Source organism: Chenopodium quinoa, unplaced genomic scaffold (genome assembly GCF_001683475.1).
Source record: "Chenopodium quinoa cultivar QQ74 unplaced genomic scaffold, ASM168347v1, whole genome shotgun sequence".
Taxonomy (NCBI): Eukaryota; Viridiplantae; Streptophyta; class Magnoliopsida; order Caryophyllales; family Amaranthaceae; genus Chenopodium; species Chenopodium quinoa.
The window spans coordinates 300,501-372,589 of NW_018742523.1; positions in this window are offsets into that span (position 1 = coordinate 300,501).

A 72,089-nucleotide genomic window follows, 5' to 3' on the forward strand; every position below is an offset into this window, starting at 1 on the left:
TTTGAGAGATCACCAAGGTGCTTTAGGCTATACCATAGATAACCTCAAAGGTATTAGCCCCGCTTTATGTATGCACCACATAACACTTGAGGAGGGTGTTAAGCCTTCCATTGAGAGGCAAAGGAAACTCAATCCTCAAATGGGGGAGGTGGTGAAGAAAGAAATCACCAAACTCCTTGATGCCGGCATCATCTTCCCCATTTCGAGTTCTAGATGGGTTTCCCCCGTTCATGTGGTCCCTAAAAAGGGGAATGACCGTAGTTAAAAATGAGAATGGTAATCTCATTTCAACTAGAACGGTGACTGGTTGGAGGATGTGCATAGACTATAGACGTCTAAATGCATCCACCAACAAGGATCATTTTCCTCTCCCTTTTATCGACCAAATGCTTGAGAGACTAACCAAGCACAAGTATTATTTCTTTCTTGATGGTTATTCGGGTTTCTTTCAAATCCCTATAAACCCGGATGACCAAGAGAAAACAACTTTTACTTGTCCCTATGGAACTTTTGCATATAGGAGGATGCCCTTCGGGCTTTGCAACGCACCGGCAACCTTCCAAAGATGCATGATGAGTATTTTTGGGGACATGCTTGAAGCCGAAATGAAAGTTTTCATGGATGATTTCTCGATAGGGGGCCTTTCGTTCGAGGATTGTTTGTCCAACTTGGGCAAGTGCTTGACATGATGTGAGAAGGTCAATTTGGTTTTGAATTGGGAGAAATGCCACTTTATGGTGGAAGAGGGAATTGTCCTTGGTCACAAGATTTCAAACAAAGGGATTGAGGTTGACAAGGCCAAAGTTGAAGTGATAGAAAAGCTTCCGCCACCAATCAATGTGAGAGGAGTAAGGTCATTTTTGGGGCATGCCGGGTTCTATAGGAGATTCATCAAGGATTTCTCACCAATTGCTAGACCCCTAAATGCTCTTCTTCAAAAAGATGCCATCTTTATTTTTCATGAAGAGTGTCTCCAAGCTTTCAACAAATTAAAGGAGGCTTTAATCTCAACTCCAATTGTGCAAGGGCCAAGATGGGATTTGCCATTTGAACTTATGTGCAATGCAAGTGATGATGCGATTAGAGGAGTATTGGGGCAAAGGGTAGAGAAGAGGCTTCACGTGATTTACTACATGTCTAAGACCTTGAATGAAGCTCAACGGAACTACACCACAACGGAGAAAGAGTTTCTTGCCGTGGTTCATGTTTTTGAGAAGTTTTGGAACTACCTCATTGGTTCCAAAACTATTGTCTACACTGATCATGCGGCTATTAGGTACCTTGTGGCAAAGAAAGAGTCCAAGCCTCGTCTTCTTCGTTGGGTGCTATCACTTCAACAATTTGATGTAGAGATTCGGGACAAAAAGGGGGCCGAAAATGTGGTTGCGGATCATCTATCCCGGTTAGAGAACGAGCAAGATAATGACGATGGGGTCCCAATTTGTGATGAGTTAAAAGATGATGTGCTTTACGTGTTAGCCGAGAAAGATCTTCCTTGGTTTGCGGATTTGGTGAACTATTTGGCTTGTTGGGAGTTTCCTCCAAATGCTTCAAGGAACCAGAAGAAGAAGTTGAAAAGGGAAGCAAGGCATTACATATGGGATGATCCGATCCTTTTCAAAAGAGGAGTAGATGGTTTACTCCGTAGATGTGTGCCAAATGATGAAGTGAAGAGTGTTTTGAAGATGTGCCACTCCGATCCTTGTGGAGGGCACATGGGTGCCAAAAAAACAGCCTTAAAAGTACTATAAAGCGGGTTATGGTGGCCTCATATCTTCAAAGATTCATGAGGTTTTGTGAAAACATGTGACTCTTGCGAAAGAACCGGTAATGTTTCGAAGAGAAATGAAATGCCTCAAAAACCAATTCTTGAACTTGAGGTGTTTGATGTGTGGGGCATTGATTTCATGGGACCTTTTCCCTCATCTAATGGAAATCAATACATCCTTGTGGCGGTTGATTATGTTTCTAAATGGGTTGAAGCCATTGCCTCCCCAACTAATGACCACAAGGTAGTGATGAAGATGTTCAAAAAGGTGATATTTCCAAGATTTGGGATCCCTAGAGCAGTGGTTAGCGATAATGGTTCTCATTTTATTCATAATGTGTTTCAAAAGATGCTGAGAAAGAATGGGGTCCATCAACGCTTTGGCACGACTTATCACCCACAAACAAGTGGTAAAGCGGAGGTTTCCAATCGCCAAATCAAGGTAATTCTTGAGAAAATAGTGGCTAGGAATAGGAAAGATTGGTCGGACAAGCTAGATGATGCCCTTTGGGCCTATAGAACCGCTTTCAATACCCCCATCGGCACTACCCCCTACCGGCTTATATATGGTAAGTCTTGTCACCTTCCGGTTGAACTTGAACACCGTGCTCAATGGGCTATCAAAAAGATCAACTTTGATTTGGCGAGTGCGGGTGAACAAAGGTGGCTAGACTTGCATGAGTTAGAGGAACTACGGATGGATGCTTATGATTGTGCAAGCTTGTACAAAACCCGATCAAAGGAGCGGCATGACCAGCAAATTGAAAAGAAGACCTTCAATGTTGGAGATAAGGTGTTGCTTTACAATTCAAGAATGAAACTATTTCCCGGAAAACTCATGTCAAGGTGGAGTGGTCCATTCACCGTTAAGGAGGTGTTCCCCCATTGAGCCGTTGAGCTAAATGATTTGGATGGATCGAGGTCATTCAAGGTCAATGGGCATCGCCTCAAGCTTTATTATGAGGATGCTCATGTTGGTTTGATTGAGTCAATGTAATGCAATCTCATCTTTTGAGTGTGTGAAGTACGTCAAGCTACTGACGTTAAATAAGCGCTTCCGGGAGGCAACCCGAGTTTCTAACCCTCCTCTATTCTATTTGCTTGATGTTTTCTTTTCTTCTTTCACAACTTTGGATTGATGGTTTTGCGTGTATTTGGTTTGTGTTGGTATTCTTCTTTGTCTTGCCTTAAAAAGGAATGCATTTTCCATATACCTTAGGCATGTTTGTGGTGTATTTTAGTGTGTCTTGAGGGGAAGTTTTGTGCAAATTTTCAGATAGAGGGATTTAGGGGTGTTCGACCAAACTGCAACAAGGTTCGGCCGAACTTTGCAAAAGTTTGACCGAACCACCCAAGAGTTCGGCCGCTCCTCCCCTAGAACTCAAAATGGGCTAAAAACTATCGGATTCTGGAAAATCAAAAAGTTCGACCGAACTTTTCAAAAGTTTGATGGCCGCCTCGTAGCAGCCAAAGCAGGCGCCATCATAACTGGTACCAGCCGGCCATACGACTGTGTCTTCTGGATCCGGCACGAACACTAAAAAGTCGGGGCCCATTGTGTGGTTTGCGATAAAGCTCTCCACTTTCTCTTGCATGGCCGTGATCCGGCCCCGAGGTACCGTGCAGTAGTAGGGGGTATTTTGCTCTCGGTGAGAGGCGGATGGCTCCGCTTAATCGTCCCCCTTCTCAACTGCGTGAGAAAGCCTCTCCTCTTGTAGGCGATTGTTTTTCTCTTCTGTGTCCAGAGAAGCATGGCCAGAAGAGCTAGACTCGGAATCGTCCTCTGACGAGTCCGAAGAGGACGACTTCTCCCCTCTCCCGGAGGGGCCCGCCTCCTCTCCTTTAAAAGGAGCAGGAGAGAATGTAGAATTGTCAACTGTAAAATAGGAAGGGGTCACTTTGACTCCTCCCTCAGAACTGCCGGCTTTCAAGCCGCTTTGTTTCACTTCCACATCTGGCGCCTGGTCAGATGTTTCACTAATCGGCACCCTGTGGGAGGAGCCGTCTTAGTTTGAGATCCTGACAGTCTTTTTTGTTCTGGCCATCATGCTCTGCATAGACACGGATACAGTCGAACTTTGTATAAAGGGCAAAGATGGGTCCACAAAAGGGCAGGCGGCACTCCTAGTCCTAGATTACTAACCTAGGTCGTGTCGTGTGCTTCCGTGGTGCCATTTCAAAAAAGAATAAAGGAAAGAGAAAATTAAGAGTAAGAGAACCGACGGTTACCTGAACGAGTGACGATTGATGAAGTTCTGAAAATCCTATGCAGTCGGCTTGTCAGAGCAGGCGGTAGGCAGAAAGGGTCAAAAATGTCAAAGCAAGTTCAGGGGTCCGAATGTTCTCTCACAAAGTTTTCAAGTGTGAAAATGACCGAAGTCAACACTCCTTTATATAGGCGAAGTGAGAAGGCGAAGGGTCACTTCCAGAATTCAAAATTTTGGCGGGAAAATCTCTCGGCCTCTCGCCGAGTGACACTTGTAGCAGGCCGTCGCCTGTTACAGGGCGATACCTGTCACAGGTAACACGTGACAAGTCACGTGCCACCTGTGAGGGGAAAATGATTAGGGGATTTTGCTCCCACCAATCGGAATGCGCCACGTGGGCCAATCAGGTCCTGCCAAGTGTCCCCAGTTGGACATCTCCAGGCTTGCCACGTGGCACACGCTTATTCGTCCACCCTGGACTTATTATGTCATGACACGTGGCATACTCCATGCCTAATGGAGAAGCCGGTCACCTAGGCCCAACTTCCGAGGGAAGCCCAATCAGCCCAAGATTAACCTAAACCTAGATTGGCACGTTTCCCGAGGTTATAAATACCTCCCTTAATCCTCATTAAGGAAGAGGACGCGAACAACGCAGATTACACACATTAAACACTCTCACCTAGAGAGACCCAATCACTTTAATTTCCGCATTAATTACTCCTTAATCAAGTACTAACTTGACCGTCGGAGGCGGATTTCCAACCATCCGGAGCATCCGTTTGTCTTGCAGGTACAGGGGTCCAGTTCCAGTCTCGGAGTTGTAACTCTCCCGCAGGACATCAGAAAACCCCGAAACAACTATCATATCATAATTGTACGCCTCCACATTCCTCCCAATCTGATTAATGAAGACCGTATTAATCATCGGTTGGAAAGTGGCAGGCGCATTTTTTAAGCCAAACGGCATCACAGTATAACAGAATAGCCCCTGGTCAGTGACGAAGGCCGTCTTCTCTTGATCTTTCTTCCACAGGGGTATCTGATGGAAGCCGGAGTAGGCATCCATAAAGCTCATGAAGGTGTGACCGGCTGTAGAATCGACCAGATTGTCAATTTTTGCAAGCGGATTACTATCCTTTGGACACGCCTTGTTGAGGTCTGTGTAATCAACACACATACGCCAGGTCCCGTTCGGTTTCTTCACAAGCTGCCGCCTGACTTCTTTCCTCGCCGTGGTTTCTTTTCTTTTGTCGGATGGGCTTCTTTTTGGGGTCCACGGCGAGTTTGTGGACAGCAAGATCTAGGCTGATGCCTGGCATCTCTTCCACTTCAAAGGCAAAAATGTCTTTGAATTCCTTCAACAGAAGATGCAAGTTTGCACCCAAGGTAGCATGAGCAACTGTCCCAACCTTAACATTACGTTCACCGGTCAGTGATTGCTATTTTTTCTCTTTTTTCACCTCCACCAGCAGAGGAGCCTTTCTTTTCTTTCCGGCTGCGGGTGGGGCAGGAGCTGGGTCGGCATCCTTGACATTGTCAAGGTCTATTGGTTCCTGACCGCCTGGGGCCACAGTATCTCGGACGGCTGAGAGATAGCATTCTTGGGCTGTCTTCTGATCCCCATTCAAGGAACCAACAGAGCCGTCATCCCTCTCATACTTGATGAGCATGAGGGACGGGATGATTACTGCCTTGGCTACGTTGAGGGTTGGCCTGCCAAGAATGATGTTATAGGCGGTCTACTCCTCAACGACCAAGAATCTGTCGACAATATGTCGTCCCTGGCCTTTCTCTCCCAGCCGGATGGGTAAGTTAATTCTCCCGGCTGGGTAGACCATCCCACCCCCAAAACCAACCAAGGGGTGGGTGACCGGATGCATGCTGCTGACGTTTTATTTCAATTTTTGCAGGCACCGGAGACTGAGGATGTCTGATGAGCTGCCGGTGTCTATAAGGATCCGTCGAACCAGCTGATTGGAAACCTTACATTCAATGACCACCGGGTCATCATGCGGGCTGCGAACGCTGCCCCTATCCTTCTCAGTGATCAAGACGTCTGGGAAGGAGGAGCTGGCTTCCGCCTGTTCATCATCATCTTTGTCCATCTTTCGAAGATGACTCTTGGTGCCCCGGATGGTAGGGCCACCACATGAGAACCCGCCTGCTATAGTGTAGACCGGCTCCTTATCGGTATCCGGCTACTAGCAGGCTTGGGGGTGGTCTTGGAGGACTGACCCTTGTTTTTCTTATTTGCCCCGGCTGGGGACTTAGAAATGTAGGACTTCAACAACCCTTTGTCAGCCAGACGGTCCAACGCACGCTGAAGACTGAAGTAGTCGTTGGTGTCATGGCCGACCTCCTCATGGAACTGACAAAATTTATTTTTGATCCGTGACTGGACATAACTCTTCATAGGATTTGGCTTCTCAATGGACAGCCGGTCCTTTACCTCCATGAGGATGGAGTTGCAATCTTTGTTAAACTCGTAATTGGGGACGTACGGTTTAAACTCTTTCTTTTTCTTGTGGGACGGCTGGTCAGAATCAGTAACCGCCTAGACTTCTTTTCTTTTCTTGCACTCTTCTTTGTTTTTAGCCTGCTGAGCTGACCGGCTGTCTTTCTGTTTGTCAGACTTCTTGGAGTACGACTCGCTACCAGGCGAGCAGAGGTCGGTAGCTAGAATGTAGCTTTCCGCCTCCCTCAAGGCCGCCTGTAGGGTGAAAGACCCTTTTCTGACTAGGTCGAACTTAAAGGTCGACCCATCTCTCGGACCTTTAAAAAAGTCTGTAAAAGCTACCTCATTAGACAGTCCCTGAATCTGAATTTTGATCAGGTTGAACCGCCTGACATATGAGCGCAACCCTTCTCTCTCTCCTTGCTTAAAAGTGCTCAAATCAAGGCTTGTTTTCTTAGCAGGGATGTTCATTCAGAAGTTGGAAGCAAATAGGAAGGCAAGCTTCCTGAAGTTGTCTATGGACCCGGCTGGCAGGTTGCCAAACCATTGTTGGGCAATGCCCTTCAATGTAGCCGGAAAGCATCGACACCAAGCGGCATCATCCAACCCCTGCAGATACATGAGGTTGGTGTAAGCCATGAGGTGGTCTTCCGGATTGGTGGTACCATCATAGGTACCAACAAACACATTCTTAACCTTGGCCGGCTGAGCCGCCTCGGTTATCTCCCGAGTGAACGCAGAAGGTTGTTCACCCAAGCGCAGCAGATGAAGTTTCCAGTCCAATGGTAGGACATTTGGATATGCCGCCTGACCCTCAAAGAAGGTCGGCTGCATGAAGTGAAGAGGATACTACACGTAAGCTTGAGTATGCACCTACGGGACAGCTCCAATCATATGAGGGCCATAATGGACGGTATTACCGCCTTTCTGGATCTCATGCAAGGAGGGTGCACTCCCTGCAGAGATGTTGTTGAAGCTGTCTGGAAAGTTCGACGTTGAAGCCGACTCAGACAGCGATTGGTTTCTCTTCCGGTTAATAATCTCCCGGGCATCAAGAGTTGATTTTTTACTTCTCACCGGCTGCTGAGGCCGGCGAGTGTTATTGGTGTTCCCCCCAGGAAGGAGAATTTTTGACCAATCAATGGTCCCGGCTGCCTTCTCCTTTGGATGGGGAGTGGGCTGCCGGTTTCTGACTGACTTCCCCTTCTTTGGAGGAGTCTTCTTCGCCGACTGACCTTTACTTGGGCCAGCCCTGCTTTTGGTGATCAGCTCTGTAATTTCACCCTTGAAACTCGTCATGAACCTCATGAGTTCGTCTCGGGTGATAGGGGCTGATCTAGCTGCCATTTGGGTCGCCCTTTCCGGCTGCCCAGGGGGTCTGCTCAGACCTTCCTGGGAGGCACCCCGCTCCAGAGTGTCTCTGGGCCGGATGCGTTTAGTTCTGAGAGAGCCGTCTTCGGCTGTGAAAGCTTCGACCTGAGGATCTTCATCCTCCTCATGGTCTATACAAACTTCTGGGTCTTCACCCAGACGGTTAGGGGCTACAAACTCTTGAACCATCTTCGAGGTACTCTCCCCACAGACGGCGCCAAATGTTTTGGGTGTTTTTGTCCCTCGGGAGAGTTACAACACGAAGACTGATCCGGGGTGTGCTGTACCTGCAAAACAAAAGAAGACACCAGTTGGGTGGTGCTCCGCCTCCGACGCACAAGTTAGAAACTTGAAGGGAGAAAAAAGGTGCGGAAATTAGGAAGGGATCTGCTCGGATTCCAAGCTCAGGATGTCTCTATCAAAGAGTAAATGTGTAATAAATGATTAAAACGTGCCCTCAAAATGAGGGACATCTCCCTATTTATAGGTTCTTTGGGAATTGTGCCCCTGATTAGGTTACTGAACCCTAATCATTGGTGGGCTGCGCCTTTTAGCGGCATTCTCGGGATTTGGGCCTGAAGACCGCCTTTTCCCTTGATATCGGGAATGACACGTGTTGAGCATGGATTGGTCCATGTTAGACCAATCTGGGGATGACACGTGTCACCTTCTGATTGGGCCACGTGGCAGGGTAAAATTACCCTAAACAACAATGACCCCCGAATGAAGATCGTCTGGGCTGCCTTGTACCCAGACGCGGATTTTGGCGTCTGGGCACTGGCTCACAGGTACGCCGAGGACGTGGTGTACTTGAGAGAGAGAAGTGAGCCAGAGCCTGAGTCCTTTGACGCCTGGGTTAATGCCAACGATGTGCCTCTCGTGCCTCAGCTACCTGGTCCGGGTGAAGCGCAAGAGATTCCCTCAGACGATGAGGAAGAGGACCAGGAGGAGCAGCCTGTAGGCCAGAAGTGACTTTCCAGCGACAGCATGCCAATCTCTGTTTTTGTTTTTACTTTTATTTATTCAGCGGCAGTATGCCAAAACTTGTTTTTCCGGCCTGCGAGGCGAAAATTTGTATTTACCGGCTGAGGAGCCGGGTTAATTAACAATTTCTCTTTCTCCCGGACGGGGTCCAGTTAACATTTAATCCACTACAATCATTTGTTTAAGACCGGTTGTATAGCCGCCAAGCGTTTTTGTGCTTAGCTTTTGATCAGTTAATTTACACTAAGTGTCGAACTTAGTCGGTTAAACCAAAAAGCCTGTCTGGGTATTACCCAGACGGACGGGCATTTATTAAATCATACCAAGTTTTAAACTTAAGTAAATAAACAAAGGATCCATCTGAGTATTACCCAGGCGGTCAAGCAAACCAACTAAGTATCAGGCTTAGTTAGGTAGGTGAAGAATCCGTTTGAGTATTACCCAGGCGGATAATCAAAAAGCAACAAAACAATTTTGCAAACAAAGTCTGAATTTTTATTAACTAACACAGTTTATAAAAAATTTACATTCTCAGAAGTAGTACTTTTTCTGATTGTCTACATTCCAAGTTCTAGGCAGGCGCCTGCCGTCTGGAGTTTCCAGGCGGTAGGTGCCATCCCTTACTTCTTCATAGATACGGTAAGGGCCTTCCCAATTTGGAGTTAGCTTCCCCAGCTCATTGGCCCTACCGGTTGCCTCCATTTTTCGTAACACTAAGTCGTCAACTTTCAAAGGCTGCTTGTGTACTTTCTTGTTGTAGGATCTAGTCATTCTTAGATGGTAAATCTCATGCCGCAAGGCGGCATTGCCCCTACATTTTGGGAGTGAATCCAATGCCAGGCGCATTGCTTCCCAGTATGCCTCTTCATCATATAGCATGACTCTGAGGGTCGGCTCGTAATGTTCGATGGGAAAGACGGCTTCAGCACCGTAAACCATGAGAAATGGGGATTCACCGGTTGCCCCTTTTGCTGTTGTCCGGATGGCCCATAGGACATGGATTAACTCTTTTGCCCATAAGCCACTGGCTCTTTCTATTTTCTTCTTAATGTCGTCTGAGATGAGTTTGTTGAAGGCTTCAACTTGGCCGTTTGCTTGGGGCCTGCCAACAGATGCAAAATAGCTTGAGATCCCCTGATCTCCCAACCAAGTTTTTAACTGAGGCGTCTCAAACTGAGGAACATTATCAAACACCATAGACATAGGTACCCCATACCGAGTGATAATGTTCTTCCAAATGAAGGAAATTATGTCCGAGGTCTTGATGTTTTTAATCGCCTCAGCCTCCACCCACATGGTGAAATAACCCACAGCCACCAAGATGTAGCGCTTTCCGCCTGGAGCAGGCGTGTAAGGACCTAGAATGTCCATGCCCCATTTTGCAAACGGGATTGGGCTGTGAATGGCCGTTAGATCAGTAGCCGGACGGCGAATGAGTTTGTCAAATTTTTGGCACTTGTCACATTTCTTTACCAACTCCTTGGCGTTTGCCTCAAGAGTGGGCCAAAAATAATGCCGTCTGGCTGTGACGGCTAGGGACTTGCCGCCTATGTGGGAGGCGCAAAATCCCGAATGCAAGTCTTTGAGAACTTCTTTCCCGTTTTCTGGGGTGACACACTTCTACAAGGGCTTCAGAAACCCCGCCTTGAAGAGTTCTCCATTTTTCAACTCGAAGCTTGGAGCTCGCTTTTTCAGGACGGCTGCTTCCTGTGGCGAATCAGGAAGTGTACCGTCAGAGAGGTAGGCCCGGATGCCCTCAATCCAGGTAGAGCTTCGGTCCAGAATTCCAATAGGATCCTCATAAATGCTTCTCTTTTCATGAACTTCCCAAAAGACTGACCGAGGCGTATCATGGCAGGCGGAAGATGCCAGTTTTGACAATACATCCGCCTGATTGTTTTCCGACCTAGGTACTTGACTCAGCCGGAATTCCTCAAGTGCCTTGGTCTCTTCTTTGACTGCCTGAAGATATTTAATCATAGCCAGATGAGTAGCCTCGTAGCTTCCCTCATACTGGCTAACAACCAATTGTGAATCAGAGAAGCCGTCAATTTTCATGGCCCCAGCCGCCTTACACATGCGAATGCTGGCTAGCAGGGCTTCATATTTTGCCTCATTGTTAGAGGCTTGAAATTTGAAGCGTAGCGCATACTCAAATTTGTCCCCTTCAGGAGATTCTTAGATTACGCCTGCACCACAGCCGTTCTTTGTAGAGCTCCCGTCTACATACACTTTCCAAACCTGATCAAGATTACCCGGAGCCATCGGACGGGTCTTTTCAACAATGAAGTCGGCAAACGCCTGACCTTTCACTGTCTTTCTTGGTTCGTAAGTGATTTCAAGACTTTGAATTTCAATAGCCCATTTCAACAATCTCCCGGATGAGTCCAAGGTAGACATTGGCCGCTTGAGTGGCTGGTCGGTGTAAATCACCACCGGATGAGCCAAAAAGTAGGGCTTCAGTTTTTTGAAAGCCATATAAAAGCAAGGCAAAATTTTTCAACCATGGGGTACCAGAGTTCAGCATTTTTAAGAACATGGCTAATAAAGTAAACCGGGAGCTGCACGCCGTCTCGCTCAGCATGGAGAACGGCACTTAGGGCATGATCTGAGACGGCTAAATACATGTACAATGTCTCCCTAGTTAAAGGACTGACCAACAAAGGTAGAGAATGTAAATGCTCTTTTAACCTCTAGAATGCCGTCCGTAGCTTGGATTTGACTATCATGTCATCAATGTACGCCTCCACATTCGTCCCAATCTGATTAATGAAGACCGTATTAATCATCCGTTGGAAAGTGGCAGGCGCATTTTTCAAGCCAAACGACATCACAGTATAACAGAATAACCCTTGATCAATGACGAAGGTCGTCTTCTCTTGATCCCTTTTCCACATAAGTATCTGATGAAAGCCGGAGTAGGCATCCATAAAGCTCATCAAGGCGTGACCGGTTGTAGAATCGACCAGACTGTCGATCTTTGGAAGCGGGTAACTTTCCTTTGGATACGCGTTGTTGAGGTATATGTAATCAACACACATGCTCTAGATCCCATTTGGTTTCTTAACAAGGTCCACATTGGCCACCCAGTCGGGAAAATTACAAGGCCGGACGAACCCGGCGTCTAGCAGCTTTTTAACTTCGGCAGCTGCCGCCTGACTTCTTTCCTCACCGTGGTTTCTTTTCTTTGCCGGATGGGCTTCTTTTTAGGATCCACGGCGAGCTTGTGGACAACAAGATCTGGGCTGACGCCTGACATCTCTTCCACTTCAAAGGCAAAAATGTCTTTGAATTCCTTTAGCAGAAGGTGCAAGTCTACACCCAAAGTAGCATGAGCAACCGTCCCAACCTTTAAAGTACGTTCCTGACGGCTGTCATCCAGAACGAGATCAATGCTTACACCAGCCGGTTGGGGACAGAGCTCATCTGACCGTTCACCGGTCAGTGATTGCTATTTTTTCTCTTTCTTCACCTCCACCAGCAGATGTGCCTTTCTTTTCTTTCCGGCTTCTAGTGGGGCAGGTGCTGGATCGGCATCCTTGACATTGTCAAGGTCAATTGGTTCATGTCCTCCTGGGGCCACGGTATCTCGAACGGCTGAGAGATAGCACTCTCGGGCTGTCTTCTGATCCCCATTCAGGGAACCAACAGATCCGTCATCCCTCTCATATTTGATGAGCATCAGAGACGGGATGATTACTGCCTTGGCTACGTTGAGAGTTGGCCGGCCAAGGATAATGTTGTAGGCGGTCAGCTCCTCAACGACCAAGAATTTGACGACAATATGTCGTCCCTGGCCTTTCTCCCCCAGCCGGATGGGTAAGTCAATTCTTCCGGCTGGGTAGACCATCCCACCCCCAAAACCAACCAAGGGGTGGGTGACCGGATGCATGTTGCTGACATTGTATTTCAGCTTTTGCAGGTACCGCAGGCTGACATTATCTGATGAGCTGCCGGTACCAATAAGGATTCTTCCAACCAGCTGGTTGGCAACCTTACATTCAATGACAACCGGGTCATCATGCGGACGGTGGACGCTGCCCCTATCCTTCTAAGTGATCAAGACGTCTGGGAAGGAGGTTCTTGCAGACACCTGCTCATCATCATCCTTGTCCATCTTTCGAAGATGGCTCTTGGTGCCTCGGATGGTAGGGCCACCACAGGAGAACACGCCTGCTATTGTGTAGACCGGCTCCTTGTCGGTATCCGAGCTACTAGCAGGCTGGGGGGTAGTCTTGGAGGACTGACCCTTGTTTTTCTTGTAGGACTTCAACAGCCCTTTGTCAGCCAGACGGTCCAACGCCCGCTGAAGACTGAAGCAGTCGTTGGTATCATGGTCGACCTCCTCATGGAACTGATAGAATTTATTTTTGTTCCGTGACTAGACAGAACTCTTCATAGGATTCTGCTTCTCAATGGACAGCCGGTCCTTTACCTCCATAAGGATGAAGTTGCAGTCTTTATTAAAACTCTTACTTGGGGACGTACGGTTTAAACTCTTTCTTATTCTACTGAGACGACTGGTCAGAATCATTAACCGCCTAGATTTCTTTTTCTTTTCTTGCTCTCTTCTTTATTTTTGGTCGGCTAAGCAGACCGGCTGTCTTTTGGTTTGTCGGACTTCTTGGAGTCCGACTGGTTACTAGGCGAGTAGAGGTCGGTAGCTTGAATTTAACTTTCCGCCTCCCTCGGGGCCGCCTGTAAAGTGAAAGCCCCTTTTCTGACTAGGTCAAACTTTAAGACGACCCGTCTCTCAGACCCTTGAAAAAGTCTGTAAAAGCTTCCTCATCAGACAGTCCTTGAATCTGAATTCTGATCAGATTGAACCGCCTGACATAGGAGCGCAACCCTTCTCTCTCTACCTGCTTAACAGTGCTCAAATCAAGGCTTGTTTTCTTAGCCGGGATGTTCATTGAGAAGTTAGAAGCAAACAGGAAGGCGAGCTTCCTGAAACTATCAATGGACCCGGCTGGCAGATTACCAAACCATTGTTAGGAAATGCCCTTCAATGCAGATACATGAGGTTGGTGTAAGCCATGAGGTGGTCTTCCGGATTGGTGGTACCATCATAGGTACCAACCAATACATTCTTAACCTTGGCCGGCTGGACCGCCTCGGTTATCGCCCGGGTGAACGCAGAAGGCTGTTCACCCAGGCGCAGCAGACGAAGCTGCCAGTCCAATGGCTGGACATTTGGATATGCCGCCTGACCTTTAAAGAGGGCCGGCTGCATGAAGTGAGGGGGATACTGTCCGTAAGCCTGAGTAGGCACATACGGTACAACTCCAATCATGTGAGGGCCAGAATGGACGGTATTACCGCTTGTCTGGAAATGTTGTTGAAGCTGTCTGGAAAGTTCGACGTTGAAGCCGACTCAGACAGCGATATGTGTTTAGGGTATTTTTACCCTAAACACGTGGACCAGTAGGAGGTCGCCACGTGTCGAGCTCAGGATGGCCCATGAGAGTCAACATCCTCTTGACACGTGGACCAATGAGAGGCTGCAACGTGTCGAGCTCAGGATGGCCCATGTGGCTCAACATCCTTCTGACACTTGGCGTCCTCAGATATGTTTCTGAAATGGCGGCTTTCAAAGGCCCAAACTCCTAGGAGCGCCGTAAAACGGCGCAACCCACTAGAATCTAGATCAAGTGACCTAGGTAGGGGCACATTTTCCAACGACCCTATAAATAGGGAGATATTTCCCCATTTTGGGGACACATTCAATCATTTATTACACCCTTATTCTCTTACATCGGAGAAAGACCTGAGCTTGGCATCCAAGCAGATACCCACCTAAATTTCCATTATTTTTATTCCGTTTCAAGTTACTAACTTGATCGTCGGAGGCGGAGCTCCAACCACCCGGAGTCTCCGTTATTTTACAGGTACTGCTCAGCCGGATCAGTCTTCGTGTCGTAACTCTCCCGATGGACAAAAACACCCAAAACATTTGGCGCCGTCTGTGGGGAGAGTACCTCGAAGATGGTTAAAGAGTCTGTACCACCCCCTAACCGTTTGGGCGAAGACCCAGAAGTCTTTTACAGACCATGAGAGAATGAAGATCCTCAGGTCGAAACCTTTACAGCAGAGGACGCCACTCTCAGAATCAAGTGCATCCGGCCCAGAGAGACTCTGGAGCGGGGTGCCTCCCAGGCGGGTCCGAGCAGACCCATTGGGCAGCCGGAAGAGGAAACCCAAAAGGCAGCTGGATTAGCCCCTGTCACCCGAGACGAACTCATGAGATTCATGACAAGTTTCAAGGGTGAAATTAAAGAGCTGATCACCAAAAGTCGGGCTGGCCCAAGTAAAGGTCAGTCGGCGAAGAAGACCCCTCCTGAGAAGGGGAAGTCAGTCAGAAATCGGCAGCCCACTCCTCATCCAAAGGAGAAGGCAGCCGGGACCATTGATTGGTCAAGAATTCTCCTTCCTGGGAAGAATACCAATAACACTCGTCGGAGTCAGCAGTCGGAGAGAAGTAAAAAATCAACCCTTGATGCTCGGGAGATCATCAACCGGAAGAGAAACCAATCTCTATCTGAGTCGGCTTCAACGTAGAACTTTCCAAACAGCTTCAACAACATTTCTACATGGAGTGCACCCTCCCTGCATGAGAGTCAGACAGGCGGTAATACCGTCCATTTTGGCCCTCATATGATTGGAGCTGTCTCGTATGTGCCTACTCAGGCTTACGGGAAGTATCCCCCTATCTTCATGCAGCCGGCCTACTTTGGGGGTCAGGCGGCATACCCAAATGTCCAGCCATTGGACTGGAAGCTTCGTCTGCTTCGCCTGGGTGAACAACCTTCTGCGTTCACTCGGGAGATAACCGAGGCGGCTCAACCGGCCAAGGTTAAGAACGTGTTGGTTGTACCTATGACGGTATCACCAATCCGGAAGACCACCTCATGGCTTACACCAAACTCATGTATCTACAGGGGTTGGATGATGCCACTTGGTGTCGATGCTTCCCGGCTACATTGAAGGGCATCGCCCAACAATGGTTTGGCCACCTGCGAGCCGGGTCCATCGATAGCTTCAGGAAGCTTGCCTTCCTGTTTGCTTCCAACTTCTTAATGAACATCCCTAAAAAGAAAACACGCCTTGATTTGAGCACTGTAAAGTAGGGAGAGAGAGAAGGGTTGCGCTCATATGTCAGGCGGTTCAACCTGATTAGAATTCAGATTCAGGGGTTGTCTGATGAGGTAGCTTTTACAGACTTTTTCAAAGGTCTGAGAGATGGGTAGACCTTTAAGTTCGACCTAGTCAGAAAAAGGGGCTTTCACCCTACAGGTGGCCCTGAGAGAGGCGGAAAGCTACATTCAAGCTACCGACCTCTACTCGCCTGGAAGCCAGTCGGACTCTAAGAAGTCTGACAAGCAGAAAGACAATCGGCCTGCTCAGCCGGCTTAAAAACAAAGAGGAGAGCAAGAAGAGAAAAGAAGTCTGGGCGGTTAGTGACTCTAACCAGCCGTCCCAGAAGAGGAAGAAATAATTTAAACCGTACGTCCCAAAGTACGAGTTTGACAACGGCTACAACTCCATCCACATGGAGATGAAGGATCGGCTGTCCCTAGAGAAGCTGAATCCAATGAAAAGTTCCATTCAATCCAGGAACACAAATAAATTTTGTCAATACCATGAGGAAGTTGGCCATGACACCAACGACTACTTCAGCCTTCAACGGACGTTTGATCGTCTGGCTGACAAGGGCATGCTGAAGTCCTATATTTCTAAGTCCCCAGTTGGGGCAAAAAAGAAAAACAAGGGTAAGTCCTCCAAGACTACTCCCCAGCCTGCTAGTAGTTCAGATACCGACAAGGAGTCGGTCTACACTATAGCAGGCGGGTTCTCATGTGGTGGCCCTACCATCCGGGGCACCAAGAGCCATCTTCGAAAGGTTGCTAACCAGCTGGTTTGACGGATCCTTATAGACACCTGCAGCTCATGAGACATCATCAGCCTCCGGTGCCTGCAAAAGCTGAAATACAATGTCAGCAGCATGCACCCGGTCACCCACCCCTTGGTTGGTTTTAGGGGTGGGATGGTCTACCCAGCCGGTAGAATTGATTTACCCATCCAGTTGGGGAAGAAAGGCCAGGGACAACATATTGTCGTCAGATTCTTGGTCGTTGAGGAGTTGATTGCCTACAACATCATCCTTGGCCGACCAACTCTCAACGTAGCCAAGGAAGTGATCATCCCATCTCTCATGTTCATCAAGTATGAGAGGGATGACGACACTGTGGGTTCCCTGAATGGGGATCAGAAGACGGCCCGAGAGTGTTATCTCTCAGCCGTCCGAGATACCGTGGCCCCAGGCGGTTAGGAACCCAAAGACCTTGACAATGTCAAGGATGCCGACCCAGCCCCTGCCCCACCAGCAGCCAGAAAGAAAAGAAAAACACCTTTGCTGGTGGAGGTGAAAAAAGAGAAAAAATAGCAATCACTGGCCGGTAAACGGTCAGATGAGCTCCGTCCCCAACCGGCTGGCAAAAGCATTGATCTCGTTCTGGATGACATCCGTCCAGAACGTACTGTTAAGGTTAGGACGGTTGCTCATGCTACCTTGGGTGCAAGCTTGCACTTTCTGCTGAAGGAATTGAAAGACATTTTTGCCTTTGAAGTGGAAGAGATGCCAGGCGTCAACCCGAACTCGTTGTCCACAAACTGGTCGTAGACCCCAAAAAGAAGCCCATCCGGCAAAAGAAAAGAAACCATGGCGAGGAAAGAAGTCAGGCGGCAGCTGCCGAAGTCAAAAAGCGGCTAGACGGCAGGTTCATTCGGCCTTGTAATTTTCCCGACTGGGTGGCCAATGTGGTCCTTGTTAAGAAATCGAATGGGACCTGGCGCATGTGTGTTGATTACACAGAACTCAACAAGGCGTGTCCAAAGGACAGTTATCCGCTTCCAAAGATCGACAGTCTGGTCGACTCTACAGCCGGTCACGCCTTGATGAGTTTTATGGATGCCTACTCCGGCTTCCATCAGATACCCTTGTGGAAGAAAGATCAAGAAAAGACAGTCTTCGTCACTGATCAGGGGCTATTCTGTTACACGGTGATGTCGTTTGGCTTAAAAAATGCGCCGGCTACGTTCCAACGAATGATTAATACTGTCTTTGTTAATCAAATTGGGAGGAATGTAGAGGCATACATTGATGACATGATATTCAAATCCAAACAGCCGGCGGATCACCTTGCTGATCTCCGAGAAACCTTCACCACACTCATGCGGCATAAGGTCATGTTAAATCCTAAGAAATGCGTCTTTGGTGTTGAGTCTGGGAAGTTTCTTGGATTCCTGATTGATCAAAGGGGGGATAGAGGCTAACCCTGAGAAGATACAGGCGGTGATTGACATAAAGTCACCCCGCACTGTCAAGGAAGCACAGCGACTAACCGATTGCCTGGCTGCTCTGGGGAGATTCCTCAGCCGGTCAGGCGACAAATGCCTTTATTTCTTCCAAGCAATCAGGAAGAAGACCAGATTCGAAAGGGGAGATGAGGCTGAGGCGGCCTTTCAACGGCTAAAAGAACACCTCCACTCATTGCCAAGACTTGTTAGTCCATTTCCTAGGGAGGTGTTATACATGTACTTAGCCGTCTCAGATCATGCTCTCAGTGCCGTTCTCCTTGCTAAGAGAGACGGTGTTCAGCTTCCGGTCTATTTCATTAGCCATGTCTTAAAAAATGCTGAGCTCCGGTACCCCATGGTAAAAAAATTTGGCCTTGCTCTGTATATGGCTTTCAAGAAATTGAAGCCATACTTCCTTGCTCATCCGGTGGTAATCTACACCGACCAGCCCCTCAAGCGGCCAATGTCTACTTTGGAGTCATTCGGAAGAATGTTCAAATGGGATATTGAAATGCAAAGGTTTGGAAAGTGTATGTAGACGGAAGCGCAACAAAGAACGGCTGTGGTGGAGGCGGAATATGAAGGCCTCTAACAATGAGCCGGAATATGAAGCCCTGCTAGCCGGCATTCGCATGTGTAAGGCGACAAGGGCCATGAAAATTTACGCCTACTCTGATTCTCAGTTGGTCGTTAGCCAGTATGAAGGAGCATATGAGGCAACTCATCCGGCTATGATCAAATATCTTCAGGCAGTCAAGGATGAGACTGGAGCACTTGAGGAATTCCGTCTGAATCAAGTGCCCAGGTCAGATAACAACCAGGCGGATGCCTTGTCCAAATTGGCTTTATCCGCCTGCTATTATACTCCTCGGTCGGTCTTTTGGGAAGTTCTTGAAAAGAGAAGCATACATGAAGAGCCCATTGGAACCTTTGACCGAAACTCCACCTAGATGGATGTCATCCGGGCTTATCTTTCAAACGGCACACTTCCTGATTCACCACAGGTAGCAGCCGTCCTGAAAAAGCGAGCTGCAAGCTTCGAGTTGCAAAATGGAGAACTCTTCAAGGCAGGATTTCGTAAGCCCCTGTTGAAGTGTGTCACCCCAGAAAAGGGGAAGGAAGTTCTCGAAGACTTGCACTCGGGATTCTGCGCCTCTCATATAAGCGGCTAGTCCATAGCCGTTAGAGCTAGACGACATTACTTTTGGCCCACTCTTGAGGAAGACGCCAAGGAATTGGTGAAGAAATGTGACAAGTGCCAAAAGTTTGGTAAACTCATTCACTGTCCGGCTACTGATCTAACGGCCATCCACAGCCCAATCTCGTTTGCAAAATGGGGCATGGACATTCTAGGTCCTTACACGCCTGCTCTAGGCGGAAAGCGTTACATCTTGGTGGATGCGGATTATTTCACCAAGTGGGTGGAGGCTAAGGCGGTTAAAAACATCAAGACCTCAGACGTAATTTCCTTCATTTGGAAGAACATTATCACCCGGTATGGGGTACCTATGTCTATGGAGTTTGATAATGGTCCTCAGTTTGAGACGCCTCAGCTAAAAACTTGGTTAGGAAATCAAGGGATCTCAAGCTATTTTGCATCTGTTGGCCGGCCCCAAGCAAACGACCAAGTTGAAGCCTTCAACAAACTCATCTCAGACGACATTAAAAAGAAAAAATAGAAAGAGCCGGTGGCTTATGGGCAGAAGAATTAATCCATGTCCTATGGGCCATTTGGACAACCACGAATGGGGCAACCGGTGAAACCCCATTTCTCATGGTTTACGGTGCTGAAGCCGTCTTGCCCATCGAACATTACGAGCCGACTCTCAGAGTCATGCTGTATGATGAAGAGGCAATCTGGGAAGCAATGCGCCTGTCATTGGATTCACTCAAAGAACGCAGGTGCAATGCCGCCCTGCGTCATGAGATTTACTGTCTGAGAATGACTAGATCCTACAACAAAAAAGTACACAAGCGTCCTTTGAAAGTTGACGACTTAGTGTTACGGAAAATGGAGGTAACCGGTAGGGCCAATGAGCTGGGAAAGCTAAATCCAAATTGGGAAGGCCCCTACTGAATCTATGAAGAAGTAAGGGATGGCACCTACCGCCTGGAAACCCCAGACGGCAGGCGTCTGCCTAAAACTTGGAATGTAGACAACCTAAAAAATTACTACTTCTAAGATTGTAAACTTTTTGTAAATAGTGAATCAATTAATGAAGATTCAGACTTTGTTTGCAAAATCGAGTTATTGTTTAATTATCCATCCGGGTAATACCCAGGCGGATTCTTCTTTACCTAACTGAGTTTGACACTTAGTAAAGGTTATATTTATTGGACCGCTTGGGTACTACTCAGATCCCTTGTTTATTTAAGTTTGATACTTTGTTTATTCAACTACCTGATTATCTGCCTGGGTAATATCCAGACTGACCCGCTTGTTTAAAAAACTATGTTTGATACTTCGTGTAAATTCAATACTGACTAAAAACTAAGCACAAAAACGTTTAGTGGCTATATAACCGGTCCCAAACAAGACAAGAGGCTAAAATAGCCGGATGGTTGCTCATTTTATAAAATTGCCAGTCCCAGCATGGACAAAGGCGTCCGACGACACCCCTCCGGGTGCAATCGTCGCAGAGAACAGACTATTTGGCGGTTCTACGTATCAATGCAGACGGCAAAAATTGAACGACCAAGTTGGCAACTAATAGCCGTCTGACCAAAATAACCTATGAAGAACGAATAAGTTACTCATAGTCGGCCAACTCATACCGGATGCCCATAGGCATCAGTCGGTCACTGATCCAAAGTTGCACTCACTTCCCCTATTGGGGCAAAGGATTGGGTAAGAAGCTCAAAGCACCCGCTTTTATGGCCGGCTGTGCACTTGGTTTGGGGCAATCACCATTGTGATTGATTGGCCTAAAAACACTCCATACATCTCCAAGTATCAAGTGTTTTCAAGCCAATCAATCAGCTTGACATAAAACCAACCACACAGCCGCCCAAGTCAAGAGCACCCGGATTGCAAATTTCCGCGTGCTTTTTTAAGTTAGGCAAAATACTAAAGAATTTCATACACATGAAAAATTCAAATTGAAAAAACTCAAAACAGACATATATAAAATCCGACTGAGTCGGAATACTTCATTTATATTTGAAATGGCACAAAGGCCAAAATAATTGTTAACCGGACACATCCGGTAAAGAAAGGAAGTGGAAATGTTAACCCAACCCCATGGTTGGTAAAAACATACAACAAAACACGGCATGCAAGCCGGTAAATAACATTTATTGGCATACTGCCGCAGAAAGGTGGGAGGCTCGCCTAAGGCTGAGGAGGAGTCTTCTCCGGCTGAGTTTGGCTTGCTTGGCCTTCTTGATGATCATCCGCCTGCTCCTTATCATCAAAAACTTCATATCCCTGTTCAGCAACCCAGTCTTTAAAGCGAGGCGAAGGAGCATCACTAGTTGTTGGGCATCATACACCTTAGTGGCGTAATCATACCTCAGCTTATAGACCTCAAAGTCTATTTCTGGGTAGAGGAGGCCCCAGGTGATCTTCATCCGGGCCAAGTTGTCCCATTCATTCTCCTCAGTCAGTCGGGTCTGCTCCCGGGTCAGCTCATCCGACTGCTTGTTGCGCAGGGTCATGAGCTAGAGCTTCAGGCAGTCATTGTCAATCCGGAGTTGGGAATTCTCCTAGTAAGCATCTTCTAATGCCTTGAGATCAGATTCGGCATCTTTCAGCTGCTTGTCAAGGTCATCAGCCCGGCTGTTAGCTTCGTAGTTTGGAGTCGTCAAACTCCGGATCAGCTCCTCCTGTTTCAACTCTACTGCTTTAATCTTTAAATTACACATATAATCAGAATGTTCAGCAAAGTTGAGGTTTTCTAGGACCCTCTATTTCGGGGTTTTTGTCCCTCGGGATACATACAGCACTGAAACTGGATTCAACTGAGGACGCCTGTACCTGCAAAGCAAACGGACCTCCGGATGGTTGGGGTTCCGCCTTCGAAGATTAAGTCAACAAACGTTCGGAAATAAAACGTGCAAAAGTAAAGTTATCTGCTTGGATTCCAAGCTCAAGTAAAGTGAGATGAGTGACGTATTATCTCGTTTTGCGTGTCAAAAATTCTCTCTCCGTCATAAATGACATAATGTCCCTATTTATAGGGTCCTTTGAGAAGTGTGCCTTCCTAGGATCTAGTGACTTAGGAATTAGGTCACGACGTTTTGCGGCGCCTCGGTATTTGGGCCTTAGAAGGCCGCCATCCCAGGGCTAATGCCTGAGTGACACGTGTCACTGTGCCCAAAGGGTTTTGAAGCACTTTTTGTGTGACACGTGTCGCCACCTGAATGGTACCTGCTTGACCTTCAGTCCACGTAGGACGGAGAAGAGTCCACCCTCCACGTGTCATCATTCCATAGGTCCAAATTGCACCTATACGGAGGACACATGGCACTTTCTGATTGGGCCACCTGGCCGGGTATAAAATACCCAAATCATTTTCCCCTCACAGGGGTCACGTGCATTGCACGTGACTCCTATGACAGGTGTAAGTATCTGAGTGGTCAAATTAAAAAATTTACTGGAGGGAAAAATTAGGGTTTTACCCCCCTATAAATAGTGAGGTTTGACCCCCCCCCCCCCAATCTCAAAATTCCCTTAGCGTTTTTCAAGCATCCGACACTCGGCTACCAGTCCGACCGTTCTTTAGTCAACCAGGCGTCTTTCTACCTTCTTCTAAAGGTAACGCCTGTATTTTCTTTTTACTCTTCATTTTTTCTTTGTTTTCCAAAAAATGGCTCCCCAATTGCATGCGGCACGGCGTAAGATAATGACCAGCCGGTGACCGGGGACGGCTGAATCTAGAACTAACAGTGTCGGATGCTTGGCAAAAGACCCTGCTTTGCGAACTTCTCCGAATCCGACCGTTTCCGTGTCTGTGCAGGACACTATGGCTAGAATCAAAAGAACAACAAGGTAGTGTAGCTCCGATGGAGTTTTCTACCATTCGGATGGGTCGACTGTTTTTTTAGACGGCTCAATAAGAGTGCCTCGAAGTGAGCTGTCGGAACACCCTAACAGCCCTTCCTATCTTCCTCTTACCCCCACCTATTACCATTCGCCCACATCTAGTGGAACTCCCAGTGATGGAATCTTGGGGAGGCGGATGAAGAATATCAACCCGGGCCTTCTGGACAGGCGCTGGAAGAGAGTCTAGGGGAGGACCCCGCTAGCACCAGACGGCGGTCCCCTAGCTCTGATTAGAGCTCTGATGACGAGTCGGCCTCGTCATCTTCTTCAGAGAATGCCTCCGTAACTTCAGAGGAGGCTAGATCAAACATAGATTCTGCCAGAGAGTCCCTGGTAGTGGATAGGGGGGAAAGCTGGGCCGAGCCGAGTGCTTCCAGGCGCTTGGAGAGAGCCCCCTACTATCAGCATGTTCCGCCAGGTAAATGGAGCGCCATGGAATCCGGCCTTGCAAATTTTAGGCGCAAGGTCGTCCTTGGCTATGGCTACACTTTGTCGGTCCCTAACGAGGGTGACACCATAACCTGGCCTCCACTTCCCTCTCCATCCGGCCGTTGAGAGGATCTTGGACGGATACCAACTAGGTATCTGACAACTTGTACCCAACTCCTGGATCAATATTCTGGGGTACGTTGCCGCCTGTGAGATGGTGCAGGTGGAGGCGAGCTTTGAAGCGTTCGCCCACATGCACTATCTGAGCAGGGCGCCTGCTAGGGGCGGCGAGGGCTGGTACACCTGACCACTTCCAAGGGGTACATGTTAGAGATATCGGAAAATATACGTGTGATATATTTTCCGTAGATATCATTTAAGTAAATAATATATTTAATTAGGATATTTATGTTAAGATATTATTTTGAGAATATATCTTTAGGGTTTATGGTTAGACGTATATCTTTTAGGAAGATTGTTTCCTATCTTATGAGCTTAGGTTTTGTATAAATACTCAACCTATTGATGAATAATAATTAAGCCATTCTATTCTATTTCTCTCTAATTTATCAGTACATGATGGTTGTTGGCAAAGAGAACAAGTGGAAAGACTGGAGGACTAAGTTTTACATAGTCAAGTCTGCCGACAGCCGCCTGAACCAAAAGTATAACCGGTGGAATAAGGATTCACCTCTCCTAGTAGGTAGGAGCACATTGCCGCCTATTCCTTGGCGGGCAAAGGAGGAGATCATGGACGTGGGGTTGTTTACCGTGTCCGTGTGGACGAATGATGAGGGGGACAAGGAGGTCACCACTAAACGCTATCTCCGTTTGTACAAGTGGTTTGAAGAAGGGACATTCTTAGCCGCTTGTAGGCTAATTTCTGAAATGCCGCGAGGTAGTCGGCCGTCTATTTTATATGCAATTTACTTTTGCTTTTCAGTACCTATTTAATGGTGCTAACACTTGTTCATTTTTGCAGACAAAGCAATAGTGAAGCTCTCGGCCACAAGGAAACCGGCTGTATCTGCTGCTAGATACAGGTCGAATGTCCTAATTAGGGCAGAAGCAACCACTCACACCAAAGTGGATGAGCAGAGAACTGGCGGCACCTCCAAGGTAGGAAATTGTTATACTTTCATTCTTGGCCAATATTTAACTTGCCCGAATGATTTCTAACTTGCGTTTGTCTTGTATTGATGTAGGGTGCGCCTTCCAAATCTCCTTCAAAACCATCCGACCCTAAAATCCAAAAGACTAGGGCGGGTACTGTGAGCGCATCCGGCAAGGGCGGCCGGAAGCACGTTGCTCATAAGCCCAAGAAGGGCCCAGACGCATCTTCTATCGAAGCTGAAAAGGAGATCAGCAAACCGGATGCCCAGAGGGCATCAAAGGGTGGCTTCAAGCAACCTACCACTACTGTCGGCTCAGCAGGAGAGAAGAGGAGCATGGGGAGAGAGGAGGAACAGAAGGACGATGGTAAAACCCATTCGCCTCTATTGTTCTTCCATTTAGATGTACTTAAGTTATTTTTCTAACTTTCTTTCCTTCTCAGTTCCTGTGCAGAGGCCGATTGTAGTCCAGATGGCCAAGTCCATGCTGAGGGCGGTTGATCCTGACGACAAGGCGTCTGTCAGAGGAGTCGGCACCCTTGACTGGGATGACATCTTGGGGAACCTCTGCGAGGTATGAGTCTTAGCTGAAGCAATTATTTTTTTTTGTCTTTTTCCGCCTGGTTTTAACCATTCGGCTCTTTTGCAGGCCATGCTGCGCGTCCAAGGGCTCAGGCAACCCCTCAAGGAGAAATCCAAAGAGGTAACAGTCGCTAAAGCTCGGGCCAAGTCTGCCTTGGATCGAGCTCAATTTGATATTGCTCAGAATGAGTATCTGACGCTTGATATGATATATTCGCAGGCGGAAGCCAATATGCAGGTGAAGAAGGACCTCGACTCGGCCCGCCTGCGCGTCACTTCCCTTAAGAAAGAGATTACAACTCTTAAGAAGAAGCTCGAGCCTCTTCAAGATGCCAAAGAAGAGGCCGAGAGAGCCAAGCAAAAGGTGGGTCGCCTGGAGCAGCGCCTCAGCAACCAGGAGCATCAGCTGAAGTCCAAGTTTGAGTCCGTGGCTGATCAAGAGAGAGAGGCTCTTGTTAAGCAAATGATGAGCGATTATGAAGCCATCATGCGGGACACTTGGGCGGCTGTACAGCCGGTCTCGGACTATCAGATTTGGAAATCCAAATTTGACAAAGCGAGCAAAGCATTCGACGTTCGCCTTATTGAAGAGGCTGAGAATGCTGAGGCCGAGGAAAGTTCTAGGTCCGACTCTTCTGGGGAGTCGTCCTCTGGTGGCGAGGAGGAGGATCAGGCGGAGGAGCAAGAGAAAAAGGATGAAGAGCAGCCGAAGGACGACAGGCTGGCTGCCACTGAAGAGGCTCTCCCCTGATCACTTAAGCTTTTATGCTTTTCTGCGGCCGAATGGCCATGTACTTTTCTTTTCCGGCCTGCGTGTCGAGTATTTGTATCTTTACCGACCAAGGAGTCGGTTAATTTGACAATCTTTCTGGCTTTGCCAGGTAACAATCTTAACCAATCGTCTGGTGACGATTCGTCATTTTAATTTGAATCATTCGGCCATTTGGCTGAAGTTATCCATATTGTTGTCCTTTGCATTTTGAATTTTTCATTGCATGTTTTTGGCTAAGTATTATAACCTGTATACCATGCGAATGTTCTTGCCCCTGGACGGATGTCGAGTGGTTTTGGTTTATTGGATTGATTAAGTTAGAAAATTTTTGATACTTAGAAGAGTATGCATGGTTTCTAGGTCAATCAATCACTATGGTTAAACCACGCGGCAGACGTCCATCCCAAATTGGCAAACATAAGTGTTCATTCGGCCATTGGCTCGAACTAACTCAAATTTCCAACTTAGCTAATTTGCTAAGGGTAAACCTCTGCCTATTCTGCCCCATAAGCAAAAACAAGCGCCTCCGGCCATAGGCCTCTTTGAGATAAAATGCTAAGTTTGTAACTTAACCAATTTTCTTTAAAAATAATTGTCCGCCTGTCTTGCCCCATAGGCAAGGATCAGGCGTAATCCGGCCAATAGCCTCAATAAGTGTTAAGTAGTTAACTTAGCTTGTATATTAATCAAATATTTCGCCTATTTTTCCCCTGAGCAATAACAGGCGTATCCGGCTTTATGCCTCGCTTAGCCTCTACTTGTGAAACAGTGACCATTTCTGAACTGCGCTAGATAGAAAATTCAGGTCTTTTAGATTTCACTTTCGATTAAAATAAACGACTGCGAATGCTGCCTTAGCATTCGGTAGGGCCGCTTGATATATTCGTAGAGCAATGTGCCACCCAAATGGGAGATGCTTCTCCTCGACGAATTCGCCCAAATGGACGTCGCCGGTTATCTGACTCATGTTGGAGCAGACGGTCATACTCATGTTGGAGCAGACTGTGACCATTCAGTCTCTTTTTGTTTATTAACATCCGGCCATGGGCCTCATCATGGTTTTATCTGGCCTTAGGCCTCTTAAATGATTAAGTAAAAATTCGTCAAGTGTTGGTGTAAACTTGATGAATTTCGTAGGAACGACTGTTCTAGAACAATCGGTTCCTTCAGAAGGATTGGAGCGTCTGCCGTTGAGACAAACGCTCTACAAACGTCTTGGCCGTCTGTATTGTATACAGGCGACACTAAGAGCTTAAATAAAAAGACAAGTTGGGAAATGAAGGCATATTCTTATTATAAGCATTATCATTCACCTTTTCGACAATAGGAGATGGACCATCACTACGAGGACTAACCTTGGACAGCCTTTTGGAAGGAAATCTGTCCTTTCGAAGATGAATCCAAACTAAGTCACCGGGTTGAAAACGGCTTCCTTTCTCTTCTTGTCATAGTAGTCCTTTGTCTTTGCATTAGCTTGTTCAATTTTGGAACAAACTTGCTCATGCATAGACTTAATTTCTTTTGCACGCACCTCAGCATCATTGCTGAACTTGTTTGGTGAGGGGATGGGAGTGATATCAATAGGAGTGCTGGTGAAGGATAATTAGGTCGTTGGACTAACTACCCTCAACCAAACAATATTTATAAACCTACACCTACACTAAACAAGTTTAGTGGTAAGTAGAGGGTCGAACCACGGAGACGACATAAACACTATCAACACCACCACCAATTAAGCTAGGTCAAAGAGATAGGATGGATAGAACAATAAACAAAAATGAGATTTATATTAAGTTAAACTAACACCAAGGGAGAGGGTCAAACATGACAATGATCTTCAATAAAGTTAGGCAATGGAAATGAGTTTACATGCAAACCAAATATCTCATATAAGGCAATACCAACAATACCATCTAACCACCTATCGGGGTCAAAGGCTTTCCCAACTTAACACATGCTCATACTATCGTCATAAGCTGTGAAAGTTAAGGTTTTTGCATAGAATCGATCACCTAATGGATATCCCTAAGTTACACTATCGTCATAACTTAGTTCAATCCACCCAATTACAACACATGATTGGCCATTCACATGGAGTAATTAGTAAAACATGGTTACAAGGTATATTTAATCACATATAACCAACATTTGTCTAGCCTAATACATTCAAGATTCACCACATGCTATCACCAATCCCTTAGTAAAGGGAATTACTCACTAATCATGAACAACTAACACAAAACCCAACAAGAAGAACAAAGAGAAGCAATTAAACTAAACAACTACTCTAATCAAGCAAGAAATTAAGAAAGAACAATAAATGAGATAGAGTTTAGAATGCTCATTGAAGTATTGAAAAGGAATCCAAAACAATGTCACTTTGCATCTTCATCTTCTTCAATCCACCATTGAAGCTCTTCACTTTCTCTCTCTAAAATACCCTAAATTACTCTTAATCTACATTGCAAAGTATAAAAACAAAGATTAAAACTAAATCTAAGCCTAATTTATGTGAAGATTGATGGAGAGATGTTAGGGTTTAACCCCTCAAAGAGGAGAGAGAAAACCCCAAAGAAACCCACCACCAAAACTTTTCCAAAAAGAGGAGAGGAAGAAGCATTTAAAAGACCCGTAGCTGCTCGTGCGCGCCCGCGATAGAGGCCTGCGCGGCCGCGCACTGGGATTGGCCTGACAGCAACATTCTTTTTCAAACGGCAATAACTTCTGTTCTAGGAGGCTTCTGGGGGCGTGCGACCTACCTTTGGAAAGAACTTCAAGTCTAGTTTTTAATGCAATTTGAATCACCTCAATCCAATTTGTAGATAAAAAGTTATGGCTAAAAGAGTGAACAAAGGTTAGTTTCGGAGTTCAGGCCCTTGAGCGCCCGCGCCTATCTTAGGAGCGCCCGCGCCTATCTTAGGTGCGCCCGCGCCTAAGCCGCGCCCAAATCGCGCCTACATTCTGCCTCCTTCAATATTTTCAACCCCAATGTTAGGCACGCCCGCGCTTGGCTTGGCGCGCCCGCGCCATTCTGAAAGCGCGACCCGCGTTGTCCGCATGGCCTTGCTTGCTTGCTCCTTAACTTCCTTTGTAGCTCTTCAAATGAACTCCAATTCTCCAAGCTCTTCATTCTATCAAAATCAACTCCAAAAGCCTACAAAACACGAGGAAAAGCACAAAAACATAATAAAGAGAGAAACAGAGCAAAAGGGGTACAAACAAGGGACAAACGTAGAAAAATACGGCGATTAGAGGATCTTAATAGTGGCATAAATGCCACTTATCAAACTCCCCCACACTTGCCTCTTGCTTGTCCTCAAGCAAGAACAGAAGCAGAAACAAAAAGAAAGAAAAAGGATCTAATAACACTAAAAGGAGAGGGGTGAAAAAGAATATACACTAACTCACTTTCATAGGAATCACGGTTGTTTTTAGCGTAAACAACAAGCCATTTAAACCTCAAAGTCGCCTATGAGGACGAGTGTGCTCTCGTAAGGGTTTCCAAAGAGTTTAACCCATAACTCTACACATAAAGAAACACAAACAAGGCAATGCATAGACAAATAAAATAAACACAAAAACAAGACGTTCTTGGTGGACTTTTTGGAACGAAACAAGCACCAATGAATGCACAACTTTCTAAACAAATAAGGGTATGCACGTTCCAAGATGTTTAGGGTTGAAAGAAACATAGACTAAGCTAAGCATAGAGAACTAAGAGCCGTACAATTCACCTTTCATCCCAAACTAGCTAGCCGCGTTCTCTCCACTAGCTTCAAGTCAACCATTAGGTGGGCTTCTCATGGTTCCTCGAAGGAACCGGAAAAAGATAAAGAAATGAAAACGATGAGAAGGTTATCCCGACGTCTTGGCTATGCACTCTCTCTCTATAAGCTTGACAACTATCTTCCTCCATCGATAAAGACTAAACTCTATAGGGTCTAAAGGTCTTTTATTGGTTGTAAGGGTATGCTTGGGGTGTAAGGTGGGAAAAATTTTAAAAAATTTAAAAATTTGGTGGTATTCCCCCACACTTATTCAATAAACACACACTAACAAGACTAAGAAACAGGACTCCCCCACACTTGAACGGAGCATTGTCCTCAATGCTCAAACACGAGGGATATGAAGTTTTTTTTTTTTTTTTTTTTTTTTTTTTTGGTCCTTACCTTATTTGAATAAGGACGGCTTTTCATAAGCATTTTCTCTTATTTCACTGAATAACTACAACTTTCTCATTTGCGTTCAAAATCAACACAAAACAATTCTCAAACCAACATGCTTCACATAAACAAAAGGTTTAGGGGAACAAAAGGTCATTCGGTTTGTAATGTGGCTCAAAATCAAGAAAGGGAAATAGGCTCAAAGGGTTAGCAAGAGGGGCAAATTTAAAAGAGAACCAATTTTGTAACAAAACAAAAAGAAGGATAAGAAAATGAAAAATGCCTATGTCCTCCCTTAAAGGGTTCGGTCACGATCTCGGGTAGATAGAAGTCAAACTCTGGATTTGAAAATGAATAACCAAGGATCCAAATATGCCACTCAACAAAGTTGATGAAGGCTAGAACAAATAAACCTCACACGGGATTTGTATAGCAATTACCGACCTAAGGGGTTCATATCCACCATGGAGAGCGACACCGTCTTACCACAACCATGGATTAAGGCTACAAGTATCCCAAAGTTCTTAAAACCGCTACCTTAGCATTAAAATATGTTTAACTCAACCCAAAACACTCTCAAACCGTGCATACCATTACCAACTAGGAAGGAAAACATTCAAGGACACAAGTTCAAAGTAGTAAGACCAAAACAAGAACGGATCAAAACACATATGCAAACTTGCCTTGTTTTCAAAGGAAAAGACGCTATACAAACAAATATTCACAAAACGAGAACAACTTGAGAATGTATATACAAATTGCGGTAGAAGAGAGCATGATCAACGACAAAGCCATGCATACCAAAAGTCAAGTCAATAAGGCACTCATGGCCATCCAAATATAGAATAACCAAAGTCAAAAATAAACCTTGGTATGTATGGGGGGTAAATCAAGCAATCAAGAGACCAAGAAAGGGAAGAAGGAAACAACAAAACCACAAACATTTATCTTTCAAACCATATGAAAATAAAAGGGTAAAGCAACAAAAGAGAGGAGATGGAAAGAGTGAACCAAAATGTTAGGTGGGTGTAGAAACCCGCAAATTAAGTCATTTTCCTCATTTCCATTAAATTGCTCTTCTTTGATGCATCAACTTCCATTTAAAAATATTCCTTGGTTTGCTACTTCTTATGGTTCTCGGTCCAAGGTCATGCGCAAAAGTATAGACATCAAGTACCTATATACAAAGATAAACAAGAGGAAAACAAAATTAAAAGATATAAAAGAAAAGTAAAAGCAATATAAACACGGGTTACTTCCCGAGAAAGTCTTGTTTAAGGTCCAAGATTGACCTTATTAGTAAATAACCGGACAAAGAACGCAAAAGCTTGTCATACGCATCGGAAAACATTTCAAGAAATAGATCATATACGATGCTCATATGACAAGCAAGCACAAAGTTGAAAGAAACTCTATGCCTGAGGGGAGGGGGAAAAGAAAAATCAAAAGAATCAAAAGAAAAATTAAAATAAGAAAAAGAAAAAGAGGGAACAAACTCATTTAGTTGCATTTTGGAAGGTGAAAGCTCATCATTGAAATCAAAAGTAAGGCCATGGTGGTATAGAGAGGCAAGGGGCTCCTCAATTGGTTTATTTTTGAGAAAATATGGTAGTGAGATGGGAAAAGAAGGAATATTGCTAAACTTCCTTGTAAAAGGGATGTAAGTTGAAGGGGTTTGAATTGGGATCGCACTCACCACCTCAATTACACCGCCTAGCATTGAATCACAAGCTTTCTCTTCCAACTCATCTTCAATACCCTCAAAGATTTTCGATGTATTCTCAATCACCAATTGGGATATTTCACTCTCAACAAGAGCATGATCATCATTGTTAACATTCCCTAAGTCACCATGAATGAACATCGGTATCTCATCATCACCTAAACCAAACTTTTCTCTAAGCAACCTCAAATCAATGTTTAATTGCATCAATTTTGTATCGTCAATGGGTTGCGAAGAGTTTTGAGGCTCAAATTGGGTGGAGGGGTTGGTATCCACGAAGTCATGAAAAATCTCACCATCCATACTCCCTCCATCACTTTCAAAATCATCATCCTCAATCACATTCTCAAATTCCAAATGAGTTGTCTCACTCAAATGATTACCCTTAGGCTCACTCAAATGGGAGGAGGGAGAAGAAGGAAAGGCATCCTCTTGGGATGAGGCTAGTTGGGAAATTTTACTTTCCATCATTTTAATCCAAGCTTCCCTTTCATTCCTCTCTTCATCTTGTTTTCTCATAAACTCCTTAAGCATCTCCATACACTCTTCTTCCTTCGATCTCCCCACTGAATTACCCTCACAAAAAGGCTCATTAGACACATAGGGGAACTCATTAGGAATCGTGTATGAAAAAGGAAAGGAAGATGAAGAATTATGCATTTGAGAATTTTGGGTGTGTGAAGCATCATTGGAATTCATGCACATAATTGATGAACATTGAAAAATATCATGAACATTATCAACATTGGGATGCATCTCATTACAATTAGCATACAAAAGGGAAGGGTTGCCATCATGCATCAAGGGATCATCATGGGGAACATAAGAATCATCATTAGAGTTTATGCAAGAGTTAGAAAAATCACGACAATTATCATAATTATCTTGCTCATTGCTATCCCGAGCAAACCACAAATAGAAATCCCAAGCCTCATCCGAAGATGTGGCTCGAAATTCACCATTAAATTTATTTTCAACCACCCCCCTAGTGTACTCATTCAAACCCCAATAAATTATCTCACAAGACTCCCTTAAAGTACAACCAAGGTAATTAGAGAAGTCTTCAAACCTATTAAAGTATACCCAAAAGGGCTCATATTCAAATTGAGGCAAAGAAGGACATGACATTTCATTTTGGACAAATTTATCCATGACTCAATGAGGCAAAACAAATAGCAACCAAATAAGAAAGCTCAAATATTTTTGGAATTTCCCCTTTTTTTTTTTCCTTTTTTTTTTAAACAAAAAAATAAACAAAAAGAAAAGAAAATATTCGCAAAGACCTAGACTCAATAAGGTAATATAACAATAATGGAAGCCGTCCCCGGCAACGGCGCCATTTTGGTGAAGGATAATTAGGTCGTTGGACTAACTACCCTCAACCAAACAATATTTATAAACCTACACCTACACTAAACAAGTTTAGTGGTAAGTAGAGGGTCGAACCACGGAGACGACATAAACACTATCAACACCACCACCAATTAAGCTAGGTCAAAGAGATAGGATGGATAGAACAATAAACAAAAATGAGATTTATATTAAGTTAAGCTAACACCAAGGGAGAGGGTCAAACATGACAATGATCTTCAATAAAGTTAGGCAATGGAAATGAGTTTACATGCAAACCAAATATCTCATATAAGGTAATACCAACAATACCATCTAACCACCTATCGGGGTCAAAGGCTTTCCCAACTTAACACATGCTCATACTATCGTCATAAGCTGTGAAAGTTAAGGTTTTTGCATAGAATCGATCACCTAATGGATATCCCTAAGTTACACTATCGTCATAACTTAGTTCAATCCACCCAATTACAACACATGATTGGCCATTCACATGGAGTAATTAGTAAAACATGGTTACAAGGTATATTTAATCACATATAACCAACATTTGTCTAGCCTAATACATTCAAGATTCACCACATGCTATCACCAATCCCTTAGTAAAGGGAATTACTCACTAATCATGAACAACTAACACAAAACCCAACAAGAAGAACAAAGAGAAGCAATTAAACTAAACAACTACTCTAATCAAGCAAGAAATTAAGAAAGAACAATAAATGAGATAGAGTTTAGAATGCTCATTGAAGTATTGAAAAGGAATCCAAAACAATGTCACTTTGCATCTTCATCTTCTTCAATCCACCATTGAAGCTCTTCACTTTCTCTCTCTAAAATACCCTAAATTACTCTTAATCTACATTGCAAAGTATAAAAACAAAGATTAAAACTAAATCTAAGCCTAATTTATGTGAAGAATGATGGAGAGATGTTAGGGTTTAACCCCTCAAAGAGGAGAGAGAAAACCCCAAAGAAACCCACCACCAAAACTTTTCCAAAAAGAGGAGAGGAAGAAGCATTTAAAAGACCCGTAGCTGCTCGTGCGCGCCCGCGATAGAGGCCTGCGCGGCCGCGCACTGGGATTGGCCTGACAGCAACATTCTTTTTCAAACGGCAATAACTTCTGTTCTAGGAGGCTTCTGGGGGCGTGCGACCTACCTTTGGAAAGAACTTCAAGTCTAGTTTTTAATGCAATTTGAATCACCTCAATCCAATTTGTAGATAAAAAGTTATGGCTAAAAGAGTGAACAAAGGTTAGTTTCGGAGTTCAGGCCCTTGAGCGCCCGCGCCTATCTTAGGAGCGCCCGCGCCTATCTTAGGAGCGCCCGCGCCTATCTTAGGCGCGCCCGCGCCTAAGCCGCGCCCAAATCGCGCCTACATTCTGCCTCCTTCAATATTTTCAACCCCAATGTTAGGCACGCCCGCGCTTGGCTTGGCGCGCCCGCGCCATTCTGAAAGCGCGACCCGCGTTGTCCGCATGGCCTTGCTTGCTTGCTCCTTAACTTCCTTTGTAGCTCTTCAAATGAACTCCAATTCTCCAAGCTCTTCATTCTCTCAAAATCAACTCCAAAATCCTACAAAACACGAGGAAAAGCACAAAAACATAATAAAGAGAGAAACAGAGCAAAAGGGGTACAAACAAGGGACAAACGTAGAAAAATACGGCGATTAGAGGATCTAAATAGTGGCATAAATGCCACTTATCAAGTGCAAGGATTGAAGCCATACACAACTTCAGAAGGACTCAAACCTGTTGTTTTGCTAGGCACAAGGTTGTAAGCAAACTCCGCATGAGGAAGCATCTCTTCCCATTGCTTGGGACGTTGGGTAGCTAAAGACCGCAACAAGGATCCCAAAGTTCTATTAGTCACTTCGGTTTGACCATCTGTTTGAGGATGGCTTGAAGTGCTAAAGTTGAATTTCGTGCCCATCTTTCTCCATAATGTAAGCCAAAAATGACTTAGAAATTATGGATCACGATCACTCACCATGGATTTAGGTACACCATGTAAACGCACAATCTCATTGAAAAACAAGTTAGCAACATGAGTAGCATCATAAGTTGAATGACAAGCAATGAAATGAGCCATTTTAGAAAATCGATCCACAACAACCATTATTGAATCTTTCTTTCGTTGGGTAATAGGAAGCCCCACAACGAAATTAAGACTAACATCCTCCCATGGTGCTTGTGGAATAGGTAAGGGCAAAAGATAGCCTTGTGGAAGAGACTCTTGTCCTTTTGACATATCACACATCTCTTCACAATGAACTCCACATCACGGACCAATCTAGGCCAATGAAAGTATTCTTGTACAAGAAGAGTAGTCTTCTCTATGCCAAAGTGTCCCGCCATCCCTCCTTCATGAAACTCTTTGATAAGAGATTCTCTTAGGCTTGATCTTGGAATGCACTACCTGTTTCCTTTAAACAAGTAACCATCTAAAATGTAATAATCTTTGTAAGAATGATTAGAACATTTTAAAAAAAAATCACCAAAATCATGGTCATTTTTATAACTTGCTTTCACTTCTTCAACAATAATCACCCTTGCTTTGAAAGAATTCAAGAGTTTGTATCTCCTTGAAAGTGCATCAGCCCCTTTGTTCATGGCGCCTCTCTTATGCTTGATCACAAAATGAAAAGCTTGCAAATACTACACCCATTTGGCATGGCGTGGTTGGAGTTTTTGTTGGCTTTGAATATATTTGAGTGCTTCATGATCTGAATGAAGGATAAACTCCTCTTTGAGGGGTTAAACCCTAGCAACTGATTTTCTCCCTTTGATTGTTTTCGATAGGTACGGTTTTAGAGTGTAGTGCCCTTCTTAGAACCAAACTTTTACCATGAGTCTCGGGATCAATTTCGTCAATATGCCCCTCCTCTTCTTCAAAGTTTTCCTCTTCGTTCTTTTCTACTTAGTCACTACCTTGCTCACACTTAGCTTGTTTTTGCTCCCACTCTTGAGCAATCATTACTCTTTTTGATGGACAATTAGTTGCAATGTGACCAACACTACCACACTTGAAGCACTTCCTGTCTTCAACAATCTGTTTAGGAGCTTCAAATTTTGATTTAGTCTCCTTGTAGTTCGAACTAGAACCACTTTTCTCCAAGCTGTTCCTCTCAAAAGGTTTAGTGAAACCTTTTACAAAGGGCTTATTGTACGTCCCTTTCTTCCCCTTTATCTATTTTTAACCTTTCAAAGCTACCTTGCAAACATCATCAAAGGACCAATATTGTTGCAATTCAACTTTTTCAGCACTATTATCATTCAACCCCAAAATAAATCTAGCAATCTTATGCTCAACAATCTCTTCTAAGCCACGTAGCATGCATAACTTTTCAAATTCACCAATATAATTCTCAACAGTCATAGAATTTTGTTTAAAAAGTTGCATCTTAAGATAAACATCTTGAATATAATCACTAGGTACAAACCTTTTTTTCATGTGCTTCTTGAGTAGTTCCCAAGTTGAGATTCTTGCACGCCCCTCATTATGCCTCTTCTTGTTTTGATTATCATACCAAAGACTAGCAGAACCGGTCAGTTTTAATTCAGCCAACTTGCATATTTTCCTTTCATCATACTCCTTGTAATCAAAGAGTGTCTCGGCCCTTCTAATCCACTCAAAGTATTTTTCAGGTTCATTCATACTCCCATTGAATTCGGGAAGATCTAATCTAAGGTTCCTATCATCATCCTTTGGTCTATCTCTTCTCCTAGGCCTTGGTGATTCATCACTTGAACAATAATTATTTCGTGGCCTCCTTGGGTTCCTCCTTGGTTATTCTTCCTCACTTGAACCAGAATTAGGGTTAGAATTCCCTTTCCTTGAAGAATCTCTAGCAAGAGTATCAAGCCTTTTTAATATCTCATCCATCCTTGCTGCCAACTCGTCAATTCGCCTATCTCTTCTAAGATTTTGAGCCTGTTCTAAGGTTAATCCCCTTGGAACCTATGGAACCTCCTCGTCACTCATGATTCCTACACAAACAAGTCAGTTCATGCAAAAATCATGATTAAAAGATCGAATCTTGAAGGAAAACTAGGCAACACAAAAACCGGACTCCCAACCGTAAATCAGTGCACAAACACCAAACGTTTGAGGCTGTGTAGAACGCGTTACTCAACTAAAAATTATGAAATTTTATATGGTGATAGCTGGACGTTTTTAGAGTTCAATGCAAAAACGATCACGTAAAAATTCCAACCCAATTGTTCCCAATTTAATATTTGCCAAAATTGCGTAACCTGGCTCTGATACCAAAGATGATGTGAATTATGGATCCGAAAATCAACAAAACACAAGGGATATGTTTAAGTCTAATTATATACAGGAAATCCACCAAGAATTAAACAAAAAACTAAGATTAATCAATCAAGAATCCACCTAATTAATCAATCCAAACGAATGTTTTAACTAAAACAAGCAAAACAGAAATTGATCGCAATCAACAAAACTTAAGTGTTTAAACTTAAAACAATGTATATTAATCTCTATGTTTATTTGTGTGTTTTACAGCCCTATTTATAAGACTTAGTGATAAGTGGCATTTATGCCACTATTTAGATCCTCTAATCGCGGTATTTTTCTACGTTTGTCCCTTGTTTGTACCCCTTTTGCTTCGTTTCTCTCTTTATTATGTTTTTGTGCTTTTCCTCGTGTTTTGTAGGCTTTTGGAGTTGATTTTGAGAGAATGAAGAGCTTGGATAATTGGAGTTCATTTGAAGAGCTACAAAGGAAGTTAAGGAGCAAGCAAGCAAGACCATGCGGACAGCGCGGGTCGCGCTTTCAAAATGGCGCGGGCGCGCCAAACACAGCGCGGGCGTGCCTAACATTGGGGTCAAAAATATTTGAGGCAGAATGTAGGCGCGATTTGGGCGCGGCTTAGGCGCGGGCGCTCCTAAGATAGGTGCGAGCGCTCAAGGGCCTAAACTCCAAAACTAACCTTTGTTCACTCTTTTAGCCATAACTTTTGATCTACAAATTGGATTGAGGTGATTCATGTTGCATTGGAAACTAGACTGAAAGAGCTTTCCAACGGTAGGTTGCACGCCCCCATAATCCTAGTGCGCGGCCGCGCAGGCCTCTATCGCGGGCGCACACGAGCAGCTACGGGTCTTTTAAATGCTTCTTCCTCTCCTCTTTTTGGCCAAGTTTTTATGGTGGGTTTCTTTGGGGGTTTTCTCTCTCCTCTTTGAGGGGTTAAACCCTAGCATCTCTCCATCAATCTTCACATAAATTATGCTTAGATTTAGATTTAATCTTTGTTTTTATACTTTGTAATGTAGATTAAGAGTAATTTAGGGTATTTTAGAGAGAGAAAGTGAAGAGCTTCAATGGTGGATTGAAGAATATGAAGATGCAAAGTGACATTGTTTTGGATTCCTTTTCAATACTTCAATGAGCATTCTAAACTCTATCTCATTTATTGTTCTTTCTTAATTTCTTGCTTGATTAGAGTAGTTGTTTAGTTTAATTGCTTCTCTTTGTTCTTCTTGCTGGGTTTTGTGTTAGTTGTTCATGATTAGTGAGTAATTCCCTTTACTAAGGGATTGGTGATAGCATGTGGTGAATCTTGAATGTATTAGGCTAGACAAATGTTGGTTATATCTGATTAAATATACCTTGTAACCATGTTTTACTAATTACTCCATGTGAATGGCCAATCATGTGTTGTAATTGGGTGGATTGAACTAAGTTATGACGATAGTGTAACTTAGGGATATCCATTAGGTGATCGATTCTATGCAAAAACCATAACTTTCACAGCTTATGACGATAGTATGAGCATGTGTTAAGTTTGGAAAGCCTTTGACCCCGATAGGTGGTTAGATGGTATTGTTGGTATTGCCTTATATGAGATATTTGGTTTGCATGTAAACTCATTTCCATTGCCTAACTTTATTGAAGATCATTGTCATATTTGACCCTCTCCCTTGGTGTTAGTTTAACTTAATATTAATCTCATTTTTGTTTATTGTTCTATCCATCCTATCTATTTGACCTAGCTTAATTGGTGGTGGTGTTGATAGTGTTTATGACGTCTCTGTGGTTCGACCCTCTACTTACCACTAAACTTGTTTAGTGTAGGTGTATGTTTATAAATATTGTTTGGTTGAGGGTAGTTAGTCCAACGACCTAATTATCCATTACCACTTAGTTTACCTAGGAATATTAGGACAAGTTCGTAATTCAATCCTAATTAAACTAGAATTCTAACTTGCTTGAAGAGCAAGCACCTTGGCGCACAAGCATACACCAAACTCCTTGGAGAACAAGCACACGCCTAAACTGATTTATTTTGCTAGCTAACTGATTTTTAAAGCAACTAAATAAATAAATAAAAATTAAAGAACTAAATAAAGATTAAAGATCCTAATGCTTGAACCAAGAAAAACCCTTTCAAGTGAAAGGTAAAAACTTGTAAGCAAAATCTAAGTAAAGAAAATTCAAGAAAGTTCAAGAAAGTGAAATAGACTCCAAGAAAAACTACTAAGCAAGCCGTGGATTTGCTTTGATATCCAAGAAAGTGTCCATGCAATGCTTGACTTGAATCAATGTTTAGGGATAAACTATCTTGATGCATGATAAGCAAATCTTCGAAGTTCTCCATGCTTAGACTTGCATCACCAAGGATCATCTGAAGAAGATGATCCACTCAGTTGATGATGGGCAGGCGTCCACTAGTGGCACTTCCCCAGACATCCTCATCACTAAAAAGGAGGGCAAAGTCCACCGCATGAGATCCAGTCGTCATTGAATGTAAGGTTGCCAACCAGCTGGCTTGTCGGATCCTTATTGACACTCGTAGCACCTCTAATCTCATCAGGTACAAGAGTCTGTCCAAGCTGAGCTATATGAGGTGGACAATCTGCGCGACGTCTCCGATCCACTTGTTGGCTTTAGGGTAGGGGTCGTGTACCTAGTTGGAAAAATCAATCTACCCATCCGGCTGGGGTAGAAGGGAAAAGGGTGACATATGATTGTCTGATTTTTGGTGGTTAAAGAGTTGACCGCCTAAAACATCATTTTTGGCCTACCCACTCTGAATGAGTGCAAGGCCTTCATCATCGCAGTTCCCATGCTGCTCAAGTATGAAAATGATGATGGCTTTGTTGGCTCCCTCAACGGGGATCAGACGAGGACAAGGGAGTGTTACCTCTAAGATGTCAAACCAACGGCTGATGCAGCCGGTCAGCCAAAAAAACCAATAGACCTTGACGATGTAAAGGACCTTGTTTCACCCCCTCCAGCAACCACAAAGAAAAGAAAAGCTGATCAGCTAGTGGAGGTGAAGAAGGAGAAGAAATAGCAATCAGTGACCTGGGAATGGCAAAATGATCTTCATCCCAATCCGGCAAGTGAGCACATTTATATTCCACTAGACGATAGCCATCTAGAGCGAACTGTTAAGGTAGGTAAGGCTGCCTTGGAAAGGTTGGGATAGACTTACACCTTCCTAGTAAAAGAATTCAAAGACATTTTTCGTTTTTGAAGTAGAAGATAGGCTTGACATTAGCCTGGATCTTGCTGTCCTCAAACTTGTCGTGGATCTAAAAAAGAAGCCCATCCAACAAAAGAAAAGAAATCACGATGAGGAGAGAAGTCAGGCGGCAGCTGCCGAGGTCAAAAAGCTGCTAGACGTCGGGTTCATTCGGCAATGTAAATTCCCTAAATGGGTTACGAACGTGAAGCTTGTAGAGAAGCCAAATGGTACTTGGCACATGTGTGTAGATTACACTGACTTGAACAGGGCATGTCCAAAGGAGAGTTATCCACTTCCAAAGATCGACAGCCTGGTCGACTCTACAGCCGAGCATGCCTTGATGAGTTTTATGGATGCCTACTCTAGCTTCCACCAGATAACCCTATGGAAAAAAGATCAAGAGAAGATGACCTTCATCACAAATTAGGGGTTATTCTTTTATAATGTGTTGTCGTTTGGCTTGAAGAATGCGCCAGCTACTTTCCAACGAATGATTAATACAGTCTTAATTAATCATATTGGGAGGAATTTAGAGGCGTATATTGATGACATGGTAGTCAAATCCATGTTACAGACGGATCAACTTGCTAATATCTGAGAAACCTTCTAAACACTCAAGCGGCATAAGATCATGTTTAATCCCAAAAAAGTGTTTTTTGTTGTTGATTCTCGGAAGTTTCTTAGATTCTCGATTGATTAAAGGGGGATAGAGGCTAACCCCGAGAAGATACAGGCGGTAATTGACATGAATTTACCCCACAATGTCAAGGAAACTTAGAGGCTTACGAATTGTCTGGCTGCGCTTGGGAGATTCCTCAGCCGGTCAGGTGACAGATGCCTTTACTTCATCCAAGTAATCGGAAAGAATACTAGATTTGAATGGCGAGATGACGGTGGGGCAGCCTTTTAGAAATTGATAGATTATTTACACTCCTTGCCACGATTTGTTAGCTTTTTGCCAAAGTGCTTTCATGTAGTTAGTCGTCTCAGATTATGCGCTCAGTGTCGTTCTCCTTGCTAAGAGAGACGGTATTCATCTCCCGATCTATTTAATTAGTCATGTTCTTAGAAATGCAGAACTTCAATACCCCATGGTATTCAAAACCAATTGTTGTGGTTAATCGAAGCTCTACCTGTATGGATGGCATCTGGGCATATTTGACAGACGACACGGTCCCTGATTCACCCTAAGAGATAGTCGTATTAAAGAAACATTGTTTTGCATCAGTCGGCCGACCCTAAGCAAACGGCTAAGTTAAAGCCTTAAGAAACTCATCTCAGACGGCATCAAAAAGAAAATTGAAAGAGCCGGTGGCTTATGGGCTGAAGAGTTAATTCATGTCTTATAGGCCATCCTGACAACTAAAAAAGGGGCAACCGGTGAAACCCTATTTCTCATGGTTTACGCTGTTGAAGCCGTCTTTCCCATCGAGGCAAACTAGGAAGCCATGCGGCTAGCATTAGACTCACTCCCAAAGCGCAAGGGCAATGTTGCCTTGTGTCATGAGATTTACCGTTTGAGAAACACCCGTGCCTATAAAAAAAGAGTGCACAAATGGCCCTTGAAAATTGGGGACTTTGTGTTACGAATTAAGGTTGTGGAAAGCTAAATCCTAATAAGGAAGTCCCCTACTAGATCTATGAGAAAGTAAGAAACGGTACCTATTGCCTGTAAACTCCAAACGGTAGGCGGCTGCGCAGAACATGGAATGTAGATAACTTAAAAAGTACTACTTCTGAGATTTGTAATTTTTTGTAAATGAAAAGCCTATCAATGAAAAAAGTTGCTTTTTTTCATTCCTATTAATTACCTCGTATATATACATGCGTAATGATAAAATACCACCTGTGCAATGCATAGTCGATCAATTAAATGAATTAAACTAAGTTAAAAATTTAGTGGCTAAATTAATATTCAAACTATGAGGCCAATGGCCGAATGATATTTTATTTTATAAATTCTTCTCCTCCAACATGAGTAAGGCGTCCAGCGACACCCATCTAAGTTGAGTCGTCGTAGAGAGTATCTCCCATCAGGGTTACCAAGTGCTCTACCTACTCATGCAGATTAAGCTAATTGAACAACCTAATTGGTTAACTCATAGATGTCTGACAAAAATAGACTAAAGAATGATTAAGCTCAAAATCCAGATCTCTAAAGACATCAACCGGTTAAAGACTGAAGTTTTAACTTAGATTATTCGACGAAATTGTACAACTCCACCCAATGGGGAAAACGGACAAAGTGCAATGGATTGCGAGTGCCCCTTAAGCCGTCTTGGGGCAATTTGTCAGGCGGACCATTTGTATCTTGCCCCAGCAATGGCCAGGTGGCAATTTGCCTCCTGCCTTAACAAAAGATAGTGTGACTGGATTGCAAATATCCTAGATGGAGGAGAACCACTAAAGTACATCTACTTCTCTGGGTAGGTAAACGGCTACTTACTTGGCAAATGGACGAATGTGTACTTGGTTTGAGGCAATCACTAATGTGATTTATTGACTTAGGAACATCTAATACTCTTCAAAGTATCAAAAGTTCCCAAGTCAATCAATCAGAGAAATACTGAAACCAATCAACCAGCCGCCAGGGGAAAGGGTAGCCGGTATACTGAATGTCGCGTGCTATTAAAGATAGGCAAAATTACAAAATTTAAGAGCAAAAATATAAACAAATTAAGAAAACCGACTCAGTCGGCAAATTTCATTCAAAACCGGTCAAAGACCAGGTAACATTGTTAACCGGATATTCAACAGGAAGAATAAAGATTAAAATTGTTACCCAACTCCCTAGTCGATAAAGACAAACATACTTGGCTCACAGGCCGGAGAAAATAAGTTGTCATACTCCCTTAGAAAATACAAAGGTGGCTGAACTAGGGCTGTTGAGTCTGCTCCAGCTAGTCCTGGTCGGCTAAGAGGTGTTTTGGGTGTTTTTGTCCCTCTAGAGAGTTACGTCACAAAGATTGGTCCGACCGAGTTGTACCTGTAAAACAACGGAGACTCTGGGTGGTTGGAGCTCCGCCTCCGAAGATCAAGTTAGTAACTTGAAAGAGAATAGAGTACGGAAATTTAGGTGGGGATCTACTTGGATTCCAAGCTCAGGTGTTTCTTTGATGAGAGAGAATGTAGGTGTAATAAATGATTGAACGTGTCCCCAAAATGGGGAAATATCTCCCTATTTATAGGGTCATTGGTAGGAGTGCCCCTATCTAGGTCACTTGACCTATATTTTAGTGGGCTACGCCGTTTTACGGCGCTTCTAGGGATTTGGGCCCTTGAAGGCCGCCATTTCAGGAATCTTCTGAAGGGGCCACGTGTCGAATGGTTATGGGACCACTTGGGTCAGCCTGGTCTTGACACGTGGCTTTCTCCTATAGGGACACCTGTCTAGGGTAATTTTTACCCTAAACATTTGCCCCTCACATGGGTCACGTGGATTTCATGTGGCGCCTGTGACACGTGTTCACCTATCAAAGGTGAACAGTGACAACAGATAGTAAAATTTAAATTTCCAACGGGAATGCCCCCGTTTTCACCTTCTATAAATAGAAGTTTACCTCCCCCTTTTTCTCTCACTTAATTTTCTTTTGACTTTCTAGAGAGAGAAAGAGAGATTTTTAGAGACAGATTCTCTGCTTCTGTCTGCGTCAAAGTTTTTCGAATTTCCGCGTGCTAACGTTGCAACACCCGGTTCATCGTTTGTAGCTGTTTTTAGATTTTTTTTCAGAGCTAAAGTAAGGTAACCGCCTGTACCATGTTTAGCTTTTCTCTTTTTCAAATTTTATACATTCTTTCTCCACCTATACACATAGTTTAGGAATAAAAAATGAGTTCTCAATCCACACACTCGACACTACCTAGGATACTCAGCCGGTCCCCCGGAACGGCTGAGTCTAGAACAGGGGGTGCCTTTTCTAGACTGTCAGAATCGATGTGCTCATCTCTGAATTACTCCCTCTATGTTTCTGTGCAGGACACAATGGCTAGAATAAAACAGATGGCCAGAAGGTCTAGGAGCCAGTGCACTATGGCAGTGCCAGCCAATGAGATTGTTCCGGATGGGGAACATGAGGATTTGGAGGAGAGCGGTTCTTATGATGAGGCTCCCTCTACTTCCGGGAGCTCAGGCGTACGGGAGGAAGGCGGTGAGGAAGCCGCCTCCTCTAATGGATCCGGCAATGATGAGGCCGGTGAAAGGTTAAGGGCCGAAACTTCTAGCTCTAACCAGGATAATTTTGCGGTTGACTATCAGCAGCTGCCTAAAGTCGCTGACAACCCCAACCCTAAAAGGATTAGAATGCTGCCGGGTGACATTGCCCTGTTAAAAAGCGGTTTTAGGGCTTTCAAAGAGAAGCACCCCTTTGGAAAGGGGTCGGATATTATCGTCCCGCCTGCTGACGTTGTAATGGCACGGGACGATGACATTAATAATGTAGACCACTACTTTGTCTGCTACGAGGCGGTCATAGAAGCCGGCCTTCGATTCCCCCTCCATACCGGGATTAGGAAAATCCTGAAGGGGTATGATCTGGGAGTTTGGCAGCTCATCCCCAACTCGTGGGTGAACATTTTTAGTTACATCGCTGCCTGTGAGCTCCAGAACATAGCTCCCAGCTTCTCCGCCTTCGCTCATATGCATTACTTGAGCAAGGCACCAGGCGGTCATGGGGCATGGTACACTCTTTCCACCTTGCCCCAATATTTTATGAGTTTGGACAAGGTGTCCAAATGGTCCGGGTGGAAAGATAACTTTTATTTGATTTCTTCTCCAACTCTGAGACACAACCAGACACTGCGCCGGTACAACACGGAACCGGCTCTTCTGGGCAGGAAATGCCCTTTCCCGGAGCTATCTACTAAGGCTCGAGAGCAAATAATGGAGCCGGGTTTCTTTGAAACCACTACTGAGCCCATGGGGGATGGGACTCATATTATAGTTCCAAAAAATTAAATCCCCACCCGGACTACTTCAAGGACGAATGCTTCTTGTCCGCCTGTGGGTTAAGTCTCATGTTTCCCAACGGTAGATCCACTTGCATCCAGAATGTTTGTGATTTTATTTTTACCTTACAAACTTTCCATAATTTCTTGTAACATTTATTTTATTCATGCAGCCGACGCCTTGAAGATGGTTGATCCGGCGAAAACTCCGGCTAAGTCAGCGGCGCTACTGCGCAAGGAGGCTGCTATTGCCAAGAAAGCAGCCGTTGAAGCTAAAGAGTCCGAGAAAGGCGGGGTAAGACCGCCTGACTTAGTGTTTTTTTTTACAAAGGCAATTTGCCGGTTGGGTATACTTAACTTTTTCAATTTGCAGGACTCTGCAAAACGTATGCCACGATCCTTCTCTAAGCTTTTCAAAAGACAAGGAGAGGATCTAGAAAAGGCTCCAGCTGCGAAGGCCGCGAGAAAGGACCCTCCCCGGTCAAACTCTTGTGCCAATACCGATCATCCCACGACCGGTGGCAAATCCCCTGCTGCAATAAAGTATCTGAGCGAAGGCTTAGAGCGTTCGCAGCAGAAAGCGCCGGATGCCTCCAAGACATCGAAGGGTGACCCGCCACCTAATGTTGCAGCCGGTAAGAAGAGACGCCTACGCCCCATCTGGATACCTAAGGTAAGGGAAAGATTGAAATACATTGGCCACTTGACTTTATGAGAGTCAAGACTAAGGTAAACCCCTCCAGGGGTTCAGTCAGCAGCCGGCAACGGATGAATGCCAACTATGCTGCCTCTTTCTCACAGAGTACTTCTACTTGTGGTGCAGATATTACATCTGACGAGCCAGATCTTGCTGGTTTTGCTAAACGGATGGTGAGGATCCTCACCCGTTCAGAGAAGAGAATTCAATACCTGATCTTCAGGTAGTGGACTTTGACGAGATAATGGGCCAGCTGGCTAAGGTAAAGAATCCCCACCTTAACCCTAATATCTTTTCATTATTTTAACTAAGTGTGTCATAATCCGGTTGTTCTTTTCTCAGGTAATGCTGAGAGTGGACGGACTCCGGGGCCCCATCAGACGGAAACAGGAAGAGGCAAATGACGCCAAACCGAGTGATGCAAGTCTAAGCATGGAGAACTTCGAAGTTTTGCTTATCATGCATCAAGATAGTTTATCCCTAAACATTGATTCAAGCCAAGCATTGCATGGACACTTTCTTGGATATCAAAGCAAAGCCACGGTTTGCTTAGTGGTTTTTCTTGGAGTCTAGTTCACTTTCTTGAACTTTCTTGAATTTTCTTTACATAGATTTTGCTTACAAGCTTTTACCTTTCACTTAAAAGGGTTTTTCTTAGTTCAAGCATTCAGATCCTTAATCTTTATTTAGTTGCTTTTAAAATCAGTTAGTTATCAAAATAAATCAGTTTAGGCGTGTGCTTGTTCTCCAAGGAGATTGGCGTATGCTTGTGCTCCAAGGTGCTTGCTCTTCAAGCAAGTTAGAATTCTAGTTTAATTAGGATTGAATTAGGAGCTTGTCCTAATCTTCCTAGGTAAACTAAACCTATAAATAGGGCTGTAAAACACACGAATTATATAGAGATTAATATTCAGATTTATTTCCTAAGTTACACACTTGAGTTTTTGTTGATTGCGATCAATTGCTGTTTTGCTTGTTTTAGTTAAAACATTCGTTTGGATTGATTAATTAGGTGGATTCTTAATTGATTAATCTTAGTTTTTGTTTAATTCTTAGTGGATTTCCAGTATAGAATTATACTTAAACATATCCCTTGTGTTTTGTTGATTTTCGGATCAATAATTCACATCATCTTTGGTATCAAAGCCAGGTTACGCAATTTCGGTAAAAAATAAACTGGGAACAATTGGCTAGGAATGTTTACGTGATTCTTTTTGCATTGAACTCTGAAAACGTCCAGATATCACCATATAAAATTACATAATTTTTAGTTGAGTAACGCGTTCTACACATCCTCAAACGTTTGGTGTTTGTGCATTGATTTGCGGTTGGGAGTCCGGTTTTTGTGTTGCCTAGTTTTCCTTCAAGATTCGATCTTTTAATCAAGATTTTTGCATGAACTGACTTGGTTTGTATAGGAATCATGAGTGAAGAGGAGGTTCCACAGGTTCCAAGGGGATTAACCTTAAACAGGCTCAAAATCTTAGAAGAGATAGGCGAATTGACGAGTTGGCAGCAAGGATGGATGAGATATTAAAAAGGATTTATACTCGTGCTGGAGATTCTTCAAGGAAAGGGAATTCTAACTCTAGTTCTGGTTCAAGTGAGGAAGAACAACCAAGGAGGAACCCAAGGAGGCCACGAAATAATTATTCTTCAAGTGATGAATCACTAAGGCCTTGGAGAAGAGATCGACCAAAGGATGACGATAGGAACCTTAGATTAGATCTTCCCGAATTCAATGGGAGTATGAATGAACCTGAAAAATACTTTGAGTGGATTAGAAGGGCCAATACACTCTTTGATTACAAGGAGTATGATGAAAGGAAAAGATGAAAATTGGCTGAATTAAAACTGACCGGTTATGCTAGTCTTTGGTATGATAATCTAAAGAAGAAGAGGCATAAGGAGGGGCGTTCAAGAATCTCAACTTGGGAACAACTCAAGAAGCACATGAAAAAAAGGTTTGTACCTAGTGATTATATTCAAGATGTTTATCTTAAGATACAACGTTTTAAACAAAATTCTAAGACTGATGAGAATTATATTGGTGAATTTGAAAAGTTATGCATGCTATGTGGATTAGAAGAGATTGTTGATCATAAGATTGCTACATTTATTTCGGGGTTGAATGATAATATTGCTAGTCTTTAGTCCTTTGAGGATGTTTGCAACGTAGCTTTGAAAGTTGAAAAACAGATAAAGGGGAAGAAAGGGACGTACACTAAGTCCTTTGTAAAGGGTTTCGCTAAACCTTTTGAGAAGAACAGCTTGGAGACAAGGGGTTCTAGTTCGAACTACAAGGAGACTAAATCAAAATTTGAAGCTCCTAAAAAGGTTGTTGAAGATAGGAAGTGCTTCAAGTGTGGTAGTGTTGGTCACATTGCAACTAATTGTCCATCAAAAAAGAGTAATGACTGCTCAAGAGTGGGAACAAGAACAAGCTAAGTGTGAGCAGGGTAGTGACTATGAAGAAAAGAACGAAGAGGAAAACTTTGAAAAAGAGGAGGGGCATATTGACGAAATTGATCCCGAGACTCATGGTCAAAGTTTGGTTCTAAGAAGGGCACTACATTCTAAAACCGTACCTATGGAAAACAATTAAAGGGAGAAAATCTTTCTTACAAGGTGCAAGGTAGAAGATAGGTTGTGTGACATGATCATAGACACGGGGATTTGCACTAATGTGGTATCTACTACTTTGGTAGAAAAATTGAAGTGGCCAACTACTGAACATCCAAGCCCTTATAAGCTTCATTGGCATAATAATTCGAGTGATGTTAATGTAACTAAACAAGCCTTAATCTCCTTTTCAATTGGTAAATTTCATGATACAGTTTTGTTTGATGTTTGTCCTATGGATGCTTGTCATATACTATTAGGCCGTCCTTGGCAATATGATAGATTTGTGAAGTTTTATGGGTGGACTAATGTGTATGTTGTGAGAAAAGGAGAAAAGGAGAGACCAGTTGCTTTAAAACCTTTGATAAGCAACAAGTCTTCTAATGTTACCTCTAATTCGAAGAATTCTTATTTGATTAGTAAGAGGGAATTAGAAAAAGAGATTTGCAGCAACAATGTGGTATATACACTTGTTTCTAATGAGATTTGAATTGATCAAGATAAACAAGCAAAGAGGTCGTATGAGTTGGAATCTGTTTTAGAAGAATTCAAGGATGTCTTTCCTAAGGAATTACCTCCGGGACTACCTCCTATTCGTTGGATAGAGCACCAAACTGACTTGATTCCGGGAGCACCATTACCTAATAAGGCAGCCTATAGAAGTAATCCGGAAGAAACAAAGGAGATGCAAAGGCAAATTGAAGAGCTTATGACTAGAGGATACGTGAGGGAAAGTATGAGCCCTTGTGTCATGCCTACTTTACTTGTCCCAATGAAATATGAGAGTTGGCGCATGTTTATTGATAGTAGGATTGAGAATAACATCACTATCAAATACCGATTTCCTATTCCAAGATTAGATGATCTACTTGATGAACTACATGGTTTAAAGTTGTTTTCTAAGATTGATCTTATGAGTGGTTATCATCAAATTCGAATGAGAGAAGGAGATGAGTGGAAAACAGCATTCAAGACTAAGTTAGGGTTGTATGAATGGTTGGTGATGCCGTTTGGACTCACTAATGCACCTAGCACTTTCATGAGGTTGATGCATGAGGTACTTAAACCTTTCCTTGGCAAGTATGTTGTTGTTTATTTAGATGATATTCTGATATACTCTAAAAATTTGCATGATCATTTAAATCATCTAACAAGTGTGTTTGAAGTGTTAAGAGAGAAGAAACTCTATGCTAAGCTTGAAAAATGCTACTTCTTAGTGCCTAGTGTTACTTTTCTTGGTTATGTTGTATGAAAGGATGGAGTTTCAGTTGATCATTCGAAAGTAGAGGCTATTAAAACTTGGCCTATTCCTACTAATATGAGTGAAGTAAGATCTTTTCATGGTCTAGCTTCGTTCTCTAGAAGATTTGTCAAGAATTTCTCAAGTATTGTGGCGCCTATGACCGAATGTTTGAAGAAGGACAAGGGTAAATTCGAATGGACTAAAGAGGCTCAAAGTGCGTTTGAGTTGGTTAAAAAGAATCTATGTGAAGCACCTATACTTGCGTTACCAGATTTCTTAAGTCCTTTTGAAGTTGAAACCAATGCTAGTGGAGTTGGAATTGGAGCTGTTTTACTCCAAAAGAAGAGGCCTATTGCATATTTCATTGAGAAATTGGGAGGAGCTCGATTGAACTATTCTAATTATGATAAAGAGTTTTATGCCATTGTTAGAGCTTTAGATCATTGGAGTCATTATCTCCAACCTAATCACTTTGTGTTGCATTCTGATCATGAAGCATTGAAGTACATACATGGACAACAAAAGCTCAATCCTAGACATGCTACGTGGATTGAATTTTTACGATCATTTAAGTTTTCTTCAAGGTACAAAGAAGGGAAATTGAATGTTGTGGCTGATGCATTATCTAGAAGATACACTTTGATTGGAATTCTAAATAGCAAGCTACTTGGTTTTGAATTGATCAAAGAATACTATAAAATTGATGATGATTTTGCTACATTGATTGAAGAGTGTTCTAAAGGAGCCGTGGGTTCTTATTTGCTGCAAGATGGTTTTCTTTTCAAAGGAAATCGGCTTTGTCTTCCTAAGTGTTCTATTAGAGAGCTAGTTGTTAGAGAAGCTCATGGGGAGGAATTGCTGGTCACTTTGGCATTACAAAGACCTTGAGTATGTTACAAGAACACTTTTATTGGCCTAAGATGCTCACGGATCTGCAACTAGTTATTTCTAGGTGTGCAACTTGTCAAAAAGCGAAGCCTACTTTTCATTAAGGCTTGTATACTCCTTTACCTGTTCCAGATTCACCTTAGGAAGATATTTCTATGGATTTTATTGTGGGATTACCGAGAACACAACGGGGGAAAGACTCTATTATGGTTGTTGTGGATATGTTCTCTAAGATGGCTCATTTTGTTCCTTGTCACAAAGTGGATGATTCTATGAAAGTGGCGGAGTTATACTTCAAGGAGATTGTTAGATTGCATGGAATTCCGAAAAATATTGTGAGTGATCGAGATACAAAGTTCATGAGTTTCTTTTGGAAGTCTCTATGGAAGCTTGTGGGAACTAAATTGCTCTTTAGTACATCTTACCATCCACAAACTGATGGACAAACCGAGGTTACTAATCGTACTCTTGGTGCGCTTTTGCGTGGGTTAGTGAGTAAGACACAAAAGGATTAGGACTTCAAGTTAGCTCAAGCGGAGTTTGCTTATAATAGATCACCTACATATGCTACCAAACATAGTCCTTTTAAGGTAGTCTATGGAGTGAATCCGAAACTTCCAATTGATCTTGTTCCATTGCCTAAGGGTGAGTTAATTCACAAAGATGTCGAGTCTAAGTTGAAGAGTATGCTGAAATTACATGCTCAAGTTCGAACAAGAATAGAGAAAGTAAATGACATGTACAAAGCTAGAGCAAACAAGCATAGAAAGCAACAAGGTTACAATGTTGGAGACATGGTATGGTTACATTTGAGAAAGGAAAGATTTCCAGGAAAACGCAAGAATAAGTTGATGCCTAGAAGTGAAGGTCCTTTCAAGATTATTGAGAAGATCAATGACAATGCTTATAAGTTAGAACTTCCGGGAGAATATGGAGTTAGTGCTACATTCAATGTTGGCGATTTGGCTAAGTATATTCCTGATGAAGAACTTTGAGATTTGAGGACAAATTCTTTCGAAGAAGAGGAGGATGATGCAAGTCTAAGCATGGAGAACTTCGAAGATTTGCTTATCATGCATCAAGATAGTTTATCCCTAAACATTGATTCAAGCCAAGCATTGCATGGACACTTTCTTGGATATCAAAGCAAAGCCACGGTTTTCTTAGTGGTTTTTCTTGGAGTCTAGTTACTTTCTTGAACTTTCTTGAATTTTCTTTACTTAGATTTTGCTTACAAGTTTTTACCTTTCAGTTAAAAGGGTTTTTCTTAGTTCAAGCATTCAGATCCTTAATCTTTATTTAGATGCTTTTAAAATCAGTTAGTTAGCAAAATAAATCAGTTTAGGCGTGTGCTTGTTCTCCAAGGAGATTGGCATATGCTTGTGCTCCAAGGTGCTTGCTCTTCAAGCAAGTTAGAATTCTAGTTTAATTAGGATTGAATTAGGAACTTGTCCTAATCTACCTAGGTAAACTAAATCTATAAATAGGGCTGTAAAACACACGAATTATATAGAGATTAATATTCAGATTTATTTCTTAAGTTGCATACTTGAGTTTTTGTTGATTGCGATCAATTGCTGTTTTGCTTGTTTTAGTTAAAACATTCGTTTGGATTGATTAATTAGGTGGATTCTTAATTGATTAATCTTAGTTTTTGTTTAATTCTTGGTGGATTTCTTGTATAGAATTAGACTTAAACATATCCCTTGTGTTTTGTTGATTTTCGGATCAATAATTCACATCACCGAGGGCCCTTGAAAACCTCAACTCTGCTGAATATGCTAATTATATGTGCGATTTAGAGATTAAAGCAGTAGAGTTGAAACAAGAGGAGCTGATTTAGAGCTTGACGGCTGCAAATGATGAAGCCACCAGCCGGGCTAATGACCTTGAGCAAAAGCTGAAGGATGCCAAATCTGAGCTCAAGGCATTAGAAGTTGCCAACAAGGAAAACGCCCAACTTCGGGCAGCCGTCTCTCGTTTGGAAGTCGAGATTGTCAAACAGCGGAACAAGTAGTCGAATGAGATCGCCGTGGAGCAAAACGGTTGATGGAGGAAAATGAGCGGGACAATGCATCCCGCCAGAAGATCACTTGGAACCTCCTCTACCCAGATATAGACTTTGAAGTTTATAAACTTAGGTATGATTACGCCACTGAGGTGTATGATGCCCAAGTGCTGGGTGAGGCTCCTCCGCCTCGCTTCTGAGATTGGGCTGCCGAGTATGGATTTGAAGTCTCGGACATAGAGAAGCCGGCGAAGGAAGAACAAAATGAAGGCCCAACTGGCCAAGATCAGCCGGAGCAGCAGTCTCCCCCTCAGCCTTGAGTCCGCCTCCCCAATTTCGGCAGCATTATGCCAAGTTTCCTTCTTTCCCGGCTTGTAAGCCGAGTATTTTGTATTTTTACCAAATGTAGAGTTGGTTAACAATCATTTTCTTTTGCTTCTTCTCTGGGTTTTATTCCGGCTAACACTAATTTTGGCCTTAGTGCCATTTTTAATATGAAGTATTCTGACTCAGTCGGTTATTTATATATATTTGTGTTTGAATTTTTCAATTTGAATTTTGTGTATATACTACAATAATTTAATATTTTGCCTAACTTAAAAAAGCGTGCGACAATTTGCAATCCGGGTGCTCTTGCCCCTAGACGGCTTTGTGGTTGGTTTCATTTCAAATTGATTGATTGGCTTGGAAAACACTTGATACTTAAAGAAGTATGAGGTGTTTTAAGGCCTATCAATCACAATGGTGATTACCCCAAACCAAGTGCACAACCGGCCATTAGAACGGGTGCTTCGAGCCTCTTACCCAAGCGGTCATATTCCGTCTGGAATTATTACATAGCCATTACACAAAATCTTTTTCCCCAATTGGGAGAGAGTGCAACTTTGGAATAAATAATCTAAGTGAAAACATCAGCCGGTAACCGATTGATGCCTCAGGGCATCCGGTATTTGGAAACTTAATCGTTCTCGTAGATTATTTTGGTCAGAAGGCTATGAATTGACCAATTTGGTCGTTCAATCTTTGTCATCTGCATAGGTACGTAGAATTGACAAAGAGTCTGCTCTCTACAACAATTGCACCCGGAGGGATGTCGCCGGATGCCATTGTCCATGCTAGGATAGGCGGTTTTATAAAATAAGCAACCGTTAGGCCATTGGGATTTGGTTTTGTTTGAGACCGGTTGTATATCCACTAAGCGTTTTTGTGCTTAGTTTTTTCAATCTGGCCATTGGCCACGCATTATATCAAATTTAAACTAAATGTCAATTTTAGTTGGTAAAGCAATTAGTCAGTCTGGGTATTACACAAGCGGAATGGGTATTATAACATTAAATTACACTAAGTATCAAACTTAGTTGGTTAACACGTAGTCCGTTTGAGTATTACCCAGGCGGATAAGTAGTTATATCATTGAATCTACACCAAGTGTCAAACTTAGATAGTTAAGCAAAGGTTCCGTCTTAGAATAACCCAAGCGGATAAGAAATTATAAAGATAGCCAAACAATTTTTGCAAACAAAGCCTGAGTTCTCATTCATGGAATCACTGTTTACAAAAAATTTACATTTCTCAGAAGTATTACTTTTTTAAGTTATCTACATTCCAAGTTCTAGGTAGACGCCGGCCGTCTGGAGTTTCCAGACGGTATGTGTATCCCTGACTTCTTCATAAATCCGGTAGGGGCCTTCCCAATTAGGAGTTAGCTTTCCAACCTCATTGGCCCTACTGGTTCCCTCCATTTTACGTAACACAAAGTCGTCAACTTTCAAAGGACGCTTGCGTACTTTCTTGTTGTAAGCTCTGGTCATTCTCAAACGGTATATCTAATGGCGCAAGGCAGTGTTGCCCATGCGTTGCGGTAGGGAGTCCAATGCTAGCCGCATGGCCTCCCAATTCGCCTCATCATCATAAAGCATGAATCTGAGAGTCGGCTCGTAATGTTCAATGGGCAAGACGGCTTCAGCACCGTATACCATAAGAAATGGGGTTTCATTGGTCGCCCCTTTGACAGTTGTACGGATGGCCCATAGGACATGAATTAGCTCTTCTGCCCATAAGCCACTAGCTCTTTCAATATTCTTTTTTATGTCGTCTGAGATAAGCTTGTTGAAGGCTTCAACTTAGTCATTTGCTTGGGGTCGTTCGACTGATGCAAAACAATGTGAGATTCCCTGATCTCCCAACCAAGTCTTAAGGTGAGGCATTTCAAACTGAGGGCCATTATCAAACACCATAGACATAGGTACCCCAAATCGGGTGATAATGTTCTTCCAAATGAAAGAGATGACATCCTTTGTCTTGATGTTCTTGACCGGCTCAGGCTCTACCCATTTGGTAAAATAATCCACATCCACCAAAATGTAGCACTTTCCGCCTAGAGCGGGCGTGTAAGGACCCAGGATATCCATGCCCCATTTAGCAAACAGGACTGAGCTGTGGATTGCCGTCAGATCAGTAGCCGGGCGGTGAATAAGCTTGCCAAATCTCTGGCATTTATCACATGTCTTCACCAACTCTTTAGCGTCTGCTTCAAGAGTAGACCAAAAGTAATACCATCTGGCTCTGACGGATAGGGACTTGCTGCCTATATAAGAGGCATAGTATCTAGCATGCAATTCTTCAAGAAGTTCTTTCCCCTTTTCTAGGGTAACACACTTCAATAAAGGTTTATGGAAACCCGCCTTGAAGAGCTCTTTGTTTCTCAACTCGAAGTTTACTGCTCGCTTCTTCATGACGGCTACTTCCTGTGGTGAATCAGGAAGTATGTCGTCTGCTAAATATGCCCGGATGCAATCCATCCAGGTAGAGTTTTGGTCCAGAATTCCAATGGGCTCTTCATATATACTTCTCTTTTCAAGAACCTCCCAAAAAACAGACCGAGGCGTATCACAACAGGCGGATGAAGCCAATTTGGACAACGCATCCGCCTGGTTGTTATCTGACCTGGGCACTTGACTCAGACGGAATTCCTCAAGTGCCACGGCCTCTTCTTTGACTGCCTGAAGGTATTTGATCATAGCCGGATGAGTTGCCTCATATTTTCCCTCATACTGGCTAACGACCAACTGTGAATCATAGTAGGCGTCAATTTTAGTTGCCCCTGCTGCCTTACACATGCGGATTCCGGCTAGCAAGGCTTCATATTCCGCCTCGTTATTTGAGGCTTGAAACTTAAACCGCAGTGCATACTCAAATCTTTCCCCCTCAGGGGACTCATATATAATTTCTGCACCGTAGCCGTTCTTCGTCGAGCTCCCATCTACATACACTTTCCAAACCTGGTCAATGTTATCCGGTTGAACCGATCGTGTCATTTACCAATGAAGTCGGCAAACGCCTGACCTTTCACTGCCTTTCTAGGTTCAAAAGTGATTTCAAGACTTTGCATTTCAATAGCCCATTTCAACATTCTGCCGGATGATTCCAAGGTGGACATTGGCCGCTTGAGGGGCTGATCGGTGTAAATTACCACCGGATGGGCCAGAAAATATGGCTTCAATTTCTTGAAGGCTCTATATAAAGCAAGGCCCAATTTTTCAAACATGGGATACCGAAGCCCAGCATTTTTTAGAACATGGCTAATGAAATAGACCGGGAGCTGAATGTCATCTCTCTCAGCAAGGAGAACAGCACTGAGAGCATGATCCGAGACGGCTAGGTACATATATAACGACTCTTTGGGAAGAGGGCTAACAAGCCTTGGCAAAGAATGCAAGTTCTCTTTCAGCTTTTAAAAGGCTGCCTCCGCATCATCCCCCCATTCAAATCTGGTTTTCTTCCTGATTGCTTAGAAGAAGTAAAGGCATTTGTCACCTGACCGGCTGAGGAACCTCTCCAAAGCCGCCAGGCAACCGGTTAGTCTTTGTGCTTCCTTGACAGTGCGGGGTGACTTCAAGTTAATTACCGCCTATATCTTCTCTAGGTTATCCTCTATCCCCCTTTGATCAATCAAGAATCCGAGAAACTTCCCAGACTCAACACAAAGACGCATTTCTTCGGATTTAACGTAATCTTATGCCGCCTGAGTGTGGTGAAAGTTTCTCGAAGATCAGCAAGGTGATTTGCCTGCTTCTTGGATTTGACTATCATGTCATCAATGTACGCTTCCACATTCCTGCCAATTTGATTAATGAAGACCGTATTAGTCATCCGTTGGAATGTAGCCGACACATTTTTCAAGCCAAACGACATCACAATATAACAGAATAACCCCTAATCAATGACAAAGGCCGTCTTCTCTTGATCTTTTTTCTACAGGGGTATCTGATGGAAGCCGGAGTAGGCATCCATGAAACTCATCAAGGCATGCCCGGTTGTCGAATCGACTAGATTGTCGATCTTTTGAAGTGGGTAACTGTCCTTAGGACATGCCTTGTTGAGGTCTGTGTAATCAACACACATACGCCAGGTACCATTCGGCTTCTTTACAAGCACAACATTTGCCACTAAGTCGGGAAAATTACATGGCCGAATGAACCCATCGTCCAACAACTTTTTTACTTCGGCAGCTGCCGCCCTACTTCTCTCCTCACCCTGATTTCTTTTCTTTTGCCGGATGGGCTTCTTTTTAGGATCCACGGCGAGTTTGTGGACAGCAAGATCCGGGCTAACGCCCGACATCTCCTCCACTTCAAAGGAAAAAATATCTTTGAATTCTTTCAGCAGGAGGTGCCGATCTGCACCCAAGTTAGCATGCGCAGCCGTCCCAACCTTAACAGTACGCTCTGCACGGTGTCGTCCAGAGTTAAATCAATATGGTCTCCAGCCGGCTAGGGACAAAGCTCAACTGACCGCTCCCCGGTCAGTGATTGCCATTTTTTCTCTTTCTTCACCTCCACCAAAAGCGGGGCCTTTCTTTTCTTCCCGACTGCTTGTGGGCTGGGGCAACATCGGCATCCTTGACATTGTCAAGGACTATTGATTCTTAGCCTTGGTCCCCTGGGGTCACAGTGTCTTTGACGACTGAGAGGTAGCACTCCCAGGCCGTCTTTCGAGGGTTGTAGGCGGTCAGTTCCTCAACAACCAAGAACTTGACGACCAGGTGTCGTTCTTTTCCTTTTTCACCCAACCGGATTGGTAAATCAATCCTTCCGACTGGGTAAACCATTCCACCCCCAAAGCCCACTAAGGGGTGTGTGACCGGATGCATGCTGCTGACATTGTATTTCAACTTTTGCAGGCACCAAAGACTAATGATGTCCGATGAGCTGCTGGTGTCAGTAAGGATTCGCCCAACCAGCTGGTTGGTGACCTTACATTCAATGACGACCGGGTCGTCTTGCGGACAACGAACGCTGCCCCAGTCCTTCTCAGTGATAAGAACGTCTGGGAAGGAGGATCTAGAAGACGCTTGCTCATCATCAGCATTTTTCATCTTTCGAAGATGGCTCTTGGTGCCCCGGATGGTAGGGCCACCGCATGAGAACCCGCTTGCTATGGTGTAGAACGGCTTCTTATCAGTGCCCCGGGTTCTTCTTATTAGTCCCTTTGGACTTGGAGATATAGGACATTAACATTCCCTTGTCAGCCAGACGGTCCAATGCCCGTTGAAGGCTAAAGCAGTCGTTGGTGTCATGGCCAACTTCCTCATGGTATTGGCAGAATTTATTTTTGTTCCTTGATTGAATGGAACTCTTCATTGGAATCGGCTTCTCTTGAGACAGCCGGTCCTTGATCTACATGAGGATGGATTTGCAGTCCTTATTAAACTCGTACCTAGGAACGTACGGTTTAAATTCTTTCTTCTTCTTCTGAGACGGCTGATCAGAATCACTAACCACCTATACTTGTTTTCTTTTCTTGCTCTCTTCTTTCTTCTTAGCCAGCTGAGTAGACCGGCTGTCTTTTTGTTTGTCAGACTTCTTAGAGTCCGACTGGTTACCAGGCGAGCAGAGGTCGGTTGCTTGAATATAGCTTTCCGCCTCCCTTAGGGCCACCTGTAAAGTAAAAGCCCCTTTTCTAACTAGGTCGAACAAAAAAGTCGACCCGTCTCTCAGACCCTTGAAAAAGTCTGTAAAAGCTACCTCGTCAGACAGTCCTTGAATCAGAATTCTGATCAGATTGAACCGCTTGACATAGGAGCGCAATCCTTCTCTCTCCCCCTGCTTAATGGTGCTCAAGTCAAGACTTGTTTTCTTCGCAGGGATGTTCATTGAACCATGCCGCCTGTATGTGTAGATTCACTTTTTGGTAGTGCTAGCTTATGATGATTGCACTCGGAGGGGTGTTACCGGTCGCCTTATTACTCATTGGAGAATGCGAAATTCGAATAACCATCCGGCAATCGGCCTCATATCCTTTAAACACGGTTGCGTAGCCGTTGCACAACCCCTTTTTTCCCCAATGGGAGAGTCTGTGCAACTTAAGAATGAAAGGCTTAAGAACTTCGGTCGGTCACCAACTGATGTCTTTGGACATCCGGTATTTCGAAAAATTAATCGTTCTTTAAACTGTTCTGGTCAGGAGGCTTTGAGTTGACCAATTTGGTCGTTCAATCTTTGCCATCTGCATAGGTACGTAGAGCAAACTGGTAGGCTGCTCTCTACGACGATTGCACCCGGAGGGGTGCCGCCGGGTGCCTTTGTCCATGTTGGGACAAGCGATTTTATGAAACAAAAAACCATCCGTCCATTGGCCTCTATTCTAGGTGGAGACTGGCTGTATAGCCACTAAGCGGTTTTATGCCTAGTTTAGTTATCTGGCAAGTGGCCTCATGTAAAACGAACGCTGAACTGTCTACTAAGTTTCAAGCTTAGAGAGTTTAACAATTGGGTCGTCTGTGAATTTCCCAATTGGCCTTAAAACTTGAAAAAGGAAAAAACATAATTGAAAACAAAAAGCGATTTCTCATTAATAGACTTTTTGCTTACAAAATTTTACAACTCAAAAGTAGTACTTTTTCAAATTATCTACATTCCAAGTCCTAGGCAGGCGCCTGCCGTATGGGGTTTCCAGGTGATAGGTGCCGTCTCTAATTTCCTCATAGATCCGGTAGGGGCCTTCCCAATTTGGAGTCAGCTTTCCAAACTCATTGGCCCTACCGGTTGCCTCCATTTTCCATAACACGAAGTCGCCAACTTTCAAAGGGCGCTTGTGCACTTTCTTGTTGTAGGCTCTTGTCATTCTCAGACGGTATATCTCATGACACAAGGCAGCATTGCCACTTCTCTTTGGGAGAGAGTCCAATGCAAGACGCATGGCCTCCCAATTTGCCTCTTCATCTTAAAGCATGACTTTGGGAGTAGGCTCGTAATGTTTGATGGGCAAGACGGCTTCAGCACCGTAAACCATGAGAAATGGGGTTTCACCGCCCCTTTGGGTGTTGTCCGGATGGCCCATAGGACATGAATCAGCTCTTTTTATGCCGTTTGAGATGAGTTTGTTGAAGGCTTCAACCTGGCCGTTTGCTTGGGGTCGGCCGATTGATGCAAAACAGTTTGAGATCCCTTGATCCCCCCAACCAAGTCTTGAGCTGAGGCGTTTCAAATTAAGGGCCATTATCAAATACCATAGACATAGGAACCCCAAACCGGGTGATGATGTTCTTCTAGATGAACGAAATGACATCCTTTGTCTTGATGTTCTTGACCGCCTCCGCCTCCACCTAATCGGTGAAGTAATCCAGAGCCAGTAGAATGTAGCGTTTTCCGCCTGGCACAGGCGTATAAGGACCTAAAATGTCCACGCCCCATTTTGCAAACGGGACTGGGCTATGGATGGCCGTCAGATCAGTAGCGGGGCGATGAATAAGTTTGACAAATTTCTAACACTTGTCACATTTCTTCACCAGCTCTTTGGCGTCTGCCTCAAGGGTAGGCCTGAAGTAGTGCCTCATGGCTCTGACGGCTAGGGCTTTGCCGCCTATGTGAGAGGCACAGTACCTCGCATGCAATTCTTCGAGAACTTCCTTCCCCCTTTCTAGGGTAACACACTTCAGAAGAGGTTTCAAAAATCCCGCCTTGAAGAGTTCTTCGTTTCTCATCTCGAAGTTTGCTGCTCTCTTTTTCATTACGGCTGCCTCCTGTGGCGAATCAGGGAACGTGTCGTCTATTAAGAAAGCTAGAAAGCCATCCGTCCAAGTAGAGCTTCGGTCCAGAATTCTAATGGGCTCTTCATATATGCTTATTTTTTCAAGAACTTCCCAAAAGACTGACTGAGGCGTATAACAACAGGCGGAGGATGCTAATTTGGACAAGGCGTCCGCCTGGTTGTTGTCGGACCTTGGCACTTCGCTTAGAGTGAACCCTTCAAGTGTCCCAGCCTTCGAGTGAACCGCATGGAGATACTTGATAATTGCCGGATGGGTAGCTTCATATGGACCTTCGTACTGGCTAACAACCAATTGAAAATCAGAATAGGCGTCAACTTTTATTGCCCCTACTGCCTTACACATGCAGATTTCGGCTAGCAGTGCTTCGTACTCCGCCTCATTGTTAGAGGCCTGAAATTTGAACTGTAGTGCATACTCATATTTGTCTCCTTCTGAAGATTCATAGATTACGCCTGCACCACAGCCGTTCTTTGTTGAGCTCCCGTCTACATACACCTTCCAAACCTGGTCAAGATTATCCGGAGCCACTGGACGGGTCATTTTAACAATGAAGTCGGCAAGCGCCTGACCATTCACTGCCTTTCTTGGTTCGTAAGTGGTTTCGAGACTTTGCATTTCAATAGCCCATTCAGCATTCTTCTGGATGAATCCAAGGTGGACATAGGCCGCTTGAGTGGCTGGTCGGTGTATATCACCACCAGATGTGCCAGGAAATAAGGCTTCAATTTCTTGAATGCCATATACAAAGCAAGACAAAAAATTTCAACCATGGGGTACCGGAGTTCAGCATTTTTTAGCACATGGCTAATGAAATAGACCGGGAGCTGGACGTCGTCTCTTTCAGCAAGGAGAACGGCACTGAGGGCATGATCTGAGATGGCTAAATACATGTACAACGTCTCTCTAGGCAGAGAACTAACGAGCCTCGGCAAGGAGTGCAAGTGCTATTTTAGCTTTTGAAAGGCCGCCTTAGCATCATCCCCCCATTCAAATCTGGTCTTTTTCCTGATTGCTTGGATGAAGTAAAGGCATTTATTGCCTGACCGGTTAAGGAATCTCCCCAATGCCGCCAGACAACCGGTAATCCTCTGAGCTTCCTTAACAGTGCGGGGTTCTATAGAAGATTCTTTATTTTTGCATGATTTTTCCGTAGGTGGAGTTTCCTTTGAAGCATTCCTCGAAAATCTTGAAAAATGTTTGGAAAGATGTGAGAAAGTGAACTTGATGTTAAATTGGGAAAAATGCCATTTCATGGTTGCAGAAGGAATAGTCCTTGGGCACAAAATTTCCCACAAGGGTATAAAGGTTGACAAGGCGAAGATTGAGGTCATCGAAAAGTTGCCACCTCCGGTCAATGTGAAAGGTGTGAGATCGTTTTTAGGCCATGCCGGGTTCTATAGAATATTCATTAAAGATTTTTCACTCATTGCAAAGCCTCTCAATGATCTTCTCCAAAGGGATGCCGAGTTTGTATTCGATGACAAGTGTTTGGAGGCATTCAATAAGTATAAGAAAGCTATAATCTTCACTCTAATTGTTCAAGATCCAAGATGGGATTTGCCATTTGAGTTGATGTGTGATGCTAGTGATACGGCTATTGGAGGAGTTTTAGGTCAAAGAGTTGATAAGAAACTTCACGTGATTTATTATATGTCCAAGACTCTAAATGGAGCTCAACGGAATTACACTACAACGGAGAAGGAGTTCTTGGCTATTATTCATTCCTTTGAAATATTTCGTTTCTATTTGTTAGGGTCCAAAACAATTGTGTTGACCTATCATGCGGCACTAAAATACCTTTTTGGGAAGAAGGAATCAAAGCCAAGACTAATTCATTGGGTGTTAGAGCTTCAAACTTTTGACCTTGAGATTAGAGATAAGAAAGGAGCGGAGAATGTAGTAGCGGATCATCTTTCTAAGATTGAGGATTTTAAAGTTCAAGATGATGAATCTCCCATTGAAGATAGAATGTTAGCTGATTCTTTGTATGCTATATATGTGAAGGAACTCCCATGGTTTGCCGATTTGGTGAACTATCTTGGTCGTGGGGAATTCCAAGAATCGAAGAAAGAAGCTCAAAAGGGAGGCTAGGCATTATGTTTGGGATGAACCGATTTTGGATAAAAGGGGTGTTGATGGGTTGTTGAGGAGATGTGTTCCAAATGAGGAGTTGCATAGTGTATTGAAGATGTGTCACTTGGATCCGAGTAGGGCTTACATGGGTATCTCAAAAATGGCTTCGAAGGTGCTTCAATGCGGATTATGGTGGCCAAATCTCTTAAAGAATGTTTGGGAGTTTGTCAAGAGTTGTGACCGATGCCAAAGGATTAGAAACATTTCAAAGAGAAACGAAATGCCCAAACAACCCATTCTAGAGTTGGAAATTTTTGATGTATGGGGAATAGACTTCATGGGTCCTTTTCCTACTTCATATGGGTATCAATATATCCTTGTTGTCGTCGATTATGTGTCAAAATGTGTGGAAGCTATTGCCTTACTTACAAATGACCATAAGGTAGCAATGAAAATTTTCAAGAAGATAATCTTCCCACGGTTTGGCATCCCAAAGGCAATTATTAGTTATAATGGATCTCATTTTGTGCATAGCTCCTTCCGCAAGGTGTTCAAGAAACATGGAGTTAATCAATGTTTCATGCTCCCCTATCACCCCCAAACTAGTGGGCAAGTCGAAGTGTCTAACCATCAAATCAAATTGATTTTGAGAAGACGATCGCAAGAAATAGGAAGGATTGGTCGGATAAGCTAGATGATGCCTTGTGGGCATATAGAACGTCTTTCAAAACTCCTATTATCACTACTCCTTACTGCTTGGTTTTTGGGAAGTCTTGTCATCTTCCCGTTGCACTCGAGCATCATACTCATTGGGCTATCAAGAAAATCAATTTCGATTTGGCAAGTGCGGGTGAGCAACGTTGGCTTGGTCTCCATGAGTTGGAAGAACTTCGATTAGATGCTTATTATTGTGCAAGCATGTACAAGACTCGCACTAAGGAAGTGCATGATAAACTTATTGAGAAGAAGGAGTTCAATGTTGGTGACAAGGTCCTCCTTTACAATTCTAGGATGAGATTATTTCCCGGGAAGCTAATGTCTCGTTGGTGATGTGAATCAAGAGGGAAATTCTTTTGAATAGCCAATTACATTGATTTTGAGTCCAATAGGGTTCGAACTTGGAGGGAGAAGTCAAGGATGGATCACTTGTTTGATTATCAAGGAAGAAGGAAATTTTATACTTTAGGTTTTCTACAGTTTTGCTTCTAATTTTTTACCTTTCACTGGAGAGGGTTTTTCTTAGTTTAAGCATCTTAAGTTTTCTTTATTTTCTTGTATTTTAGTTGACTTACAATTCCTAAGCTGGTAGAAAGTATATTAATTAGTTTCTTACTTGGAGACCAAGCTGAGGGAAGTTTCTTACTTCTAATAGGTTTATGCTTGGAGCCCAAGGTCTATGCTTGGAGCCTAAGGTTTATGCTTTATTGTATCTTATAAAAAGAGGTTGGTCGTGGCCTTTCTTCCACACACAACCAGAAAATTCAATACAAGTTTTATAGCTTTGTTTTGCTTAATTGCTTACAAATATATTGCTGGTTTTCAATTCAAGGAGTTGTTTTGATAATTAGAACGTTCAATACTTAGTTCTAGGAGTAGTCTAAGTCTTGTTCATCAAAATACTTAGTTCTAGGAGTACTTTAAGTAATTTGAGTAGTCTTGAATTCGTTCCAGGAGTGGTCGAATTACAAGTCATATCCGGTTCGTTATTCTTCAAATTGTTTGAATTTCCTATCAAGTTCGGATAATTGGTTCTAATTGTTTAGATTATTTATATGTTTAAAGGATTTAAATCCACATCAAATTGGTATCAGAGCTTCAAAGGTTTGATCGGTCTACAGCTCGTTCAAGTCGCACTTGTTCTCGGAGGATCAGTTTTATCTGTCAACTTCAGAGGGCTCGTTTTCCGTCTTTAAGAGGTCTTTTAAGACGAGGCTTTAAAAAGGTTGGCTAATATGTTTCAAGAGAAACTTGAGATTATGGAAGAAAAGATGACTGACCGCAATGATGCAAGGTTTGAGGCTTTTTCTAAGTTACTCCAAGGAAATAAAAAGAAGAAAAAACATGATAGTGATAGCAATGCTTCTGGTAGTGATAATGATAATCATCATAGCAAACTCAAGATCGATGATATAGGAATCAAACTTGATGATTTCACGGGTCTAGGAAGCCCCGAAGAGTTTCTTGAGTGGGCGAGACAATTGGAGAAAATTTAAGATTATAAGGGTTTTGACGATGTTAAACGTTTCAAAATTGCTTATATTTGACTCACTAAGAATGCGGGAATTTGGTTTGATAACTTAAAGGCTCAACGTGCTAGAGTAGAGAAGGAGAAAGTCAAGACATGGGCGGTGTTGAAGAAGAATGATGTGAATTATTGATCCAAAAATCAACAAAACACAATGGATATGTTTAAGTCTAATTCTATGCAGGAAATACACAAAGAATTAAACAAAAACTAAGATTAATCAATTAAGAATCCACCTAATTAATCAATCCAAATGAATGTTTTAACTAAAACAAGCAAAACAGCAATTGATCACAATCAACAAAACTTAAGTGTTTAAACTTAAAGCAAAGTATATTAATCTGTCAATAATTCGTGTGTTTTCCAGCCCTATTTATAGACTTAGTTTTCCTAGAAAGATCAGGACAAGTTCCTAATTCAATCCTAATTAAACTAGAATTCTAACTTGGTTGAAGAGCAAGTACCTTGGAGAACAAGCACACGCCTAAACTGATTTATTTTGCTAACTAACTGATTTTAAAAGAAACTAAATAAAGATTAAAGATCCTAATGCTTGAACCAAGAAAATCCCTTTCAAGTGAAAGGTAAAAACTTGTAAGCAAAATCTAAGTAAAGAAAATTCAAGAAAGTTCAAGAAAGTGAACTAGACTCCAAGGAAAGCCACTAAGAAAACCGTGGCTTTGCTTAGATATCCAAGAAAGTGTCCATGCAATGCTTGGCTTTAATCAATGTTTAGGGACAAGCTATCTTGATGCATGATAAGCAAATCTTCGAAGTTCTCCATGCTTAGACTTGCATCAAAGAAGAGGAGGATGATCTTTGGTATGATAATCTAAAGAAGAAGAGGCATAAGGAGGGGCGCGCAAGAATCTCAACTTGGGAAAACCTCAAGAGGCACATGAAAAAGAGGTTCGTACCTAGTGTTTATATTCAAGATGTTTATCTTAAGAAGCAACTTTTTAAACAAAATTCTATGACTGTTGAGAATTATATTGGTTAATTTGAAAAGTTATGCATGCTATGTGGCTTAGAAGAGATTGTTGAGCATAAGATTGCTAGATTTATTTCGGGGTTGAATGATAATATTGCTGAAATAGTTGAATTGCAACAATATTGGTCCTTTGAGGATGTTTGCAAGGTAGCTTTGAAAGTTAAAAAACAGATAAAGGGGAAGAAATGGACGTACACTAAGTCCTTTGTAAAAGGTTTCGCTAAACCTTTTGAGAAGAACAGCTTGGAGAAAAGTGGTTCTAGTTCGAACTACAAGGAGACAAAATCAAAATTTGAAGCTCCTAAAAAGCTTGTTGAAGATAGGAAGTGCTTCAAGTGTGGTAGTGTTGGTCACATTGCAACTAATTGTCCATCAAAAAGAGTAATGACTGCTCAAGAGTGGGAACAAGAACAAGCTAAGTGTGAGCAAGGTAGTGACTATGTAGAAAAGAACGAAGAGGAAAACTTTGAAGAAGAGGAGGGGCGTATTGACAAAATTGATCCCGAGACTCATGGTCAAAGTTTGGTTCTAAGTAGGGCACTACACTCTAAAACCGTACCTATGGAAAACAATCAAAGGGAGAAAATCATTCTTACAAGGTGCAAGGTAGAAGATAGGTTGTGTGACATGATCATAGACACGGGGAGTTGCACTAATGTGGTATTGATAAGTGGCATTTATGCCACTATTTAGATCCTCTAATTGCGGTATTTTTCTACGTTTGTCCCTTGTTTGTACCCCTTTTGCTCCGTTTCTCCCTTTATTATGTTTTTGTGCTTTTCCTCGTGTTTTGTAGGCTTTTGGAGTTGATTTTAATAGAATGAAGAGCTTGGAGAATTGGAGTTCATTTGAAGAGCTACAAAGGAAGTTAAGGAGCAAGCAAGCAAGGCCATACGGACAGCGCGGGTCGTGCTTTCAGAATGGCGCGGGCGCGCCAAACCAAGCGCGGGCGTGCCTAACATTGGGGTTGAAAATATTGAAGGAGGCAGAATGTAGGCGCGATTTGGGCGCGGCTTAGGCGCGGGCGCGCCTAAGATAGGCGCGGGCGCTCCTAAGATAGGCGCGGGCGCTCCTAAGATAGGCGCGGGCGCTCAAGGGCCTGAACTCCGAAACTAACCTTTGTTCACTCTTTTAGCCATAACTTTTTATCTACAAATTGGATTGAGGTGATTCAAATTGCATTGGAAACTAGACTTAAAGAGCTTTCTAACGTTAGGTTGCACGCCCCCAGAAGCCTCTTACAACAGAAGTTATGGCCGTTTGAAAATGAATGTTGCTGTCAGGCCAATCCCAGTGCGCGGCCGCGCAGGCCTCTATCGCGGGCGCGCACGAGCAGCTACGGGTCTTTTAAATGCTTCTTCCTCTCCTCTTTTTGGCCAAGTTTTGATGGTGGGTTTCTTTGGGGTTTTCTCTCTCCTCTTTGAGGGGTTAAACCCTAACATCTCTCCATCAATCTTCACATAAATTAGGCTTAGATTTAGTTTTAATCTTTGTTTTTATACTTTGCAATGTAGATTAAGAGTAATTTAGGGTATTTTAGAGAGAGAAAGTGAAGAGTTTCAATGGTGGATTGAAGAAGATGAAGATGCAAAGTGACATTGTTTTGGATTCCTTTTCAATACTTCAATGAGCATTCTAAACTCTATCTCATTTATTGTTCTTTCTTAATTTCTTGCTTGATTAGAGTAGTTGTTTAGTTTAATTGCTTCTCTTTATTCTTCTTGTTGGGTTTTGTGTTAGTTGTTCATGATTAGTGAGTAATTCCCTTTACTAAGGGATTGGTGATAGCATGTGGTGAATCTTGAATGTATTAGGCTAGACAAATGCTGGTTATATGTGATTAAATATACCTTGTAACCATGTTTTACTAATTACTCCATGTGAATGGCCAATCATGTGTTGTAATTGGGTGGATTGAACTAAGTTATGACGATAGTGTAACTTAGGGATATCCATTAGGTGATCGATTCTATGCAAAAACCTTAACTTTCACAGCTTATGACGATAGTATGAGCATGTGTTAAGTTGGGAAAGCCTTTGACCCCGATAGGTGGTTAGATGGTATTGTTGGTATTGCCTTATATGAGATATTTGGTTAGCATGTAAACTCATTTCCATTGCCTAACTTTATTGAAGATCATTGTCATGTTTGACCCTCTCCCTTGGTGTTAGTTTAACTTAATATAAATCTCAGTTTTGTTTATTGTTCTATCCATCCTATCTCTTTGACCTAGCTTAATTGGTGGTGGTGTTGATAGTGTTTATGTCGTCTCCGTGGTTCGACCCTCTACTTACCACTAAACTTGTTTAGTGTAGGTGTAGGTTTATAAATATTGTTTGGTTGAGGGTAGTTAGTCCAACGACCTAATTATCCTTCACCAGGTATCTACTACTTTGGTAGACAAATTAACGGGGACAGTTAATAAACATCCAAGCCTTTATAAGCTTCATTGGATTAATAATTCGAGTGATGTTAAGGTAACTAAACAAGCCTTAATCTCCTTTTCAATTGGTAAATTTCATGATAAAGTTTTGTGTGATGTTTGTCCTATGGATACTTGTCATATACTATTGGGCCGTCCTTGGCAATATGATAGATTTGTGAAGTTTGATGGAAGGACTAATGTGTATGTTGTGAGAAAAGGAGAAAAAGAGAGACCGGTTGCTTTAAAACCTTTGATAAGCAACAAGTCATCTAATGTCACCTCTAATTTGAAGAATTCTTATTTGATTAGTGAGAGGGAATTAGAAAAAGAAATTTACAGCAACAATGTGGTATATATACTTGTTTCTAATGAGATTCGAATTGATCAAAATAAACAAGCAAAGAGGCTGTATGAATTGGAATCTGTTTTAGAAGAATTCAAGGATATCTTTCCTAAGGAATTACCTCCGGGACTACCTCCTATTCGTGGGATAGAGCATCAAATTGCCTTAATTCCGGGAGCACCATTACCTAATAAGGCAGCCTATAGATGTAATCCGGAAGAAACAAAGGAGATGCAAAGGCAAATTGAAGAGCTTATGGCTAGAGGATACGTGAGGGAAAGTATAAGCCCTTGTGCGGTGCCTACTTTACTTGTCCCAAAGAAAGATGGGAGTTGGCGCATGTGTATTGATAGTAGGAGTGTGAATAACATCACTATCAAATACCGATTTCCTATTCCAAGATTAGATGATCTACTTGATGAACTACGTGGTTCAAAGTGGTTTTCTAAGATTAATCTTATGAGTGGTTATCATCAAATTCGAATGAGAGAAGGAGATGAGTGGAAAACAGCATTCAAGACTAAGTTAGGGTTGTATGAATGGTTGGTGATGCCGTTTGGACTCACTAATGCACATAGCACTTTCATGAGGTTGATGCATGAGGTACTTAAACCTTTCCTTGGCAAGTTTTTTGTTGTTTATTTAGATGATATTCTGATATACTCTAAAAATTTGCATGATCATCTAAATCATCTAACAAGTGCGTTTGAAGTGTTAAGAGAGAAGAAACTCTATGCTAAGCTTGGAAAATGCTACTTCTTAGTGCCTAGTGTTACTTTTCTTGGTTATGTTGTATCAAAAGATGGAGTTTCAGTTGATCATTCGAAAGTAGAGGCTATTTAAACTTGGCTTATTCCTACTAATATGAGTGAAGTAAGGTCTTTTCACGGACTAGCTTTATTCTATAGAACATTTGTCAAGAATTTCTCAAATATTGTGGCGCCTATGACCGAATGTTTGAAGAAGGACAAGGGTAAATTCGAATGGACTAAAGAAGCTCAAAGTGCGTTTGAGTTGGTTAAAAAGAATCTATGTGAAGCACCTATACTTGCGTTACCAGATTTCTCAAGTCCTTTTGAAGTTGAAACCGATGCTAGTGGAGTTGGAATTGGAGCAGTTTTACTCCAAAAGAAGAGGCCTATTGCATATTTCAGTGAGAAATTGGGAGGAGCTCGATTGAACTATTCTACTTATGATAAAGAGATCTATGCCATTGTTAGAGCTTTAGATCATTGGAGTCATTATCTCCGACCTAATCACTTTGTGTTGCATTCTGATCATGAAGCATTGAAGTACATACATGGACAACAAAAGCTCAATCCTAGACATGCTACGTTGGTTGAATTTTTACAATCATTTAATTTTTCTTCAAGGTACAAAGAAGGGAAATCGAATGTTGTGGCTGATGCATTATCTAGAAGATACACTTTGATTGGAATTCTAAATAGCAAGCTACTTGTTTTTTAATTGATCAAAGAATACTACAAAGGTGATGATGATTTTGCTACATTGATTGAAGAGTGTTCTAAAGGAGCCGTGGGTTCTTATTTGCTGCAACATGGTTTTCTTTTCAAGGGAAATCGACTTTGTCTTCCTAAGTGTTCTATTAGAGAGCTAGTTGTTAGAGAAGCTCATGTGGGAGGAATTGCTGGTCACTTTGGCATTACAAAGACCTTGTGTATGTTACAAGAACACTTCTATTGGCCTAAGATGCTCACGGATGTGCAACTAGTTATTTCTAGGTGTGAAACTTGTCAAAAAGCGAAGGCTACTTTTCATCAAGGCTTGTATACTCCTTTACCTGTTCCAGATTCACCTTGGGAAGATATTTCTATGGAATTTATTGTGGGATTGCCGAGAACACAACAGGGGAAAGACTCTATTATGGTTGTTGTGGATAGGTTTTCTAAGATGGCTCACTTTGTTCCTTGTCACAAAGTGGATGATGCTATGAAAGTGGCGGAATTATACTTCAAAGAGATTTTTAGATTGCATGGAATTCCGAAAACTATTGTGAGTGATCGAGATACAAAGTTCATGAGTTTCTTTTGGAAGTCTCTATGGAAGCTTGTGGGAACTAAATTGCTCTTTAGTACATCTTACCATCCACAAACTGATGGACAAACCGAGGTTACTAATCGTACTCTTGGTGCGCTTTTGCGTGGGTTAGTGAGTAAGACACAAAAGGATTGGGACATCAAGTTAGCTCATGCGGAGTTTGCTTATAATAGATCACCTATATATGCTACCAAACATATTCCTTTTGAGGTAGTTTATGGAGTCAATCCGAAACTTCCAATTGATCTTGTTCCATTGCCTAAGGGTGAGTTAATTCACAAAGATGCCAAGTCTAAGTTGAAGAGTATGCTGAATTTACATGCTCAAGTTCGAACAAGAATAGAGAAAGTAAATGATATGTACAAAGCTAGAGCAAACAAGCATAGAAGGCAACAAAGTTACAATGTTGGAGACTTGGTATGGTTACATTTGAGAAAGGAAAGATTTCCAGGAAAACGCAAGAATAAGTTGATGCCTAGAAGTGAAGGTCCTTTCAAGATTATTGAGAAGATCAATGACAATGCTTATAAGTTAGTACTTCCGGGAGAATATGGAGTTAGTGCTACATTCAATGTTGGCGATTTGGCTAAGTATATTCCTGATGAAGAACTTCGAGATTTGAGGAAAAACTCTTTCGAAGAAGAGGAGGATGATGCAAGTATAAGCATGGAGAACTTCGAA